Source organism: Aegilops tauschii, chromosome 5 (assembly GCF_002575655.3).
Source record: "Aegilops tauschii subsp. strangulata cultivar AL8/78 chromosome 5, Aet v6.0, whole genome shotgun sequence".
Classification (NCBI taxonomy): domain Eukaryota; kingdom Viridiplantae; phylum Streptophyta; class Magnoliopsida; order Poales; family Poaceae; genus Aegilops; species Aegilops tauschii.
Window position 1 is genome coordinate 383317013 of NC_053039.3, and position 70723 is coordinate 383387735.

The 70723-nt window shown below is 47.8% G+C and overlaps 3 protein-coding genes across 34 annotated transcripts; all 3 read right to left on the bottom strand.

Annotated features, from left to right (window-relative positions):
• Positions 1-18018: 18018 nt before the first annotated feature.
• Positions 18019-20479, bottom strand: LOC109786132 (plant UBX domain-containing protein 10). Its single transcript, XM_020344706.4, has 4 exons — positions 19488-20479; positions 19071-19280; positions 18804-18980; positions 18019-18590 (listed from the first exon to the last, which is right to left on the bottom strand). Exons 1-4 carry the CDS (start codon positions 20055-20057, stop codon positions 18360-18362), a joined length of 1188 nt encoding a protein of 395 aa, XP_020200295.1. The 5' UTR covers positions 20058-20479; the 3' UTR covers positions 18019-18359.
• Positions 20480-25756: 5277 nt separating this feature from the next.
• Positions 25757-38107, bottom strand: LOC120964825 (uncharacterized). 31 transcript variants are annotated; one of them, XR_012184940.1, is made up of 8 exons: positions 37626-38102; positions 36765-36916; positions 35952-36087; positions 32474-32545; positions 30297-30513; positions 26841-26959; positions 26331-26407; positions 25757-26198 (listed from the first exon to the last, which is right to left on the bottom strand). XR_012184940.1 is itself a non-coding variant. In XM_073500457.1 (5 exons), the coding sequence occupies exons 2-4, from the start codon at positions 36835-36837 to the stop codon at positions 26857-26859; spliced, it is 312 nt and encodes a 103-aa protein (XP_073356558.1). In that variant the 5' UTR covers positions 36838-36916; positions 37626-38100; the 3' UTR covers positions 25757-26407; positions 26841-26856. The 31 variants fall into 31 exon arrangements, 5 of the variants coding, with proteins under 5 accessions (XP_073356558.1, XP_073356556.1, XP_073356554.1 ...); XR_012184934.1 differs by having other exon boundaries at positions 26331-26766; positions 26841-26950; positions 37626-38100; XR_012184929.1 differs by having other exon boundaries at positions 26331-26766; positions 37626-38099.
• A 13473-nt stretch (positions 38108-51580) lies between these two features.
• Positions 51581-60736, bottom strand: LOC109786133 (uncharacterized). 2 transcript variants are annotated; one of them, XM_040390521.3, is made up of 3 exons: positions 60340-60736; positions 57586-57729; positions 51581-54084 (listed from the first exon to the last, which is right to left on the bottom strand). In XM_040390521.3, exons 1-3 carry the CDS (start codon positions 60635-60637, stop codon positions 52115-52117), a joined length of 2412 nt encoding a protein of 803 aa, XP_040246455.2. In that variant the 5' UTR covers positions 60638-60736; the 3' UTR covers positions 51581-52114. The 2 variants fall into 2 exon arrangements, 1 of the variants encoding a protein (XP_040246455.2); XR_012184946.1 differs by lacking the exons at positions 51581-54084; positions 60340-60736 and adding an exon at positions 55907-56239 and having other exon boundaries at positions 57586-57725.
• Between the last annotated feature and the right edge of the window lie 9987 nt (positions 60737-70723).

The following is a 70723-nucleotide window of genomic DNA, read 5'->3' on the forward strand; positions in this document are numbered from 1 at the left end:
GGAAAAGCCAATCAGCTGGAGCCAGGCCGACCACCCAGAGGTGATGCCTTTGCCTGGCTCCTATGCGTTGGTCTTGGACGTCACCCTCGCGACAGAGAGGCGAGCTGCCAGATTTTCCCGCGTCCTGATAGACGGCGGAAGCAGTATCAACATACTGTACCGCGATACCATGGACAAGCTGAACATCAAAGCGAAGCAGCTCATGCCGAGCCGCACCGTCTTCCATGGTATCGTACCCGGCCTATCTTGCTCTCCAATCGGCAAGATCAAAATGGATGTTCTCTTCGGAGACAAAGATCATTTTCGCCGGGAAGTAATATGGTTCGAGGTGGTGGATTTGGAGAGCCCCTATCATGCACTACTTGGCCGACCTGCTTTGGCCAAGTTCATGGCTCTGCCCCACTACGCCTACCTGAAGATGAAGATGCCGAGCTCGAAGGGGATCATCACGGTAGCCGGCGACTACAAGAAGTCCATCGAGTGTGCCATGGCCAGCAGCCGGCTGGCCGAGTCCCTCGTGGTGGCAGAAGAGAAGAAGATGTTGGAACGGGTTGTGGCCATGGCCGGCAAGCAGCCGGCCTTGTCGCCCAACCCCAAGGATTGTGATGCGCAGGGCTCCTTCCAGCCTGCCAAAGAGACGAAGAAGATACCTCTAGACCCGGAGCACCCGGAGAGGTTCGCCGTGATTGGGGCGAACTTGGACAGTAAATAGGAAGGCGAGCTCGTCGACTTCCTCCGTGAGAATCGAGACATCTTTGCATGGTCCCCAAAGGACATGCCGGGTGTCCCGAAGGATTTCGCCGAGCACAAACTACATGTCCGAGCTGATGCGAAGCCGGTCAAGCAACCCCTCCGCCGACTATCAGAAGAGAAGCGAAGAATTGTGGGAGAAGAGATAGCCTGGCTGCTTGCCGCCGGCTTTATCATGGAAGTGTTCTTTCCAGAATGGCTTGCCAACCCAGTTCTGGTTCTGAAGAAGAATAACAAGTGGCGTATGTGTATAGACTACACGAGTTTGAACAAGGCCTGCCCAAAAGATCCGTTTGCTTTGCCACGGATTGACCAAGTGATAGACTCCACAGCCGGATGCGAGCTGTTAAGTTTTTTGGATGCATACTTAGGGTATCATAAGATCAAGTTGGACTCGGCTGACCGCCTGAAGACTGCCTTCATCACACCCTTTGGAGCTTTCTGCTACCTGACAATGACATTCGGCTTGAGAAATGTCGGTGCCACTTTTCAGCGTTGCATGCAGAAATGTCTCTTGAAACAACTCGGCAGAAATGCCCACGTCTACGTAGACGACATTCTGGTGAAGACAGAGAAGCGCGGTACCTTGCTGGAAGACCTGAAAGAAACATTTGCCAACTTGCGCCGATTCCAGACCAAGCTCAACCCCGAGAAGTGCGTGTTCAGAGTGCCAGCCGGCCAGCTGCTAGGCTTCCTGGTCTCCGAACGCGGCATTGAGTGCAACCCTGTCAAGATCAAGGCCATCGAGAGGATGGAGATTCCCACCAAGCTGCGAGATGTGCAGAAGTTCACTGGCTGCTTAGCCTCCCTGAACCGTTTTATCAGCCGACTAGGAGAGAAGGCTCTCCCTCTGTACCGACTCATGAAGAAGTCCACTCACTTTGAGTGGAATGATCAAGCCGACCAAGCCTTCCATGAGTTGAAGAAAATGTTGACCACTCCACCTGTCCTGGCTGCGCCGACTGAGAAGGAGCCCATGCTCCTCTACATCGCCGCGACTAGCCGAGTCGTCAGCACTGTTGTTGTGGTCCAGCGCCCGGAGGAAGGCCGAGCCCAGCTAGTCCAGAGGCCGGTCTACTATCTCAGCGAAGTACTGTCCAGCTCAAAGCAAAACTACCCGCACTACCAGAAGATGTGCTATGGGGTGTACTTCGCTGCCAAGAAATTGAAGCCCTACTTCCAAGAGCACCCCATCACGGTTGTGTGCACTGCCCCGCTCGCCGAGATCATAGGCAGCCGGGATGCATCCGGCCGGGTGGCCAAATGGGCCATCGCCTTGGCGCCCTACACAATTTTCTATCAGCCCCGCACCGCCATCAAGTCGCAAGCATTGGCCGACTTCCTCGTCGACTGGGCCGAGACCCAGTACTTACCGCCGGCTCCCGACTCTACCCATTGGCGGATGCACTTTGACGGGTCCAAGATGCGCACCGGCTTGGGAGCCGGCATCGTCCTCACCTCTCCCAAAGGCGACAAGCTCAAGTACACGCTGCAGATCCACTTCGCCGCCTCCAACAACGTGGCCGAGTACGAGGCGCTCGTACATGGGCTCCGGCTAGCCAAAGAACTCGGCATACGCCAGATCCTGTGCTACGGCGACTCAGACTTGGTGGTCCAGCAATCATCTGGCGACTGGGACGCCAAGGACGCGAACATGGCGAGCTACCGTTTCCTCATCCAGCAGATAAGCGGATACTTCGAAGGGTGCGAGTTCCTTCACATGCCAAGGGCCGACAACGACCAAGCAGATGCCCTAGCACGGATCGGCTCCACCCGACAAGCCATACCGACTGGCGTCTCCCTCCAACGCCTCCTCAAGCCATCCATCAAGCCGTCTCCAGAGTCGGATTCCATCTTCGTACCGCCTACGCCAGAAACAGCCGGATCCGACTGGAGAAATCCCGCAGGCGGCATGACGACTGGCCCGGGGACTGCTGTAGTCGCACCCGGCCCGGGGACTTCAAAACCCGGCTCGGGGACTGCAGCAGTCGGCCCGAGGACCGCAACGACACAAGAAGCGGTGGCCGACTCCAATGCAACACCCAACCCACCCGCCCGAGTCATGGTGGCCACATTAACAGAAGAAGAAGTCACAGCTCCCTCATGGGCCCGGCCCATCCTCAAGTTCCTAGTCAGCAGAGAGCTGCCGGCTGATGACATCTCAGCAAGACTAGTGCAACGATGAGCCACAGCATACACAATAATCAACAGGGAGCTTGTGAAGCGCAGCGTCACCGGAGTCTTCCAGCGTTGCGTCGAGCCAGAAAAAGGAGTGGCAATCCTCAAAGACATCCACCAAGGAGAATGCGGCCACCACGCAGCCTCAAGATCCCTTGTGGCCAAGGCTTTCCGCCACGGTTTCTTCTGGCCGACTGCCTTGGAGGATGCTAAAGAAATAGTCAAGAGCTGCAGAGGATGCCAAGTTTTTAGTTCCAAGCAACACCTGCCGGCTTCTGCACTCAAGACCATTCCCCTCACCTGGCCTTTTGCCGTCTGGGGACTGGACATGGTGGGCCCTTTCAAGACAGCCGGCGGTGGCATGACACATCTACTCGTTGCTGTGGACAAGTTCACCAAGTGGATCGAAGCCAAGCCGATTAAGAAGCTGAACGGGCCGACTGCCGTGACATTCATCACCGACATCACTACTCGGTACGGCGTGCCGCACAACATCATCACCGACAACGGCACGAACTTCGCCAAAGGCGCACTGGCACGTTTCTGCGCGACGCAGGGCATCTGACTGGACTTAGCATTCGTTGCCCACCCGCAGTCAAACGGCCAAGTCGAGCGAGCAAATGGACTCATCCTCTCCGGCATCAAGCCCCGACTGGTTGTACCACTGGAGCGATCGGCCGCTGCTAGCTCGAAGAGCTGCCGGCTGTCCTCTGGAGTCTGCGCACTACACCCAACAAGTCAACCGGCTTCACTCCATTCTTCCTTGTGTACGGTGCCGAGGCTGTCATCCCAACAGACATCGAGTTCGACTCGCCTCGGATCACCATGTACACGGAGGAGGAAGCCAAAGAAGCAAGAGAAGACGGCGTCGACCTACTGCAAGAAGGCCGGCTGTTAACCCTCAGCCGGTCCGCCATCTACCAGCAAGGCCTGCGCCGCTACTACAACCGCAAGGTCAAGCCAAGATCCTTCCAAGAGGGCGACCTTGTGCTCCGGCTTATCCAGCGAACAGCCGGCCAGCACAAGCTCTCGGCCCCTTGGGAAGGCCCCTTTGTCGTCAGCAAGGCACTCGGCAACGACTCCTACTACTTGATCGACGCGCAAAAACCAAGAGCACGCAAGAGAGACGACTCCGGCAAGGAGTCGGAGCGACCATGGAACGCAAACCTCCTAAGACGATTTTACAGCTGAAAAGCAGTATGTATCACGCTACCCTTTTTTGTATTAAGTACAAACCAACAGGCCCCCCGAACAGTACTCGGGGACTGCCTTTTATTTATCTATGAATCACGAGTGTCATATCCATGAATGTATTATTACATTTCGAATTCTTCTCCAGCACCGGGTTCGACTAGTCGGCCCGGGGACTGGCCGCCTTGAGCTATATTGAAAGTTCTTCCTCAAGTCAGCAAAGTAGTGTGCCGGCTCCCAAGTCCTCTCTTGTTGAAAGTCGCAGCTCAAAGAACTGACTGTCCGACTAGAAAGAGAGAAGACAGAAAGGACGCCCACACGAAAAATGGCTAAGGAACAACTAACCTATATAGCAAAGAGACGGCCTCCAAATATGCCTGCCGGTTGTCAAAGCAGCCGGCTGGCCGGCTTCCTAAAAAACTTAGCTTTAGTTCAGCAGAGCTAAAGTACTTCCCCCTCCCCAACTGGCCAGGCACTCCCCGGCTACAGATTGCAGAGCAACTGTTTGACTGGGGAGGCGGCAACCAAGGGAGGGCGGCAAAGGAAAAAGCAGAAGGACAAAGAGCAAAAAGTACAAGGAAAGGCCAACTGCATAAGTTATATACATGAAAGCCGCCAACAGGCCGGCGACAGACTTAAATTTGAATACACCCAGTGGGTGGAATTGTGCAGACTTAACCAAACATTGTTCAAAAGTAACAAGACAGGAAAACAAAAGAAAAAAGACTAGGGCGCGACATGAAGGCCGAGCTGGTCGGTGAAGGCGGCCTCGCCGGCTGAAGGAGTGGCCGCCTAGCTGGTCCCGGCTTGACCACCTCCTGCGGCAGGAGACGCACTCGCGCGCGACGTAGTACTGGAGGTGCGGTCAGGCTGAGGCTGGCCGGCTACTCCACCAGCCGGCTCAGCGTCTTCACCCTCCTCCTCCTCCTCTTCGCCCTCGTCGCTGGATTCGATCTCCTCCGCCGAGTCCTCACCATGCGCCGGGTCCAGCCCGAACCACTCTTCCGGCTGGGCGACTCCATTGTCGTCCACCTCGGGGGCGAAGACGTTGGTGTCGGTGTAGTCGGCGATCGCCGAAGCCCGCCGAATGATGGCTGGCCGCGCCGGCTCCAGCTCCGTGTCGGCTTGCTGCCGCCAGGTAGCCAGCTGGTCTAGGTTCAGGCCGGGATACCAGGCCTTGACGAACTCCAGCGCCCGCCTGGCACCGGAGCGAGCCGCCGACGCCTTCCAAGCCTCGAAGCGGCCGACGGCCACCTCCAGCCAGTCGGCGGTCCGACTGGGGGTGCGAGGGACCACCTGGCCAGGCCAGAGGGCGGCTAAGACCTGTGACCCGGCACGCTGGAGCCGGCGGAGCAGCCGGTGAGCCGGCTGGATGCGAGCCTGGATCGCCAGGAGCTCTTCCTCCAGCGAGCGGCCGGCGGTCGGCGAAATCTCAAAGCCGGCTTGCCTCTTCGCTTGGCGACGGGCCTCGATGGCCTGGTTGGCGGCAGTTGAGTAGCAAGGGAAATACTCTGCGCGAAGAAGAAGAAAGGAAGAGAAGAACACCAAAATCAGAAAAACAAGCCAAAGTGGCAGATGGCAAGAAAGGACGAAGGGGTAGACGACTTACCGTCAACCAGATCCTCGATCTGGCCATAGCCGGAGATCGGAGTCTACCTGGCCTCTGCCCAGCCGGCCGCCTCCGTCTCGAACTCGGCCTGGAGGGTGGCTTCGCGATCCTGCGCAGCCTTCAGCGCCGCCTTGTGGCCCTCCTCCTGGTCGGCCAGCTTCTTGACCAGGCGGTCGCGCTCCTGCACCAAGGCGGCGAGCTCGGCATCCTTGGCACGAAGAGCAGTCTGCGACTCCCCCAGTTGTGCCCTCAGACCGGCGTTGGCCGCTGCAGGAACGGAAGAAGAAGAAGAACAATAAGAAATCGTCAAGGAAGATCCGAGCCGACATCTCAGCAGTCGGCCCGAATCTCGGGGACTACACCCAGTGGGTGCGCTGACGCGCCCTCACATGAGATAAAGATCAAGTCACATACCTCGGCTCTCAGTAAGGTCGGCGGTCTTCTGAGTCAGCTCCCGAGCCTGGAAGTTAAAGGCGGCCGCTCGAAGGTTGTGGAAGTCCTGCAAGATGGACAGAAGACCGAAGTGAGAACAAAAACAGCAAAGGCAAATTCTCCAACAAGTTCCAAGCCGCCTGCTCAGCAGCCGACTCGGAACTCGGGGACTACACCCAGTGGGTGCGCTGACGCGCCCCCACGGAAGAAATTAAGATCAAAAAGAGAAATCAAGTTCAAGAAGAAACAAGATGGGAATACTAACCCGGATGGCTGCCCGCGTTGCGAGGAATTCGTCGATGAACTGCCTCAGTGCCGCGGCTTGGCTTTGGAGCCGGGTCCGGACGTCTTGTGCAGCCACGTTCACCACGGTTGTCCCTCCGCCTGGCGTCCACCCCGAGGTAGCGCTGGCCGCCTCCGCGTCTCGGGCTGACGAGCTGGAGCCCACGGCCGGCTGTGGCTCCGACGCGGCCTTCCCCGCACGCCGGCTTGGCGGAGCCCGGACCGCCACCTCAGCCCCCGCGGCCGGTTCGCCCTCCGCCGACTGTGCAGGCGGCGAATCAGGCCGGCCGCCTTGGGCCGCCCCAGTTGGCTGGGTCGGCTCCAGCCCCTTCTCCAAAATGACGATGTCGTCGCCGCTTCCTCCCAGCCCCGGCACCATGGCGCGCAGGGGGGTGACCATCAAAGCCTCCCCTGCCGCCGCCGCGGCCTCAGCCTCTGCCTGGGCCTTGGCTGCAGCCTCGGCGAGTGCCTTCGCTGCCTCTTCCTCCCGAGCCGCCTGGGCGGCGGCTGCCTTTCGTGCCTCCGCCTCCCGCGCCTCCTGCTCCTCCCACACCTCCCGCGCGTTCCTTTCTATCGCCTCCTGGAGGGCGGCACGGGGATCTACGCGGCGGGTGGTGCTCCCAGAGCCCCCTGGCGACTCGACGACGGAGCCGGCAGCAGCCCGCTCAAGTGACAACGGAGCTCTGATCGTCGAAGAAAAGGACGAGAGTTCAAGAACCACCAAAGAAAGAAAGAAAAGAAAGAAAGAGAGTACACAGAGAAAGAGAGCTTACGCCAACACGGTCTGCGGCTGCTTCACCACTTTGCGGAAGCGAGCCGCCTTCGCGGCCGCCTCTTCCCGCCTGGTGGCTGCCGCCCCGCCCCTGGGCTTCTTCGTTCGGCTGCCGAACAAGCCCTGGGCGGCGCGACGCTTCTGGCCTCCACCCCGAGCAGGCTGCGCGCCGGAGGAGCCCGCGCCGCGTCCGGATGCCGGCTGGCGGCGCGGGACGGCTTCGGCTTCATCCTCGTCCGGCCAGTCGTCGAAGGTAGCAGTGAACCCGGAGCCGCCTGCTTCGCCGCCGGCCGGCTCGACGGCGTCGTCCATATGGACCGCCCCCAGGTCGGGGTCCTCCAGGTCGTGTTCGGTCCGGTCGGGGACGAAGCGATGCTCCGCGTCTGACCCGCTGGCCGGCCGAAGCAGAGGGCTCTGTCGAAGAACAAGCCGACTAAGTTAGAGTCGGCCCAGAGGAACTCGGCAACAAGGCTGAGAGAGAGAGAGAGAGAAAAGGAGACAAGGGGAGCGTACCGTAGGCGGAGGATTGGCACAGCTATATGGCTCCTTGCCGAATTGCCACTCTTCAGAGAGTTGGCAGTTGGCGAGGTAGTTCACCATGTAGGCGACCTCGTGCCGCGGCATCTCCTTGGTGCACATTCGGCCCGGATCGAGCTGGCCGCTCATCTGACAGATCAGATGAGGCCGGCTCTGGAGCGGAAGAACCCGGCGCGTGACGAACGCGGCAAGGAGGTCGGGCCCCGTCAGGCCCTCCGACTGGACCATCACCCGCAATCGGGCGATGGCGGCGTTTCCTGCCTGCGACAGCGTCACGGCCCAGAAGGACCACTGGGGCAGCCTGCCCGCCGGTGGGCCGGCTACGTAAGCCGGCAGGTTGATGTAGTCGCCCCGCGGAGCGATGTTCCGCACGTAGAAGTACGACTTCTGCCACTTCTTCACCGATTGGATTAGCGTGATGACGGGGAAGGGGTTGTCGGCGCCCGATCTCCGCGACGCGATGAAGGCGCCAGTATGAGCCGGCACGCCCCTGCTGCGCCTGCCCAGCTTCGACTGGAAAAGCTCCCCCCAGAGCTCAAGGGTGGGGAGGACGCCGAGATAGCCCTCGCACAGGGTGACGAAGGCAGACAGCAGCACCACCGCGTTGGGGGTGAGATGGTGCGGCTGGAGCTGATAGAATTCGAGCCAGGAGCGGAAGAAGGCGCTCACTGGCAAGCCGAAGCCGCGCAAGAAGTGCGAGCGGAAGACCACCCGCTCGCCCTCCTGCGGCCTCGGCGAGATTTCCTTCGCCGGCGCAAGGCGGACCTCCACTTTGTCCGCGCCGGGCAGCCGCCGCGTGTCGCGGAGGAAGTCGACGTGGTCGTCATGGACGATGGAGCCGTCCCAATCCCCGCCAAGCTGCTCTACGAGGGGAGGCATGGCGAGAGCTAGCACGGCGGCGGAGGAGCGTGCGGTGGAAGGGCGCGGCGGCGAGGCACTGTCGCGAGAACGAGCGAGGAAAGAAGACGGTGGAAGTAGGAGGAGCGTGCGAGGGCCTGCCGCCCTCCACCTCCCCCTACTTATAGCCTCACAAGGCCGAAGAGGCCGGACGTGGGGGGGAAGACGTGGGATTAACTGCGCCCACTCCCCCCACGTCTCGCGATTATAGCGCATAAATGCGAGCCGAAACTGCCGCATGGAACGTGCGGACGGTTTCGGGATACAAAGGATCCGCGCCTGGGCCGGGGCGCGGACGTGGCGGGTCCCCGCCCTGCGGCGACGTCCCGTCACGCGCGTGGGCTGGCAGGCTTTCCGGCCACGTGGTTCGCCAACGGCCCGCGGCCCGGTGCACGTGCCTGCGGGTTGCTGCCCTCCGACTCCAGAAGATTTCGACTCGGGCGGCGCACCTGACCAAGGCCGGCTCCCAGCTGCCGGCTTGTCAAGATAGGAAGCTGATCGAGCTTCTCAACCCCTGCTCCACCTCGAAGCCCAATCAGCTTCGGGGACTACTGTCGGAGTAATTGGCCACGGGTAGCCGAACCGACTACCCCTGGCTCTTCAGAAATATTATCAGGCCTTTGGGCCTTCAAGCACTCCAAGCATTTGGGCCGCCTTCCCTGGCGGGCTACCTCTGAAGCCGACTCCCGGAAGGCGACCCAGCCTCGAGCAACCTCTCCCCCGGACGACTACGGGGTGGCCGACTCCAAGAAGCCGGCCAAGAGGGACGCCGGCTCCTAGTAGCCGGCCGAGACCACAACCACCAAAGTTGTTCCCACATAACGGCGACACGACGGGGTGTGGCCACAGTGCGGCCCCACTACCAATGAAGCCCGAGGCGGGCATGGCTACAGGAGGCCGTACGGGATGGCCGTCTCCCGTGCGGCTCGACACTGTAGCCATGCTAGCCTCGACGTCATCCACGACCCACTCTTGTACGGCCCAAGGACTGCGGGCCCCTTCAGCCAGAGAGAGGCGTGAAGGCGGCCCGGCCTTTCCCAGTCGGCCCAGAGCATAGCCGGCCTCCAGAAGCCGGCTACTCCCTTCCTTGAAGCAGGAGCCCCATTAAGGAGACAAGACAAGGTAAGGCTATGGTGATAGCCCCCGAGACGGCTCACTGTAGCCACGCTTACCTCGACAAAGCCCTCGTCATCATAGGCGAGGCTACAGTAAGCGGCCGCCGACAAGACCCTAGGCGGTGGGGCCGGCCTGTCGACCAAGTAGCCGGCAGCCGGCGGGACCCACCAGCCGGCGGGGCCCAGCAGCCGGCGGAGAAGCCGGCGAGCGTAGACACTGACGGCTGGGACCAGTTCCCAGTCAGATTACCATTGTACCCCCGGGGGGTAGGCCTATATAAACCCCCCGGAGCACCCATGCAAAGGGTTGGCACCCAAGCACAGTTGGCCTCTGAGCATAGAGCTGCCTTCTAAGCATAGCACACACCATAGATAGAGAGAAGCAAGAGCTAGCCTTGTTCTTCTTCTCCCTTGATCTCAACAGCTCTAGGAGCGATTGTAGCTACCCTTTATCGATCTAGTGATCATGCAGAGACCCCGCAGAGCAGGACTAGGGGTGTTATCTCCTCGGAGAGCCCCAAACCTGGGTAAGATTCGCCGGCGTGCATGTCTTCGCCTCATCCCGTTTCCGGGCACCGGCGACGTTTTATTGGCTCCCACAATGATAAGCCATCCCTTGGCATATGTCGCACCAACCACCCGACAGGGCGCCCGCACCAGTTTAAAAGCCGCGGCGCGGCTGCTGTTTCGAACTCCTCTCTATAGCAGGCTTCTAGGCCTAACTTTGGCGCGCTGCCCGTTTAGCCTCCTAGCCCTTCTGGGCTTGTATTTGCAGACCTGAGGGTTGGAAGGCCAAGCGGGCAGCGCCCCAACAATTTTTTTTGCTGTATTTAGTTTTTTTTTTTTTTTATTTATTTTTTTTTGTTTCTACTTACAACAAAAAACTTATTTATTTTATTTTATTTTGTTTCTAATTAATTATTTATTTTACTATATGATAATTCTTTTTGCTATTAAAGTTTCTATCAAAAAAAGTTCTTTATGAATTTTTTTTGCTGTATTTAGTTTTTTTGTTTTTTTTTGCTTTATTTATTTTGTTTTGTTTCTACTTACAACAAAAAACTTATTTATTTTATTTTATTTTGTTTCTAATTACTTATTTATTTTACTTTATGATAATTCTTTTTGCTATTAAAGTTTCTATCAAAAAAAGTTCTTTATGAAAATTCTTTTTGCTTTTAATGATTTTGAACAGAAAATACTTCGATAATTTTAGTTGCATCAATTTTATATGATTTTTGTTTCAATAATAATAGAGGTTTCTTATAATGTTTTGAACAGAAAATACTTTGTTAATTTTAGTTTCATAAATTTTATAAGGTGCGGTGCGCCTGAGCTGTCGAGCTCCTCTCTAAAGCAGGCTTACGGGCCTAACGTCTCTGTACATGCCCGTGGGCCTACTGGGCCTTCTGCGGGCCTGAATCCTGGCCCATGGATGGGTTTCTAATCGTATTCAGGCCGTGGTGGCCCAGTAAGTGGCATAATTTTTAGCTATAAGACCCTAAAATTGAAAAACATTTCAAATGAACTCTGAAAAGGTTGAAAGTTGGCATGGTATCATCATTTCATCCACATAGCACGTGCAAGAAAGTTGAGAGGGTTACGGCAAAAACTAGATGCACTTCTTGTACAAAATGGACAATGGTATCATACTCGTCTATTACAAAGTTGGCATGGTATCATCATAATAGTTCCGGGAGAAAGTCTTCACTTTTTCTTCGCTTGTGTCATTTGCTTATTGCGCCGTAACCATGGATAATCTTCATCGTTTATCACGATGCTTGGGTCAGCCTTGACTTTGAAGGGAGGAATTTCATGAAACTTTTCATAATCTTCAGACATGTCTGTCTTGCCCTCCACTCCCACAATGTCCCTTTTTCCTGAAAGAACTATGTGGCGCTTTGGCTCATCGTATGATGTATTCGCTTCCTTATCTTTTCTTTTCCTCGGTCTGGTAGACATGTCCTTCACATAGATAACCTGTGCCACATCATTGGCTAGGACGAACGGTTCGTCAGTGTACCCAAGATTGTTCAGATCCACTGTTGTCATTCCGTACTGTGGGTCTACCTGTACCCCGCCTCCTAACAGATTGACCCATTTGCACTTAAACAAAGGGGCCTTAAAATCATGTCCGTAGTCAAGTTCCCATATGTCCATTATGTAACCATAATATGTGTCCTTTCCCCTCTGGGTTGCTGCATCAAAGCGGACACCGCTGTTTTGGTTGGTGCTCTTTTGATCTTGGGCGATCGTGTAAAATGTATTCCCATTTATCTCGTATCCTTTGTAAGTCAATACAGTCGAAGATGGTCCCCTGGACAACGAGTACAACTCATCACAAACAGTGGTGTCACCTCTGAGACGTGTTTCCAACCAACTGCTGAAAGTCCTGATGTGTTCACATGTAATCCAGTCGTCACACTGCTTCGGGTGTTTGGAGCGCAGACTGTTCTTGTGTTCATCGACATACGGGGTCACCAAGGTAGAGTTCTGTAGAACTGTGTAGTGTGCTTGAGACCAAGAATATCCGTCCCTGCATATTATTGAGTCCCCCCCTCCAAGCGTGCCTTTTCCAGTCAGTCTCCCCTCATACTGCGATTTATGGAGACCTATCTTCTTAAGGCCAGGAATGAAGTCAACACAAAACCCAATGACATCCTCTGTTTGATGGCCCATGGAGATGCTTCCTTCTGGCCTAGCGCGGTTACGGACATATTTCTCTAGGACTCCCATGAACCTCTCAAAGGGGAACATATTGTGTAGAAATACGGGCCCCAGAATGACAATCTCGTCGACTAGATGAACTAGGACGTGCGTCATGATATTGAAGAAGGATGGTGGGAACACCAGCTCGAAACTGACAAGACATTGCGCCACATCACTCCTTAGCCTTGGTATGATTTCTGGATCGATCACCTTCTGAGAGATTGCATTGAGGAATGCACATAGCTTCACACTGGCTAATCGGACGTTTTCCGGTAGAAGCCCCCTCAATGCAACCGGAAGCAGTTGCGTCATAATCACGTCGCAGTCATGAGACTTTAGGTTCTGGAACTTTTTCTCTGGCATATTTATTATTCCCTTTATATTCGACGAGAAGCCAGTCGGGACCTTCATACTGAGCAGGCATTCAAAGAAGATTTCTTTCTCTTCTTTCGTAAGAGCGTAGCTGGCAGGACCTTCGTACTGCTTCGGAGGCATGCCGTCTTTTTCGTGCAAACGTTGCAGGTCCTCCCGTGCCTCAGGTGTATCTTTTGTCTTGCCATACACGCCCAAGAAGCCTAGCAGGTTCACGCAAAGGTTCTTCGTCACGTGCATCACGTCGATTGAAGAGCGGACCTCTAGCTCTTTCCAGTAGGGTAGGTCCCAAAATATAGATTTCTTCTTCCACATGGGTGCGTGTCCCTCAGCGTCATTCGGAACAGCTAGTCCGTCGGGACCCTTTCCAAAGATTACGTGTAAATCATTGACCATAGCAAGTACGTGATCACCGGTACGCATGGCGGGCTTCTTCCAGTGATCTGCCTCGCCTTTGAAATGCTTGCCTTTCTTTCGACATTGATGGTTGGTCGGAAGAAATCGACGATGGCCCAGGTACACATTCTTCCTGCTTTTGTCCAGGTATATACTTTCAGTGTCATCTAAACAGTGCATGCATGCGTGGTATCCCTTGTTTGTCTATCCTGAAAGGTTACTGAGAGCGGGCCAATCGTTGATGGTTACAAACAGCAACGCGTGCAGGTTAAATTCCTCCTGTTTGTGCTCATCCCACGTACGTACACCGTTTCCATTCCACAGCTGTAAAAGTTCTTCAACTAATGGCCTTAGGTACACATCAATGTCGTTGCCGGGTTGCTTAGGGCCTTGGATGAGAACTGGCATCATAATGAACTTCCGCTTCATGCACATCCAAGGAGGAAGGTTATACATACATAGAGTCACGGGCCAGGTGCTGTGATTGCTGCTCTACTCCCGGAAAGGATTAATGCCATCCGTGCTTAAACCAAACCATACGTTCCTTGGGTCAGCTGCAAACTCAGCCCAGTACTTTCTCTCGATTTTTCTCCACTGCGACTCGTCAGCGGGTGCTCTCAACTTCCCGTCTTTCTTATGGTCCTCACTGTGCCATCGCATCAACTTGGCATGCTCTTTGTTTCTGAACAGACGTTTCAACCGTGGTATTATAGGAGCATACCACATCACCTTCGCAGGAACCCTCTTCCTGGGGGGCTCGCCGTCAACATCACCAGGGTCATCTCGTCTGATCTTATACCGCAATGCACCGCATACCGGGCATGCGTTCAGATCCTTGTACGCACCGCGGTAGAGGATGCAGTCATTAGGGCATGCATGTATCTTCTGCACCTCCAATCCTAGAGGGCATACGACCTTCTTTGCTGCGTATGTACTGTCGGGCAATTCGTTATCCTTTGGAAGCTTCTTCTTCAATATTTTCAATAGCTTCTCAAATCCTTTGTCAGGCACAGCATTCTCTGCCTTCCACTGCAGCAATTCCAGTACGGTACCGAGCTTTGTGTTGCCATCTTCGCAATTGGGGTACAACCCTTTTTTGTGATCCTCTAACATGCGATCGAACTTCAGCTTCTCCTTTTGACTTTCGCATTGCGTCCTTGCATCGACTATGACCCGGCGGAGATCATCATCATCGGGCACTGGTTCCTCTTGATCTTCAGTAGCTTCCCCCCTTGCAGCATCATTGGGCACATCGTCTGGTTCCTCTTGATCTTCAGCAGCTTCCCCCGTTGCAGCATCACCGTATTCAGGGGGCACATAGTTGTCATCGTCCTCTTCTTCTTCGCCGTCTTCCATCATAACCCCTATTTCTGCGTGCCTCGTCCAAACATTATAGTGTGGCATGAAACCCTTGTAAAGCAGGTGGGTGTGAAGGATTTTCCGGTCAGAGTAAGACTTCGTATTCCCACATATAGGGCATGGACAACACATAAAACCATTCTGCTTGTTTGCCTCAGCCACTTCGAGAAAATCATGCACGCCCTTAATGTACTCGGAGGTGTGTCTGTCACCGTACATCCATTGCCGGTTCATCTGCGTGCATTATATATAATTAAGTGTGTCAAAAACCATTACAGAACATCATGAATAGATAATTAAGTGACCAAATTAATAGAAGTTCATCATCACATTAGAACCAAAGTACATACATAGTTCTCATCTAACAACATATATATAGCTCTCCAGAGCATCTAATTAATTAAACCATACATTGAAACTATGTAAAACATTTCAATGCGAAAACAAATGCGATCATAATTGCAACCAAGGTAACAATTGATCCAACGGCATAATGATACCAAGCCTCGGTATGAATGGCATATTTTCTAATCTTTCTAATCTTCAAGCGCATTGCATCCATCTTGATCTTGTGATCATCGACGACATCCGCAACATGCAACTCCAATATCATCTTCTCCTCCTCAATTTTTTTTATTTTTTCTTCAAGTAATTGTTTTCTTCTTCAACTAAATTTAACCTCTCGACAATAGGGTCGGTTAGAATTTCCGGTTCAACCACCTCCTAGATAAATAAAATCTATGTCACGTTGGTCGGTATATTTGTCATAAACAATAAATGAACCAAATAGTTATAAAAAGATAATATATACCACATCCGAATCATAGACAGGACGAGGGCCGACGGGGGCGGATACCAAAACCATCGCACTATGTAATAAGAAGGAATAATAAAAGTAACAAAATTAGACAAGTAACTATCTAAAGTAAGAATTTTTTTCCTTTCAGAAAGAAGATAAGAACAAGAGGCTCACCACGGTGGTGCTGGCGACGAGATCGGCGCGGGCGATCGACGGCGGTGAAGACGGGGACGGGACGGGACGAACCGCTAAACCTAGACAAATCTCGGGGAAAATGGAGCTCGGAGGTCGAGTTTCGAGAGGACAAAGATTAACTAGTGTGGCTCAGACATTTCATCGAACACCTCATGTGCATAGGAGGTGAGCTAGAGCACCCAAATGCCCTCCCCTCGCCGGCCAGAAAAAACAGAGCACTGTGGAGTGCTCTACTGTGGCGATGGGGTATATATAGGGAACTCTTTGGTCCCGGTTCGTGGCACCAACCGGGACTAAAGGCCTTTGGTCCCCATTGGTGCCACGAACCGGGACCAATGCCCCCTTTAGTCCCGGTTGGTGGCACCAACTGGGACCAAAGGCCTTGTGCTGCCCCGCGTCAAAAGTTTAGTCCCACCTCGCTAGTTGAGAGAGCTCGATAGTGGTTTATAAGCGCTGCTGCGCCCACCCTCTCGAACTCCTCTCAACTGCAGGTTTTCGGGCCTAACTGTTCTCTTTGCCTATGGGGCCTACTGGGCCTTCTGCGGGCCTAAATCCTGGCCCATGGATGGGTTTCTAGTCGTATTCAGGCCGTTGTGGCCCAGTAGGTGGCATACTTTTTTTCCTCTGTTTTTTTTTCTCTTTTGCTTTATTTGTTTTGTTTTGTTTCTACTTACAACAAAAAACTTATTTATTTTATTTCTAATTACTTATGTATTTTACTTTAATTATTTTTTATTTATTTATTTTACTGCTGCTATTTTTACTTAATTTATTAAGGTTTATTTATTGTAGTTACTATAGTTTATTTTATTAAGGTTTATTTAGTTTTATTTATTTTATTAAGGTTTATTTATTTTATAAATATAAAAAATGAACATAGATGCGGTTATAGAGAAAATTAAACCTAAATTCATAGTAAATTTCTATGAAATTTACTGTGAATTTAGGTCAAATTCCCTGTATAAGGGCATCTATTTTCACTTTAAGAGAAGCTCAACAAGGCATAGAGGGACGGGCTTATAAACTAGTGTGAGCGCCCTTCGGTTGGCGAGGTGGGACTAAACACTGGTCGCAACTAGGACCAGCCCTTTAGTCCCGGTTTGTGGTAGGAACTGGGACTAAAGGGTGGTGGGCCAGGAGCGTGGCCCATTGGTCCCGGTTTGTCCCACCAACCGGGACCAACGGGTCCGGACGAACCGGGACCAATGCCCCCATGAGGCCCGGCAGGCCCCTGGCCGCACGAACCGGGACCAATGCTCACATTAGTCCCGGTTCGTGACTGAACCGGGACTAATGTGAATATTGCCCTGTGACCAAAGGCCAGTTTTCTACTAGTGTAGGCCACAACCAACTGCCCCGGGGCCACGGAGGGGAGATGCCACGAACGAGGAAAGCACAGGCGGCCCAGCAGGCCCAGCCCGTTCCATCCCAGGAACAGAAAGGCCCACCAAGGCCCGCGTCCCCACGTCATCCACCAACCAAGCAGGATCTAGGGTTTGCCCGACGCCCACCACCCCACCCACCGGCGCGGCAGCCGCCGCCGGCAGCGGCCACGACCGGAGAGGCGAAGGCGGAGCGGTGACAGCAGACGGAGAGCCCAGGGCCAGCGTCAGTCACCGCAACGACAGAGGGAGAAGAGCCAAGGATGCCACGAGCAGGAGACGAGGGCGGACACTTACCAGATTTGCGTCGGCGACGGCCGACGCGCTGCCACCCCGAAGAGCCAATCGGCGACGCCACCGGCCTGCCCCGACCCCCCGGAGCAAACTTCCGGACCCGGGCTGGCGCCCGAACGGCCGGCACCGCCGACACCACGACGGACGGGGCATCATCCTCCAAATCAGAGGACAGCACATCCTCATCCCCTGGAGCCTAGAAACGGGACCCAGAGAACACCGACGACGCCCCCGGGCGGCCCGCCGTGGTCGGAGAGCCAGGGAAATCCACCAACAAGCTAGGAGACGAGGTGGCCGGTGGAGGGGATAGGGGGGAGGCGGGACCAAGGGAGGAAGAGGGCGGGGAGCGGGGAGGAGATGGGAGGGGGAGAGAACCCATCCAGAGAGGAAAAGGACAATGTTTTTACCACGGCTGTTGATGTAATAGGCCGATGACTCATGAGCGACGATGAGTTGTCAGGTGCCTGGCTGTCACTCCTCCGGATTGCGCTCAGCCACCAGCTGGGTGGGCTTTCTCAACCAAAATTTTGGGACGCGAAGAACAAGCTCCGCGGGCGGGTGATTGAACATCGAGTATGGATCAAACTGAAGGTGGAGGAGCTGCAGCAGCGCCCCTAGTTCCTGGCGATGTTGTGCCGGGAGACTCTGGTTGGTCTGTGTTCGTTTCGAACAAGGCGCTGCAACAGAGAGAGGCACAGGAGATGAAGCAATTGGAGGATGGGATGCAGCAGCTGACATCCAACCAAATAATGGGATGCATGCACCAGTTTCTGTGGATCAATAATAATGGTTACAATCCAACCAAAAACCTGTGTTCTTGTTGGAATTCATGTATCTTTTGGACTAAGATGCTTAGATTTCGGGACTCGGGCGTGGCGTCGTGAACTCATGTTGTTGTAGTCTCAGATCCCTTGTGTTGTGAACCGATGGATGTGCAAGACCCCTATGTGGTATATGACACCCTGCTATATATGGTGGCTGTTAAGACTTGTATATGAGACATGGTGATGAAACTAGCTGCATGCATGCATTCATAGCTCGGCATGTTTGTATTACATGGTTTGCATTCAGTTTCGTAGTTGCAGCATGTTTATTGAAGCTGCTCAATGTACAGTGTCACACTCGGATGGAAACCTGCATCTCCAAGATTCATCTCCAGCTGCTGATGCCCGTAGGTTTTCCTTGGGTAGCTCCTTACAAGTTGATACCGTCCTATGCCAGGCATGCCCAAGGAGTTAACATACTTGTAGATTTCCCTTATTGTGTCCGTGTGACGGAAGCTCTGCTGCCTTCTCTCGCCATTGGGAAATCTTATCATTATCTGCACAAAAATTGGCAAAATAAAAGCTCTGACAGTATGTGACGTAAATAAAAGCAGTGTTGAACAGACCTTTATGCATAATTGGAACACTTTCTATGTAGGCAAAAAAATTGAATCTGAAACTTCCCTGCTCATGAGTTTTGAACTTTTGATACTATCTTTTTGTCGCTATCTATCGCGGGTTGTACCGCAGATTTCTGTTAGTTTTCTTACCTTGGTATTTGCTTCTGTTCTGTGTGAAGGCGCAGTTTCCTTATGCGTGGGTGCTCTGATCTGGGTTGTCCTGGTAGTTTCTCCACCTGCCTGGCCAGGATATTTTGTGCTTGGCTTTGCCTTTGCCTTTGGCTTCACAGCTCCCTCCTGAAAACTCTTTGCCAATCTTTCTTTTTCCTGCACTGACACAGCTAAATGAGACATCCGAGTCTGAGGAACAGGACATGTACATTGTACAGCACTACAGAAGGAAAATTGCTCTTGGACCTGATCCTTCCGAAGTGACTCGAGGTAAGCTGCGTCCTGCTCTTGTCGCAGCCGTAGAGCCGATCTCCTCCTCTCTTCCTCCTCAGCCCTAGAGGCTCTGAACGCCGCAGCTTGCTCATCAGCCAACGAGGCTCGAAAAGCAACACGTTGCTCATCGATGGTTCTCTGCAACATCTCCACGAGCTCCGACGGCGTAACCGGCCCTTCTACCTGCGAGGAGACAAGATATGTTGTAGTTCTCGATAAAAAGATGAGAAATTCAATTGTACTATTGACTTGTACCCCCTCTGTAACCTAATATAAGACTTGTTACATCACTACTTAGTTTAGAGAGAGAGTACTTAATTCTCATACGATGGGACGCTAAGCTCCATCTGTTTCTTGATACTGTGAACTCCAATACTATCGGCTTCGTACCCGTTGTAGGACTGTGATGCTTTCGCTGGAGACCGGGGCGACGACGGCGCAGAAGGGGAAGCTACCAGGCTGCAGCGACGCGGCCATGCCCGACCCTTCTCCTCTGCCGGTGACCGCGCCCCAGGACACGAAGTTGGCGTCGAGGAACTCCACCACCACGTCCGAGCAGAGCGTGCCCCGGCAGAAGGGCTCGGTGTACGGGTGGCCCGGGTCGTGGAGGTACACGAACACATGCTTGCCCTCTCGCCGGGCGATCGCCAGGACCTCGCTGAGCCGGCACCCGTAGAAGAACGGGTGGTGGCCGCCGTACTGCTGCTCGAACGCGCTGAAGAAGAACAGCTCCTCCGGCACGAAGGGCGGAGGAGAAGCTGGAAGAGGAGGCCCCTGCGGCGGCGGCTGGTGGTGCTGGACCTGGATGCCCCCGGGGCGGCTCCTCGGAGCCCGGCGGGCTATCGACCTCGACAGCCCTTCGACGATGCTGGACGGGAACCTCGCGAGGTTCCTGGCGAAGCCGCTGCGGTAGTTCCGTGAGCTCCCGCCTGCGCCATCCCTCGCCGAGCTTGAAGACATGCTACAGCGATGACTCCTCTGTGGCTACGGATTGCTCAGGAACCTGAAGTGAGGCGCTTGCTGAGCGTCTCCACTGTGTGCATTTTGCTCTTGCCAATTAAAGCGGCTGCGTGCACTCCGGATTAAGAAAATGATATATGCTTTGCTTTGTTAAAGAAGGGAAATAAAGGGAGCGCATTGGGTTTGCTTTCTGCTTTGTCTTATGCACTTTGAAGCAAACGACATCGGATTCTTCACTGGTGTGTCGATGCTTTAGAGCACCAGTGAGGAATTTGAGAAGTGTACGACAAGCTAGCTGCAATGCCTCCTTGCAACAGCCCAAGAAACATGTGTAAGCCGAGATTCATCATCAAGATCCATAGGTGTTTGGATTTTAAGTTTAAAAAAATCTCAAAAAAATATATGGGATCTTAAGTTACTACAAGGCCAGGGCGGGGTTTGGATTCAAATCTTTAGGAATAAACACGTTTGTGATGGTAGAGCGGAAATGTTGCCTTATACTCGGAAATCCCAATTCTCCAAGAATATTGGCAAGGTGCAACATTTGCTACATCTTGGCACGTGCTTTGAGGTCCACGACGACCACATGACTGCCTTTTAGCTCAACGTATGGATTGGGAACGATCCTCTCGCTACTAGGATCCCTCGCCTTTTTGCCATTGCCAAAAGTTGCTCGCGCCTGGGTTGGTGGAGATGGGCCCCCTGTTTCAAGAGAAAATATCACATGAAAACCAAGTTTCAAAGAAAACTTCATGAAAATCATGTTTGAAAGTTTCAAAAAATTCTGAAAAATAATTCAGGATGTTAAGAGGGTGATGTTCTATGCTAAGTTCAAACACATTACCATTTACGAGCTATGAAAAGAAGAAATTCAGTGATGAATAGTGACGTTTACTCTTCGGCATTATTCAATATTTATTTTGTTTTTTCCTCCCTCATAAATGGTAATTTGTTTGAACTCATGAATTTCATGTACTAATAGAACATCACACTCTTAAGATCCCTTTTTTTTTGAGATTTTTTGAAACTTCAAAACGTTGATTCCATGTGGTTTCCACCGAAACTTGATCTGCATGTGATATTCTTTCCCGTTTTAAACGCTCATTGGGTTCGTTAGACCTGGCCGAACGGGACGGGTTGGTCGGCGTGCTGGTAGGGAGGCGCATCTTCAACGGACATGATTTCGCCAGCAGGCGCCTAGAGTTGTTGGGCCATTTCTCTATGGGATCATTAATTCATTATACAAAGAAATCTTCAAGAATTTTGGAGTATGTGACACTATAGTTATTTGGAAAGCGCGTATTCCGGCTAAAATCAAGATTTTCCTTTGGCGGATCACTCAAGACCGTGCCCCTAGCAGGGATCAGATCCTCAAACAGCATAGGACGGACGATGGCAAATTTGTGTTGTGCGGACAGGATGAGACCTGTGACCACATCTTGATTCAGTGTGTAGTGGCACAATTTGTGTGGAGTGTTGTTCGTGAAGCAATCGAGGCATCGTGGAAACCGTCCAGCTTTGTGGAGTTTCACTCTCTTCCCAAAAAGGCTTTCGCCGCTTTATATATAAAGCATCGACCAACAACAACCCGGTACAAACGCATGCCATCACAACACACGCACACATTCAAGGCAAGATACATAAGTGCTGCGCGCAGCAACACCACCCCAAGCACTACAAGAGCAGCCGGGTCCTCGACCATGAACACGCCACCGTGAAGAGATGAAGCCGCATATGACGAACCGTGGGCTTCAAGGCGGTGCCTTCAGGAAGGATACGACACCGGAGCGCCGCCACCGCCCGACCCGAGAGTCAGAGTTTCGCCTAGAGCAACACGATGGGCAATGATGGCCGCGACGACGCCTTCAAGAAGGGGACGAGCTTCGCCGCCGCCGGTCCGTCCGAAGATAGAGCAGGTTTTCACCCCGGCCAATACTCACCGCCACCGAACGCCACACCCCGGCGACCATGCCGCCCACACGACCATGGTCACTGGGCAGCACCAAGGCACGGGCTTTGCCCATGAGCACTGCGACACCACCACCAGGGCCGCCGCCCCGGCATCCAAGACCTCGACGCCACCTCACTAGTTACCCAGCGCCACGCCACCTATAGAGACGGGTGGACAGGCCCCGCCTTTCGCACCCCTGAGCTGCCCCCAACTGGCCGCCATCGGCCCGTCCTGCTGCCGGGCGCGAGACGGGCGCGGTCCTGCTGCCGGGCGCGAGACGAGCACGGTCCAGCTGCCGGGCGTGAGACGGGCGATGGACCACGGCTGGGAAAAGCCCGGTCCTTCGACGGAAGTGGTGCGCGGGCGACGGGGAGAGGAATCGAAGGCCGCCGCACGCCTCCTATAGACGAACCGACGCCGAAACATGTCAGCCGCCGCCACAGCCGACTTGCCAAGCTACCGTAGATCCCTCCACGGCCAGAGCAGCCGCCACACCAGACCACTGCCCATCCCGCGCTGCCCGCCGGACTCCAGCCGTTGAATCCGCCGGGCACGCAGCCACCAGATCAGCCAGCGCACCGGCCGCGCTACCTGCGCCGCCGCACGCACCACCACACACCTGTGCCACCACCTCCCCCAGCCAGGACGGCCAAGGCAGAGGCGGCCGCGCCGCCCACGGCCCGCGTCGCCCGGAGGGCCAGATCCGGCCGAGCCGCCACCGCATCCCGCCCCCAAGCACGCCCGTCACGCTGCCGCCACGCCGCCGCCACTGCACCGGCGCGCCGCCGCGCTACCGCGCCCGCCGTCAAGCGGTGCACCACGACCCGCCAGCCCCGGCTCGCCCCGAGATCGACGCGTGAGGGGACAGGGACTCCCCACCGCCGCCAGCGACGACCAGGCTTCGCCTAGCCGCGCCCTCTGGCGCAGCGAGGGGAGAGGGGAAGAAGGAGGGGGGACCGGTGGCGGCTAGGGTTTCCTCCCGGTCGCGCGCGGGGTGACTCAGGAGGGGGACGAGGGGGGGGAGGGGGCTCAACTCTCCATCCACATCAAATTCTTGATCTTGCTCTCGTTTCACTGTCTTGTGACGGGAACTCGGGGCAGCAATTGCAAATTAGCCTACAATGTGTTCACTGTTCTTGCTTGGTCCTTATGGACAGATAGGAACGAAGGCTCCTGGAGGGGATTGCATTGAATGAAGTCATGTACGACGCGCCGGGTCTCCAAGGCGGCGCCTTCAAGAAGGGAGCGACACCGGAGCGCCGCCACCGCCTAATCCAAGGATCAAGGTTTCTCTCGAAGCAACATGGAGGAAGAAGAGTAACCACAACGTCGCCTTCAAGAAGGAAACGACACCCACACAGGCACCGCTATCGTCGGCCTGGCAGAGCCAGGCCAGGTTTACCCCCGACAAGCACTTCTCCTCCGAGACGTAGTACAACAGGCCACATATGCCCGCTGCGCCAACACCACCAACCATAGCACTCTGGCCACCACGTCGCCCGCACGACCATGGCACCCAGGCAACACCCGAGCCGCGAGCTCCGTCCCCGAGCACTGCTGCTCCCACCACCAAGGCCATCCGCCCCTTTATCCATAGCTCCACCGCCATCCTCGCCCCATGCTTACAACCAAGATGACAAAAGGGTAGGGAAGGGACCTCCTTCCCCACCCCTGCACAGCCCCCAAGTCCATACCCACCCCCGAGTCGGCTAGATTTGGCGACCATCGCCCCGCCATGCCCCTCCCGGGCAAATGCGAGCTCCCCGGTAGCACACCGCCACCAAATGGGAGGCAGGGACGATGCCATGGCACCCTTGCCAACGGATCATCCCTCAACAGCGGGCAAAGCTGGGAAAAGTCCAGCCCTTTGGGCATCCTGCATACACATAGCTTGAGGACGGAGCGGACCTGCTCTCGGACTGGTGCCTCCACCGGAAGACCATGCCATCCACCGCCGCTACACATGCCGGAAGCAGCAGTTGCTGCACCACCCGCGGCAAAGACGGCCACGAAGGCAGCAACATGCTCGCAGCGCCCAGATCTGGGCCGCCAGCCCCGCCCCGCGCCTGGGCCCCTCGGCATCGCCAGCCCTTGCCAGCCGCCCACCAAGGACAACCACCACACCCCGCCGCCAAAGCCCGCAGATCGGGAGCTCCCATCGCCGGGTCGCCACCATGCCATGGAGGCCGGGAGAACCGGGCGGGGGCTGCCCAGGGAACCGCCCCGCTGTCGCCGTCATTGGAGCCCACCGGGCTTCGCCGGCGGCGGCGCGACGAGAAGGGGGATGGGGGGAAGCCGCGTGGGAGTCGCCCCCCAGTGTCGCCAAAGAGGAGGGCATATTTGAGTTCAATGAATTACTCAAATATGCCCTCCTCTCTGGCGACACGGGGGCGACTGGACCTCGGAAAGGCAAAAATAAAGAGAAAAGGGTGATTGACTTATAGATGGGAACAAAAGCTTCACAAAATCATTTTGAAATGATGAAATAACTTATTAAGAACCTTAGCTATCTAGACCATGCAAAATGTTGCTAAATTAAACTGAAACAACCTTACCGCAGTGGGTGTTATGGAGAAGTATGGTAGAGATTAAATTAGCAATGGCATGTTGCAAGTGTCCGAGTATTACATGAGTACCGTCTTGTGTCCATATATAGACAATATCGTTCCATCTATACAATAAAAATGAATATGAACCTTGACGTTGGCTAGCGCATGGGATCTTATAGGCCTTGGATGCAATTAGTGAAACTGAAAAAACAACAACAGCACTTGACTGCAAAGTTACTTGTATGTACGCTTAAAAGCTTCGCTTGATCGATCAAGATGCCGAAGTTTCGTTTGCCCGACCGCTATGTTCCTAAATGTGCAGAGCAAATTATTTTTTGAATCAAGGAATTAAAGTAGAAAGAAGAATATCATGCTGTTTGTGGCACTTGCAAGGTCTGCCATGCTACGGTGGCATCCTGAGAAATAATCTTCAGAGATACCCATTACTAACACACTCACGCACATAATGGCCCTTGGCTGATTGATTTGGCTGGCTGCAAACACAAGCACACAGAACACAAAAATTCAGTTGATGGTCACACGTATGCATCGTACTCATATCAATTCTTTAGAGAGTTTTTGCAGTACATCATACTACCGCTGGGACCGAGTAGTATTGAATTATCTCAGCCGTTGATAAGATGGGTAGTTTGGTATTTTATTTGTTTCGTAATATGTAAAATCCCTTGCCTAAGACCACCCTCGTCAGGCCTCATCGTTGCCGTCGTCGCTCATCTGCTGCGCCTAGCCAACAATCAATCACACTTCGGAGCTCATGGCATCCGTTCGCCCTATTGGCGTTGACGAAGTAGCTGCCATCGTTCTGGACACCTGGCGTCGTTGTGGCCGCCGGCAACGGCGACGGCGCCGCAGCGCCGACGTTCCGCTTGGTCCGCGACACCGCTGATGCTTCTCGTCATGGGCAATGTGTGAGCTTTGCCGGGGTATGCTGTACGTCGAGCTTTCCGCCTAGGCATGTAGTTCTTCGCTGCCTGTATGGGCAACTTAGCATCACTACTGGGACGCGCGTCGCTTGTGACAACGGGATCATCTGACGTGTTCCGGCGAAATTAGATCGGGGTGCCTTTGATCGTACTGGCCTCGTACATGGTGATTTCCTCGGGGCCTAAAATACTGTCCGGCAAGGGTCGATCCACTATGTACAGTCGTGAACAGGAGAAGAAAACACACGGGCCGGCTTCAGCAAGTAGAGTTTTGTATTTGTTTTGTGTGTCTTCCAATTTTGCCCCTTGAACAAAAAATACTTCTGATTGTGTCTGGTAGTATTGGTCGATCTAGACCATTGAATGGCCGGAAATGAACGGCTCACATTATTTAGAAGTACTGTAAAAGATCTCATTCTTTACTGTATTCCAATTGAGGTGCAGTTCGTGGCACCTACTCGCCCTGTCCGCTCGCCAGTCGCGGTGAGATTGCCTGCTCGCCACTGGTGCCGACCGCTCGAGGTCGCCACCGCCCGCTCACCACTGGCAGTCTCCGCTCGCCACCGCCCGTTCGCTGGTCGCCGGTCGCTCCTCCCGCTCACTGCCCAATGTTGTTGGTTAGAATGCAGGCCTGCAGGTAATCCATGGACAGGTTGTAGTTCTGCTTGGGATCAGTCTTTGGTAGGAGTCAATCCATCTAGCACACAAAAAATATCCACTCTCAGATAGAAAAGTTATATATCGAAGATTCAATAATTGGAACACTGCAATTTTATTTATATGGACATATACGAAAAGACAATTTAGGCATGGAAGAGAAAAACAGCACCTCCAATCATTAACATTGCATTATTCCGACGTAGATTTGGCACTGACTCCTCTAGATGAACAGCGATTCCAATGTCCCTGTTACAGAAATAGCAAGTCCAATGTCAACGGCAATATACAATAGTAATAAGCATCAGAAATCTCGAGGTCCATGGCAATTAGAGTCCTTCTCAAGAACTTTTCCTGCTTCGATAACCACATATGAGCTGACCATATAAGCGTGAACAGTGAATGCATTATTGGTGTATGTAGAGCAGTACATAGCACGTTCTCTTGCATCTCTCAAACTTAAATGGTCACATCTCGATCTCTCAAATAGAGCACTACATTCCACACCAATTAATCAGTGATTGCATCACAACACGTGGATTATCTTGATCAACTCTAACAGGATCAAGTCAGCATTGGAATCAGCAGGAGGACCGTGGATCAGCAATCTGAGAAAGCAAATAGTCGTGACAAAAATAATCAAGATGCTGTAATCACTTGACAAGTTTGCAATAACACGTACCTGTGTGTTCACAAGACTATTGGCTTAGCTTCTCGTTTCTTAACTTGTAGAAGCTCGAGCTCGTAGGGTTACGTGAAGTCTTCTCGCCCAGCATTGCGAAGTTGACAACACTATAATGGCTGTAAGATTAAGCATTAGTTAGTTATGAAATCTATGATTTGTTCCTCATGAAAATGGTGTACATATAGATATCCATTAAAAATGGTCCTGCTATCGTTATTGTCACATATCTTCATTTCAGGTTTTTAGATGATAACAATATAACCGAAGGAATACCATAGGAGATTGAGAATCTTTCAAGTCTGACAAATTTTAAACTTGAAAATAATCAATTCAGTGGCTCATTATCCGATTCGCTTGGCCGCCTTTCAGAACTACAAAATATATAAGTCAGACTATGACTTGTGTTATCTCTTAGTATTACGGTACACTAACAAACATAAGGGTGTGGTAACTTCAATAGGGATCTGAGCCAAAATCTTCTAAGTGGAAATATTCTAATCTCTTTGTCAAATATTACATTTTTGAATTCCATGTAAGTTTTCCTTTCCATGCTGATATAAGCAGAAAACTGTTTGAATGTTATTGTTGTCATTGCAAGCCTTATATTCATTTTAATAAGCGAATAAGATCATTTGAACTCAATTATGTGATGATCTATGTTTTGTGTTTTGTAACAATCTAGCATAGAACAATCTTAGTGGTGAAATACATGAACAACTACATGCGTCCCTATAAAAGTATGGCCTACCTGAACTTTAATAATCCCTCCCATCCGAATTAGTCGACACAACCTCTATACAATGTCCATATTACACTTTATAAGGAATTTTATGCACTCCTTCAATTAACATAATGAGTGTAATCATGTGGTTCTAGATATACCGTCAACCACTTAAATTGTGGTTCACACTTAATGTCATGCAAAGGAAACATCAACAATACAAGTAATCCAGAAACCTACATGACAATCTATACGGAACCCAACATTTGGATTGAAAAACACCTGCTTGCATTTTATATTTAACATTTTATTAACAGGTGCATCAAGAAAATCCACCATAAAGGTGGTTTCTCGAAAGCATTGGTGGAGCAATAGTTCTCCTTGTTGCTATGTGTGTTCTAATCTTGCGAAGAGTGCCTTGCTGGAGTGATTTGTTTTTTGATGTTCCAGGTTAGTTAGAATTAGGGGTAAAAAAATTGTTCATGCATGTTTACCGTATTGAAATTTTCACCACGAAATAATTTCCCATCTATTGTAGTGGAATTCCACAAGAGAGGCTTTTTTTCCAACTAAGGACAAGATAAACATGTAAATTAAATTTTAGATGAGCATGCTCTAAGCCAGATCTTGGGTTGGCACAATAATTCCCGTTGCATCATCTCATGATTGCAACAAAAAATTTGAGTTAAAAAAAATCTTGGAAAGGGCTCTTTCACTAAGGTTTACAGAGGAGTTCTTCCAGGCCGAGACAATAAAGCGATTGCCGTCAAACGATTGGCTAAAGTAGAGAATCATGGACATGATATGGCTGTCAAATGAGAAGGTTAAGTTATAAGTGTGGCTGTCCACAGGAACTTACTAAAATTGATTGAATATTGCATGGCACCAAGGGATCACTTCTTGGTTTATCCTTTCATGGAGAATTTGAGACTTTCTTCTAGTTTGGATGGTAATATCACATTGCCAGTGGATTTTCCTATGTATATTTCTATGCACATATCTCGTTGATGGCTTTTGCTCAGTTGAACTATTAAGTTCTGATAGTCTTTGGCAGACACAATATTGTCTAACTTCTATGAATGATGAATTATAAATCTCTGACACCACCAAAAGTAAAGATAATTGAATTATCTTTTACTAGTATGAGACACAAAATAATAACAACAAAGTCATTCTAGGATAATATTATGCCATATTAGTCTACTTTGAACTATTGTCGAGGAAACTGATGAAAACACATAAATATGCAGGTTTAATGTGAGCTTCTCTATCCTATTTTTATGCCATATTAGCTCAGATTGTGACGGGAAAGGGTTTAGAATTCCATGTTAATGTGAGCTTCTCTATCCTATTTTTATTTACAAGTACTTGTGTAAACATGAGAAAATGATATTAATTTAGCTTGTGAAATCCAAGTAGTAGAAGCAATTTCATGCTGAGTTTTTCCACACAGGCTAGTTATATAATATTACAGTTCATCAATTATTACAGATGTAGTTCGAGCAAATTTTTCCAAGAAAACAATGTATTAAATACTTTACGATCTGACCAAAACGACAAAACAAGAGCCAAAAGTAAGAAAGAATTAATTTACACGATTTAGCTTGCACAATTTTAATTGATTTCAGTACGATAATAATTATTAATTTGAATGATAAATCTGAAAAACTAAATCCATTTTTTTAAGTATTTTGTACGAACATACAAATTTGAAAATAAGCCGTCAAAAGTCTGTATTGGAGATCATGACAGTCTAGCAAACTATGTGTATTCACCAATGTATAGAGTAAAAATAGAACATATCTAACAATTTATCTTATGAGCAAAAACTAAGAATTTATTATCTAGGACGCGTGTGACAAAATTTTAACTATGAACATATCATTTTAAAAGAGTTTTCTTTAGCCTCTACAAATTTCAAAATATCTCACTCATTTTTCTAGGGGACCTTTTCCACAAAGAGAACACTACTTCACATGTTCTCTAAGGCGCCTAAGTAGATAATACTATTATTCTAACAAATAAAGTGCTAGAACTCGAGGATGACACAGCCTGCGTCCCCGGTCTCAGGTTGTATGGTGCTCGATCGGAGATCGTGTGGCGTCCCGAAGTTAGGGATTGATAACAACAACAAGCAGACTGTGACTCAGATTACTTTGGGTTTAATTCATTACTTGATATTCGAAATAACAATCTCTATGATTATATAACCACAGTTTACAATGACTTGAAAGGTAAGAAACTCTTAAAAGCACTCCTAGACTTGGACTCTTAACATTCTTAGATAAAAGTCGGAGTGACCTTATACGGGACTAAACCACTATCATAACAAAGCCCAAAACTCTCCACATAAAGAAACTTCTGACGTGCTAATCCCTAATCTCATGTGTCCATGTCGACATTTTTTTTCAGTTTTATCAGACAAATTAATAATATTATTCTACTGAAATCAATTAAAATTGTGCAAACTAAATCATGTGAATCTTCTTTCTTACTTTTGGCTCCTGGTTTGTCGTTTTAGTCAGATCACAAAGTATTTAATACATTGTTTTCTTTGAAAACTTCAAGTCGAACTACATCTGTAATAACTGATGAACGTTAATATTATATAGCTAGCCCCTGCAAAAACTCGCATAAAATTGCTTCTACTACTCCGATTTCATGAGCTAAATTAATATCATTTTTTTGTTTTCACAAGTACTTGTAAATAAAAATAGGATAGAGAATCTTACATTAGCATGGAAGCCTGGACCCTTTCCCGTCACAATCTCTAACACCAAGCCAACATATCCATATATGTCAGTTTTCGTTGATGTCTCTCATGTACTCTGGAGCCATGTAGCTCAATGTTCCCTAGATCTCTATCATCATTATTTCCTTCCCTTGGATTGGCAGTCCAAAGTCTCCTAGCACAACTTCAAAATTTCCATCGAGCAGGACATTGACAACCTTGATATCACCATGGATAATCAGGGAGTTACAGTTATCATGAAGGTATTCCAAACCAAGGGCAGTGCCAAGAGCAATTTTCATTCTTCTTTCCAATCCAATGTTGGTTCATTTAGTTTTATACCCGCATATTTATGTGATTTCATCAGTTTTCTCGACGATAGTTCGAAGCAAACTATAATGATATAATATTATCCAAGAATGACTTTCTTGTTATTATTTGTGTCTCATACAAGTAGAGATAATTCAATTATCTTTACTTTTGACGGTGTCAGAGATCTATATTTCATCATTCACAGAAATAAGACATTGTGTCTGCCAAAGACTAATAGAACTGAATAGTTCAACTGAGCAAAGCCATCAATAAGATATGTGCATAGAAAAATATATAAGAAAAAAATCTACTGGTAATGTGATATTAGTTTCTAAACCAAGCAGCGCTCCCTTGTGCCATGCAATACCCTATCAATTTTAGTAAGTTCCTATGGATAGCCACACTTATAACTTCAGCTTCTTATTTCAAAGCCCTATCATGTCTATAATTTTCTACTTTAACCATTCGTTTGATGGCAATCGCCTTATTGTCTCGGCCTGGAAGAACTCCTTTGTAAACCTCAGTTAAAGAGCCCTTGCCAAGAAAATTTTCTTTACTCAAATTTCTTGCTGCAATCATGAAATGATGCAACGATAATTATTATGCCGGCCCAAGATCTAGGCTGAGACAATGCTCATGTTGAATTTAATTTACATGTTTATCATGTCCTTAGTTGATAAAAAAACCTTTCTTTGTAGAATTCCACTATAATAGATGGAAAATTATTTTCATGGTGAAAATTTCAATATGGTAAACATGCATTAACAAAAATATCCCTTAATCCTAACTAACCTGGAACATAAAAAATAAATCACATCGGCAAGGCATTCTTCGCAAGATTAGAACACACATAGCAACAACAACTATTGCTCCACCAATGCATCCAAGAACCACTTTTATGGTGGATTTTCTTGATCCACCTGTTAATAAATGTTAAGTATGAAATGCAAGCACGTGTTTTTAATTCCGAATGTCCATATGGATTGTCATGTAGGTTTCTGGATTACTTGTATTGTTAATGTTTCCTCTGCATGACATTAAGTGTGAACCACAATTTAAGTGGTTGACGGTTCAGCTAGAACCACATGATTACACTCATTATGTTAATTGAAGGAGCGCATAAAATTGCTTATACAAATATAAGCTACTCCATTCGATCTGAATTATTTGACGCAACCTCTATACAATGTAATATGGACATTGTATAGAGGCTGTGTCAACTAATTCGGATTAGAGGGATTATTAAAGTTCAGGCAGGCCATACTTGTATAGGGACGCATGTAGTTGTTCAGGTATTTCACCACTAAGATTGTTGTACGACAGATTGTTGCAGAACACAAAACGTAGATCATTAGATAATTGAATTCATATGGTGTTATTTGCTTATTAAAATAAATACAAGGATTGCAATGACAACAATAACATTCAGTCATTTTTCTTCTTGTATCAGCATGGAATTCAATGATGGAATATATTTGACAAAGAGATTGGAATATTTCCACTTAGAGGATTTTGGCTCAGAACCCTATTGAAGTTACCACACCCTTATGTTTATTAATTAACCATAATACTAAGAGATAACACAAGTCATGGTCTGACATACAAATTTTGCAGTTTCAAAATGCGCCCAAGAAAATCGGATATTGAGCCATTGAATTGATTATTTTCAAGTTTAAGACTTGTCAGACTTAAAAGATTCCCAACCTCCTGTGGTATTCCTCCAGTTGTATTATTATCATCTAAAAACCTGAACCGGAGATATATGACAACAACGATAGTAAACCATTTTTAACGGATATCTATCAATACACCATTTTTATGAGGAAAAAATCATATATTTCATAAGTAATTGATGCTTGATCTTACAGTCATTGTAGTGTTGTCAACTTCGCAATGTTGGGCGACAAGATTCCACTTAACCCTGACGAGCTCAAGCTTCTACAAATTCAGAAATGAGAAGCCAAGCCAATAGTCTTGTGAACACATGTACATGCTATTACAAACATAGTAATAGATGATAAGAAAACACCCTTGTGACCAAAAAAATTTATGAAACTAGAGACTATAATTACGGGCATGATGTTTTGGCACCGATAACAAATGCTCCTTATATTTGTACCATTATGTTTGGACTGGGAATGCATGCCATACACAATTTCGTTGAGGATACACACACATGAACACCAATATAACCGACGTACTATAGGGAGATTTAATGCAGGGAGGCCCTGCCGTGGGATGTTGAATATCATGGACGAGTAACGTCTGCAGTACGTTTTTAAGGCAAACGTTACCCATGGTTAATGGTTTGCTGGAAGCAAATGTTTCAGGGTACAGGCCGTTGAGGGTGTGTCCCATAAGGGCACTCCCAATGTATTTGGGTCTTAACGCTTTAGACTTCCCATAGTTGGGAGTATCATATGAAGCATCATGCATGCACACTAGGCAATTTAGATGAGGTGTCATAAAATTAAATGAAGAAAGAAATGATTCGGTATCGTGATATGATACCATAGTATAATAAATGGCGTGTTAATATGTGTCGTACAAAACAGTAAATGAGGTTATCTATGATACTATGCACACTACGCACAACCTTATGGGTAGTAGAATTATTTTAGAGACAAACACCACAATGCATTATATCTTAGATATTGTATCTAAATGATATTGCATTTAATTAATTCAGGGGTTATATTTATATCTCAATCTTGTGGCCTAATTCGGAAGAGAAGGTAAGGAGTGAAAAATACGGAGATATGTCACACAAAAGTATATTACACCGCATAGGAAAACCATCCAAGAGCCATATCTCCACTAACATACAACTCCCCTCTCTCTCTTTTCTTTAAATACAGTGCCACCTTGGCATTTTGCCTATGATACCATCCTACTATAAGAGCCAAGCATTAGGAGTGCCCTTGATGATTCCGGCTTCTTAGACCGTGGTGGTAGAAAAGGTGAGTTGAGAATCCAAGAGAAAGAGCAGGATTCGTTGACTGGAAGATGAAAATGCATGTCTGAGGAGCGTTGGGTCTTAGGGACCAGAGGATGACAAATGCACCAGAGATTTTTTAAAAATATTTTTCAGTTGGATTTTTGAAAGTTAATTAACTAATAAATTAGTGCAAATTACACGCTTCACATCAACCTAGAAGGGATTCATCACGCATGATTATTGGATATGAGTATGACCAACAGGGACAACCTTTTTAATTTTGTTATCAAAAAACAAAACAAGCACGAGCCCTTTCCGAGAAAAAAAATACAGGCACAAACTCTATCAGCAAAAAGACAAAAAACTAAAAAACACAAACTAGGCGTACAAGGCTCACTAGATTTTGTTGACAAACTAGGCAAAGTATGATTGAAATTTGAACATGAACATAAAAGTGGAAAAGCTGATACTAAGAGATAGTAAGCAAAGGCCCCCTCCCGCTCCCGTCCGCTCCCTCCCGCTAGGGTTCCGCCGCCGCCGGCTTGCGCGCCCCGGCCCTCCCCGCCCCCCCCCCCCCCCCCCTCTTCCCCCTCCCCATCCCGTTCCCGCCCCTGCGCCGCCTCCCCGGGAGGTGGCCGGGGCGGCGCGCCCCTCCTCTTCCCTCGGCCGCCACCCCCGTGAGCTCTCCCCCGCCGCCGCCGGCGGGTGCCCCGGCGCTGGCCCGGGTGCTGCCGGCGGCGGCGGGCCCTTCTGTACCCGCGCGTTCGTCTCCCTCCCGGGACTGGTGACGGCGGCGGTGATGCTCGGCTGGGCGGCGGCCCGACGACCCGGCAGCGGTCGCCGGCGGTAGGCGCGGTGGCGGTGCTGCCCTTGGCAGCAGGGCGGCGTGGTGGCGTGCGGTGGCCGGCGGCGCGTCCCCGGCCCAGATCTGGGCCCTCCCGGCCCCCATCTGGGTCCTAGCGGGCCGGTCCCTGGCATGGCTTCGTCGTCGTCTGTGTGGTGAGGAGGAGGAGCGGCTCAGATGGGGGGCGGCGATGTCGATGGCGTGCCTGCTGCAGCGCGATGGCGGGAGCTTTCCGGGAATGGAGTTCCCGGCCGGGCCTGTGGGCACACGGGCCTGGTAGGCTCCTGCTAGTGTGTCCGGTCGGCTACCGTCGTTGACGGTGGAGGTTGTGCCCTCCCGCGTGTTGACGGTGCTGCGGCCCCTAGTCCCGGCTCCTATCCCTTGTTGTGCAGACCTCACCTCGTGGTGCCGTGGTGAGACGGCGTGGAGGCTTCTTGACCATGGTGGCGCAAGATGGTGGTCGGTTTGGTGGTAGGCTCTGAAGCACCCGAGGTGAAGATTGGGATCGGGGGAAACCCCTGTCGGCCTGTCCGACACCGACGCGGCGACGCTGGTGGGTGCCGCCGGACCTTCCTGGAGGGCGTCGGGGGCGACCCTTCCTCTCGCCTCGTCGTGTACCGGGGGAAACCCTTGGCAGCAACGTCGTCTTCTTCGCGGTCCTTCTTGGAGGTGCTGATTGGTACCGGTGCTTCAGAGCCTTGGAGCTTGGTGGGAGATCTTCGGTGGGCGCAGTGGTCGTGAAGCTTCTTCGTTTCCGTCGATACGCCGTTGTCAGCATTCTTTTCTCTTGTTGTTTCTCTTTCGTTTCTCTTAGGTGTGATTGTGCTGCTTCCGCTCCAGCACCTATCCTTGGATGTATCGGTTGGTTGCTTTGGAATACAAAGCGGAGGGAAACCCTTTTTCTCAAAGTGGAAAAGCTCAGACCAGTTGAAACGAACAGCTTTGTTTGGCCAAAACATATACTACGTCTGTCAATCAGCTATTGATGTTGTCACCTCGCCGAGCAACTAAATTAACTGTCACGTTGCCGCAACAAGGGAGAAGCAGAAATTCCATGGCGATTATGGGGTGCCGAATACAAGGTTTGAGCTGTGTGGGCCTATAAGGTAGGGGATGGATACTGGCTATAGGTACAGAACGTTATGTCTAGTGCCTACCGTCAGCACATATGTGGAAAATGCATTCAATTTGAGTGCCAAACATGGGCCCTGCGGTGTCTCACAAAAGCAATATGAAATTTCGTATACGGACGGAATACAAGAGCTAGTGCTAATCTCAACAAGAGTGATCGGTACAGATTTCTGGAGCATATGAGCCTGAGAGCGAAAACGAAAATTTCAGTAAGGGATGTGCAATTTCTCAACAAAAAAAAGATGAGGAATGTGCAGTCCAAATGAAATCAAGGAAAAGTTGGTATCAAACACAAAGGATATACTTTACTCAAAATGTGCGAGATTCTTTACTCTGTTCAAAGGATAGAATGTAAACATACTGTAACTGCCTTTGGCAGGGACTGGTTTAGTGGAGTTACGCAAGAGATGATTAGGTTAGGCTTCACTTACATTTCGACCACGTTGCCGTCAGGATCACACATGACAGTAGCAATAGTACTACATGCAGTATCTATATAGCGATTCCAGTCTTCTAGGACACCACGACTGTCATTAAGCACCATCTTCACCTCAAACAGAGCCTGGACTGGAGAAAGGCAGGTTTTATTAGTAAATAAAAGGTAAATACTCAATCAAAGAGAACTATTAAGTTTGGTGAATAGTTCTGGTTAAGATCTATTGCATGTTTAATATGGATGTACCGTAACTGACACAGAGCTTGCAAAACGATATTACTACAATCGTAAAACATATAGCATGAAAAGGTCAGGCCAGGCAATAAACTGATTAATAACCATAAAGAAACTGATTAAGATGTTTATTCTTTGCCCTCAGGATAACCAAGGGAAGCTCATGCTTAAGCTTGTTCTACCACTCAGAAGCTCAAAATAAGTGTCTGCATTTTTAAAGACTATCCCATTGCGTGAAGTGAATGTGCACCAGGGCACTACAATGAAAATGCCGTGATTTCACACCCAAAAAACAGGATATGCGTTCGTCTTTTCTTATGGTTGTTTTCTCGACATTGCTAATTCACAGAATTGACAACGACAAGTGCGGGGATCCAAAATCCAGTTAAGTGTTTTTATTTTCGAAAGAGACTATTCTGCAGCCCCTTGAAAAGAAAAATCTATTCTACATCAAATTTTTTTCGTCACTACTAATGTGTGACATCTTTGGTCAAAATTCTCAATCTGAATATGCAATTCACTTGTCCAGTTACTTTATGTGCTGAAGGTAAAAATCCCAGTGTAAAGGTCTTACCCTGTTGATCAAACATCTGATATGCAACAGACTGTAAGAACCCCAGGAAGACTAATCCATAAGCTAGCTTCATTGTTTCCAAAAGCTGATATCAGCTTTTTCTGGATTGAAGAACGAAGAATCGCTGCTGATTATAATCTTAACTCTGTTTGCTTCACAGAACAGAGGAATGTGTCAGTGCCAGTCTGCCAAATACCTGCATTATTATGGATCAAAATAAAGGGCATACGAAACACAGCAGATAATAAAATCAACTGAGAACAGTACTCCCTCCCTTCAACTATATAGTGCATATTTTGTTTTTTCAAAGTCAAATGTTTCTATGTTTGACCAAGTTTTTAGCGTATTTATATCTAAAGTACTGAATAAATAAAATATAAAGTACACTTCATAATGAGTTTAATGATACTAATTTGTATTGTCGATGTCGATAAATTTTTCTTGGCTTTTAGAAAACAAAATATGCACTGTATTTTTAGAATGGAGGGATTATGATAAATACTACAAACCGGAAAGCAAGTAAATCAGAGGAGATGGCCAGTGGCTTGAATTTATTTTATAATATGGCTACTACGTGCCAACTAGTTATTTTTTTGGGGAATTTACAATAAGTAACTAGAATTGTATATAAAATCGCGACATGGGAGAGGTCAAAACCCGGATCAAAAAGGAAAGGAAGTTCAAAGCCCAACCACCATGTCTCACCCACTACTAATGCTGCCTTTCTTCCTTCTCCAAACCTAGTGGAGCCATAGAGACCAAGAACGACCGTAAAAAAATGTCAAAAACAGGCGATAAAAATCTGTCTCCCCCCGCATCCATCCACAAAAATCTTATGTCTCTGAAGTATTGGGAGCTTACATGCGTGGAGGATGTCCTGCTGCTCAACCTCGGATCTATTTGAAGTGAAGATGATGCTTAATGACAGTCGTGGTATCCTAGAAGAGCCAGGCGACTGTCTACGCTGGCCATTAAGCATCGTCTTCACCTAGGACACCACGACTGTCATTAAGCATCGCCTTCACCTCAAGCCCAGAATGGATCCGGTAGCCAGGCGACTATCTCTACGCTGCGATGTGGTACCCTTGCTTGATGTCTACGCTGCAGCTAGTTTCTGAAGTTGGGTTCCTTTTGATTCAGGTTACCAGTTCTTCATGGACGAGGATGCGGATCGAGTGGCAGAGCCAGCCTCGATGTGGTGCTCACAATCGCCGGTTCGCGCCCCGTTGGCGCTGCTGTTGGATTCTCGCCGGTCGCGCTGGCCGGCGAACCTAGGGGATTTATCTGTTGTTGCCGTGTGGAGAGGAGTGAGCGGCATGGGTGGGTGGGATGTGTTCTCTATTCTTGCACACTAGGTGCTCCTTTTATACTAGTCTCTCCCGTCCGAGAGGGGCACCTCCAGCAGTCAGTATGGCTTCTGGTGCGACTCTATTGCATTTTGCTGCAACTCCAGCAGTCGATCTAGAGTAATTAAGGTACGGTCACCTTTATATCACTCGTATTGAACTCAATGTTGTCGCTGTAGGCAGTCAAATTTGTCAGTTGGCTGTCTAGCCGGACTAATTTATCGCACTTGTACTGCCTAGTATCATTCGTCATTTTTGTTCATGTTATAAGTCGCAAAGCAGCTCTCCGCCTTTCTAGAGATTTCAATACGGACTACATACAGATATATATAGACATATTAAGAATGTAGATCCACTCACTTTGCTCCGTATGTAGTCCATATTGAAATCTCTAAAAAGCCTATATTTAGGAACGGAGTAATTAACATTTGGTCGCTTTCTTACTGTAATCAGGTGGATCATGTTGCCGCTGGAGATCACTTGGCGCCTCTGTCTGTCGTCGTCTAACCCGATGGTGTGGCTCACGTGACCATGTCTTAGATGAGTCTGGGCTTGTAGTAATGCGCATCAATAATCGCATTTGCTTTTCTTTTTCGTATCATAGTGTAATGGAGTGGGCAGTGCCGCTGTGGATACTTTCTGCCTGACATAATAGAGTCTTGACATGGTTAAATAACATTTATAGCCAGATTTGCGTGATCATGGGCCAGGTAGTGTTGGTAAAGCTGTGTATTTCTCTTCAATAAATCATCAGTTTTTCTATTGCCGGGGAGAGGGATCATGTAAAACGGACAGCAATACGTACCACTCTCTCAAGGGCGCTTACTCCTACCACCGGTTGTAGATACAAATCGTATAGATGCTCATCGTGGAGTATACACACGCGTAGCTATCTGGTTGCTTAGATGCTCATCTACAGGAGAACAAAGCGAACCGTATAGATGCTCATCGTGTTGGAGTGTACACACGCATAGCTATTTAGTCGTTTAGATGCTCATCTACAGGAGAACAAAGTGAGCACGCACAACTATCTAGTCGTTTAGATGCTCATCTACAGGAGAACAAAGTGAATCGTCTAGATGCTCATCTACAGGAGAACAAAGTGAACCGTCTAGGTGCTCGTCTACAGGAGAACAAAGTGAACCGTCTAGGGAACAAAGTGAATCTTCTAGATGCTCATCTACAGGAAACGAAAACAAAGTGATTCGTCTAGATGCTCATCTACAGGAGAGCAAAGTGAATCGTCTAGATGCTCACCTATAGCGCTATGTGTTGCAGATTCTCATCTACCAGAGAACATATATACTCCAAAAGACACAAACCACGGCAGTAAAGCCACTTGTTCCAGCCCACACCAACATAGGCGGATGGGTACATCAGACTTGCATTAACTGGAGTCGCTAACTAAATGTACTAAAAGCCCTTGATCAATCAACACAAATGCAAGCCCACGGGTTGAGGCAAACATATCTTATGTGCGTGTTGTGTTAACGTTCCAGCCAAATCAATCAAGCGACGAGTCATGAGGCTGCTGTGTCCAAACTAACTGCACCGTCTCGAGGCACACGGCAATTTCAGTCAGAAGCTCTTGAACCGGAATCTCACGGTGCACGTGTAGACTTGGAGTTCGAGAGAATAATGAGAGGGCAGTGGTCCGAGCAGGAGGTGGACACCACGCGCTCTCTCATTCTTGTGAGCTGGTGATCTGCAATTTTGTCAATTGTTATGTATATACATTATTTTGTCAGCATGGTGTTTTACTGATGTTGATATTTTAGTTCTTTTTGTTATGACCTAATTTCCTGCATAGAAAATAAATTAGACATTCCTTATTATATATCAACGTCTTATATAGTACTTGCAACTTAAACACATCAGCAACTTTTATTCTAGTCGTATGTAATTTTCTTGATGATGTTAACCAGTGTTTTTAAGGCATCCTTATCTCATCGCTATGGCGATGATATAAAGGTGTGGCGCAGTCCCAGCCTAAAGCGTCCAGTCCTCATATCATCTACATGACTCGGTTTTGGTCGTCATGCCTGAAACTGGACGCCATGGGCAGGAGAGTTGGTGTGCACGGCGACCAGCAGCCATCGGCGGGAAGAAAAAGGAGATTGGGAGGGAAAAGAGTATCCAGAGGCAGGCGGAGAGAGAGAAGGAAAAGGAGATCGGGAGGGAAAAGCAGAGAGAGAAGGAAAGGAGATCAGGAGGTAAAGGGTTTCCAGAGGCAGTCAGAGAGAGAGAGAAGGAAAAGGTGATAGGGAGGGAAAAGAGTTTCCAGAGGGCATGGCAGGGTGAAATTCCTGCGTGCCTCTCCACTCCTTCCGCCACCCCTCTTTCCCCTCCTGATCTGCGAGCTCCATCTAGCTACAAGGCAGCGACTCAGACTCTGCTAGGTGCTTCAGTTTATTGGCATACATATTACAGAGTTAGATTATGTCTATGAAGTTGTGATTTAATTTGCCATACAAAGTTAGGTTGTGTCTATAATGTCGCCACCCGTACGCCATAGGCGTTATAATGTTATGAAGGGGGTCAGTCGCCATAAAATGTGTTACGCCATAAAACATTGATGTTAACCTAGTGAAATTATCATAGTTCTTGACTATCCCCTAGTTACTTTTGTTTGGATGTAGTGATCATCATGTTTAATTTAGAATTTTCTTCAGATTAGCTTATGCTTTGAGCATGTTGATCTTGCGTGGATGCGCTGAGCGGCATGTATGATCTAGGATCTTTCAAATTAATTTTTATTTTGTTGATGTTGGCTCGTCTAGGGTTTTACCAGCTAGCGTTTTAGAGAATTCTGACTTGTGTAAGCAGCGCCATCCATGTCTTTACTTCTGGTTCCTCTTCTGCTATTTGTTTCCATTTAAATTTTCTGTTCTTCTTTTATTCTCCACCTTCCTCCATGTCTACCTCTATGTTAATGGCGGCGGCTGGGGTTTGGAGAAGAAGGTGGGAAATGACTGCGATCTGGGGTTGGGGAAGAAGGCGGGGGAAAAGTGTGCTGGCTGTGCTGGGGTACGGGTTAGCGGGTTAAAGGATTCGGTTTGCCAATCTGGTTCGGTTTGCCAACTTGGTTTAGTGGTCCCGAGCGGATTTGACTCAAAATTCTCCAATTATAGCCCCTCTGGGATGTAAAATATATCTCTTCTCACCATCCCCATAGTGTATGAGACAAATGTATGCATTTCGATTAGGGTCGTATTCTATGGTTACGATTCTACCAGATATGTCTTTTTGATTCCGTCGAAAATCTATTTTACGGGCTTTATACTAATAGAATTCAGTGAACTTTCCTTCCGAGTTTTCTTCTTGACAGTTAGATTCATTATCTGACACATAGTTGGCTCATAAGCAAAGTGACTAAAACAAAACTTAATTTCAGGTACCTGACACATAGGTGCTCCCGGAATATATACGTGCGTAGCTATCTGTTGCAGACGCAACTTTAGCAGGCGCAGCGAAGCGAGCCATACCATCTGGTTAGACCTACGGAGGAGCCAAGTGGCCGATCTCACAAGTAACAATACTAAAGAACAATGCTCCAGCCAACAGATGGTTAGACGTACGGAGGAGCCAAGTGGTCGATCTCACAAGTGATTTATATGTAGCAAAAATTGTACCATTGAAAACTTGTTTTGAATAGGAACCAACAATATAATTCTTATGGCATATATATATACCCCTTGTATTTTGCCAATTAAATTTATGGTGAAAGCAACTAAACCACAACTAACTAGGATTCATCAGCACCTTGGAGCAACTAAACCAAAGCTAACACACTGCGGAAAGCATCATATTGTCTTTGTGTGAGTATAACCTTTTTCGGTTGTTTACGACAAGCAATTATATAAGTTTTAGGTATGGCGGTGTTACAATAGTACATGTATACTAATTCAATAACAGAGTAACTGCGATTTGTCCTTGGAGATTGCAATAGAGTAATTTTTGGTTATAACGTTTGTCTTAACCAATCAAAATATGGCTTATGCATCGGGGTTGAAGGGACTATGTATTATTAAGAGTAAATTGCTGAAAGCCACCACATTTGTAGCTAGGGTACTGCAAAACTACCGCTTTTGCCAAAAATCACAAAAAAAACACCAACTCTGAGGCAAGTGAGTAACAAATCACACCGATTCACAGATTAGCTCGCACAAACAGCAAAACTGACTGGTGGGACCCACTTGTCGGTCCAACATGGAATGTCTATGTGTACACTTTGTTGAGGTGGAACGTGGGTCCCACATGTCATCCACCCACCTCCTTTTCCCTCTCTTCTTCTTCCCCATCCTCTTCTCCTTCCCCGTCCTCCTCAGGTGCGGCCATGGAGCTCCAGCGGAAGCGGCGGGCTGCGGTGGTGCATCTCAGGTGCGGCCATGGCTGCGGTGCTCCCGCTGGGGCACGCGCACTCGGCCCGGCCTTCTCTCGCTGGGACACAGGCAGCCGACCCGGCCTTCTCCCGCTGGGCGAGCGCGTTGATGGGAGGCGGCTGGAGGAAAGGGAGGAGCCGCCGTGAGGGCCCGACGGCGGATCCCGACGGCTGTAGCCGGATCTCGGCCGCGGGCACCGAGACCACCCCGTGCGTGCGCGGGATCCAGACGACAGGAACAGATTGGGCGGCGTCGCGGCAGGACTGCCTCCGGCAGCTCGGGCTCCCGGCACGGCTCCCTGCGCACGTGCGCCGCCGGCATGGCTACCTCAACGGGAGGGACACTCGCCGGAGCTGGAGCGGCGCTGCTCGCCAGCTCGGACTCCGGGCATGGCTCGCCGGGCTCGTGCGCCACCGGCATGGCTACCTCGACGGGAGGCGTGCTCGCCGGAGCTGAAGCGGCGCTGCTTGCCTACCTCGCCTGGAACCAGGAACCAGGAGTCGAGGCTGTCGCCGTCGGGGCAAGGCCGGAGTCAACGGGGGAGAGAGGGAGGGGAAGAGAGATGTAAGAGGCATGGAGCTGTCATGTGGGACCCTTGGCCACATCAGCGTATTGTCCATGTAGATATGCCAAGTGGACTCGACAGGTGGGCCAACCCTGTAAGTTTTCCTATTAGTAGCGGCTTGCAGCTCGTTTAGTGCAATCTGTTACTCACTTGCCTCAGAGTTGGTGGTTTTTTGTGATTTTTGACAAAAACGGTAGTTTTGCAGTACCCCAGCCACAAATGTGGTGGCTTTCAGCAATTTACTCTATTATTGACTGATCCATCAATATAGCATGAAAAGTATAGTGCAGTCAACTTGGCAGACATGATCAAACATACTACTCCAAACACTCCTTTTGTTGATTGATAACATTCCTTTACTGATTCGCTTTACCCGGCCAGTATATTTGCACCAATGATCGATATCCAGACCAGGAAGGTATCATTCCAACCTAGCAGCTAGCTAGCTAGGAGATATATAGCTAGCAGAGAGAAAGAGTGGTCGATCCATCATACATGCTTGCATGGTCCATACATACAGTAGACATGCACGCATATATGTATGTAACATAAGCATCTCAACTTTACACCTTTAATTCTTTTGGCCGGCATAACAAAAAGATGAGACCTTTCTTTCTATTTCACTAGTAGAAAAAGAGGCTTCCATACGCGCCCGTTAGTCCCCAAAATAATCGAACCGCGACAAAAGGGTTCTTTAGTCGCGGTTCGGGAGCAGACCCGCGACCAACTATCTGGGCCCAGCGCGCTCGGTCGACAGCTGGCGGACGGGAGGGGCTTTAGTCCCGGTTGGCCTGGCCAACCGGGACTAAAGGTCCTCAGGCTGGCCCAAAGGCCTTTAGTCGCGGTTGGCCAAACCAACCGGGACTAAAGGTTAGTCCTTTAGTCCCGGTTGGTGCCACCAACCGGTACTAATGGGATTTGAGGCATTAGTACCCCCCCCCCCTGCGTGGACCGCCTTTTCAGTTTTAGAATGATGGAAATGTCAAAAAAATAAAATAAAATAAGTTTCTCATGTGATATGTGGTCTAGTTGTTGGGAAAATTAACAAATATGAATTTTGACTTTATTTGCAAAATCTCTCTGAAATTTCTTAAAATGGGCATAACTTTTGCATACGAACTCGGATGAAAAAGTTTTTTATATGAAAAATCATCTACTCGAAAAGTTACATCCGAATTAACTGGGGGAACCCTGTTAAACATTTTCAAAATCCTCAAAAACCTAACAGAAAAAAAGATACGGGGCTTTTAAGATCTCGAGAGGCAAAAAAATTCAAAAAATTTCAAATTATGGTCAAACTGTGGTCAAACAATGGTCAAACTAATTATTCTAGAATATTAGTGTTACTAAATAATTATTTCAGTTTTTTTAAAATTTTGGTCAAATCTGGTCAAACTGTGGTCAAACAGTGGTCAAACAATGGTCAAACTAATTATTCCAGAAATATTAGTGTTACTAAATAATTATTGTTTTTTAAAACAATAGTTTCAAACTCAAACAGTGAAATGTGTCACTTCATGCTCAAGCTAAATTCCTGAGGGTTAATAGAATTGACATCCTACTATTGTCAGGAAAACAACAAGTGCAGACTTGAAAACAAGGGAGAATAGAACCCGGAAGTTAAGCGTGCTCAGGCTGGAGTAGTGAGAGGATGGGTGACCGTCCGGGAAGTTAGGTGATTTGGAATGATGAGGGGTGATTAGAGATTAGAGGATAAATTGAGCAGTGATGAGGGGTGGTGATTAGAGATTAGAGGTTAAAATAATTCAAAAATTTGAAAATAAAAAAATTAAAAAAATTCGCAAAAAACCAGGTTTAGGGGGGCTAAAACCCTAAACCTGCGGAGGAGGCCTTTAGTCTCGGTTAGCCACGAGAACCGGGACTAAAGGTCCTCCGCCCCGACGGACTCCTGGCGCCCACGTGGACAGGCCTTTAGTCGCGATTCATAAGAGGCGCGACTAAAGAAGGGGGGTCTTTAGTCGCGCATATTTAGTCCCGGTTGCACAGCCGGGATTAATGGCCTTTGCGAACCGGGACTAAAGGCCTATTATCTACCGGTGTCTCATCAGGCAGAATGCCATGTACGCATACACACACAGTCTTCAAGCTCGATCGTGTGTGTTGTGCACGAGAAGCAAGCGATCGATGGGCACACATGCATATAGCTGCAAGCCCTTTAGGGAGGCAGGCAAGCTAACTACTCCTTCCGTCCCATAATATAAGATCGATCTTATATTATGGGACTTATAAGTTGGGACTAAAAAAAGTCCTAGGACTTATGAACCAAACAGGGCCTTATATTATGGGACTGAGGGGTAGCTTGCATGCTTTTGTCCTACCTGCCTTTGATAAAGCCTATCTGCCTATCCATCTCTCTCTGTACCACGCACGCACTTTGTCTAGCTTGCAAAACGATCTTATATTATGGGAAGAAGGGAGTAGCTTGCATGCTCTTGTCCTGCCTACCTTTGATAAAGCCTACATAGCTATATCGCTATCCATCTCTCTGTGTACCACGAATGCACACTTGCACGCACCTTGTCTGTTCCTTTGATATCATGCTCCTGGTGCACATCATGCTTTATCAAAGTGCAAGCATATCGTTCACAGAAAATTTCCCGCTATCCATTGCTATCCGACTTTGATATGCTTTGTCTCTCCCTCCCTGGCCCCTTTCGCACTTTGTTCCTAGACTAAATCAACGGTGGCTTCGTCTTACTTTAATTCCCCAACCGCATGTCTGCCTCTTTTGCTTTCTCATCTTCTAGCTCTGGTTCCCTCTCCTCCTCCGCTTTAATCGTACGTGCACATGGGACGGGAGCCACACGAGTATGCATCTGATTAATCTCTAGATGGTCATATATTTTCTGTTGCCGACCGGTTGACAAATCGCCTACGTACGGCTTTACATTCGTCCTAGGGTGAAATCCAGGTTCGGTTACCTTTACAGACACATAGAGGAATGATCGCTACTGCACTAACTATGGGACGGGGGGAGTAGCTTGCATGCTCTTGTCCTACCAGCCTTTGATAAAGAGGTAATAGCACCTCAGGTACCCTAACTTGCACCCAACGTGATGATTTAGTACTAAAGTTGCAAAACTTGACCAAACCATACCTCAACTTGCAACCAATGTGATGATTTAGTCCCAGGCAAATCAGAGTTCGCCAATTGGCTGCCAAGTGGCTGGACCGGTCAGCGCGCGCAGTTTTGCACAAAACCCCCTGCCGTTTCACTGAATCAACCCGCAGTATAGCACACCTGAATTAAATCTGTCGGAATCTAGTTCACGTCCGGCCAAGATCCAGCTCCACTCGTTCCCCATCTACCCCCTTGCCCCCTCAGCTCCAGCATCAGCTTCTCCACGCCGCCAGCAAGCTCGCCGCCGCCGTCCAGCTCACCGCCGTCGTCCAGGTCGCCCCTATGGTATCTTGGAGTGAAGGATTGAGCTCGTCGTCCGACGGCTACTCTGTGACAAGTGAGGTTAGTTCTGTGGCAGTTAGGGATTAAGCAAAAATGGGGAAGGGTGTATGTTCTTGAGTAGCAGAATTTCAGCATAGATGATGCCTGCCTCCTTGCTGACTAGAATATGTTGTAAACAATGTTGTAGGCTCCTGCACCTGCCACCGTTTTCTGCTCTGAGTGGACAGGCCTTGCTCCAGATCTTGCAGCTAGATGTGAACACCAGTGTGTGTGTGAGAAGTTTGTGTGCTTTGAATCAGTTGATAGTGGAAGGAGGTATCTTGCTTGTGCACAAAAGGTCAGTAGATCTACCAAACTTGCAATGTGTCATCTTACTTTGATCTGTATAAGAGTGTGCCATGTAAATGTGGAGGAGTGCATTTTCAGTTAAGAGCATATAGTTTGTGAACTTAATTGAATCTTTGAGTTAACAGCATCTTGTTAGTGAACTGAACTGAATTTAAATGAAATAACATAACTTAACTGAATTAGAATGAAATAGCTAAACTTATCTGAATTTAAATTCAGTTAACTGAACTTAACTGAATTCAAATGAACTAACTGAATTCTATTCTTATCTGTTAGGAAATACCTAAATGCAAGTTTGTGGAGTGGATTGACCCTGAATGGCCTGCCACTCTGAAGATGAGTTTAGCCAGGGTTTGGGGCATGTATGATGATGAGAACAAGCTAAGGCTCAGGGAAAGTGTAGTTCTTGCTGAAGAAAATTTTAGGGTTGTGAAAGAGAAGGAAAAGATGGAAAATGATCTGAGGTTTTTTAAACTAGATTTTGCTAAGATGGTGGGTGACAAGGAGCAGGCAATTACTGAATTGGGCAATCCAAGACTTGCTCTTTCTGACCTAAAGGAAGAGCTTGAGAAGAAGAAGATGTCTGGTAAATCTACCACTAGCATTCATCAGGTTCTGAGGGCTAAGGCAGACAAAGAGAGGGATGAGATGAAGCAACAGATGGACAGCATGAAAGAAGAGTTGGACAAAGTGGTGTCACAGAGGGATGAGCTGAAGAAGGAGAAGAAGAAACTAGAGTACATGATTGGTGATCTATTCAGGCACAAGGAGGAGACCAAGAGCAAGATAAAGAGGTTGAAGGAGATCTTAGATGAATTTGAGTAATTCATTGTTGGTGCAATGCTACCTTAAGTTGGAGCTATTAATTAGTTGTACTTCTTTATTGAACTTGGTTGATTTGTATGCCAGTATCATCTAAGGCACTGAATTTGTATGACTGCTTTTAGTTAACTGAATTTGTATGACTGCCCAAGTTATGTTGTTGCAAGGTGTTATTAGACTGAATTTGCTTTTAGTTAACTCAATTTGTCTCTCTCTGTTTGCATGTCCAGTTTCCTGAATTTATAGTTAAATGGATTATGAGTCTAACTGAATTCTAGTTAACTGTATCAGTTAACTATAGAGTTAACTGTATTTGTTTGAGTTAACATGACTTTAACTGAAGATAAGTTATTTAATTGTATTTGTTTCAGTTAACATGAGTTTAACTGAACTCTAGTGAAAATGTGCAGAATTGGAACTAAACAGAGAATAAGTAGTACAGAGGGATAGAACAGTGACTCATATATAGATAAAACTCTGACTCATACATAGATAAAACACACTCACTCATACATAGATAAAACACTCACTCATACATAGATAGACTTGCATTGACATGCAGTGCATTCATACATAGATAGAAGAGCCAGGAGCAATCGGGTGTTTAAGAGCTCAATCATCTGGGTAGAGAATCCTAGTCCACCTCATCCTAGTGACCTGAAAAGGATGGAGATTAGCCCTCCTCCTTGCCTAGTAGATGATATCATCATCACTAGGGTTTGATCCAGGTGGGAATGCCTCCAGGAACTGCTGTACATCCTTGCGGTTGCGTGCTGCAAGGATCCTCTCTGCCAGTTCCCTTCTTTGCAACCTTCTTGCCTCTCTACGCCTAGCTCCACTGGGTACCTCTTCTGCATCTACTACCTCTCCAGGATCCATGTCCTCCTAGGGTTCTCTCTGGCGGCTGGGGGGAGGAGAAATGAGGGATTTGGCTTTGACTGGTGTTTGTGCCAATTGGGTATGCTTTATATAGAAGTAAGAGGGGTGGGTGGTAGGTAGGCAGAGGTAAATATTAGGCAGGGAATTAAAAACAAGCCAATTTAGTTACTGGCTAATATTAGTTACTGGCTAAATTTAGCTAATTTGTATTCAGTAAGTATAACTTAATTTGTATTCAGTACACTAATTTTAACTTAATTTGTATTTGTATTTAGTAAGCTTAACTGAATTGTTTCAGTAAACTCATTTTAACTGAATTTGTATTTGTATTCAGTAAGCTTAACTGAATTTGTTTCAGTAAACTCATTTTAACTGAACAGCAACATTTTGTAGCAGCATATAGAACTAACAACAGCACCAACAACATATGAAAGCAACAGATGGCAACATACATATAACTTAGGTAGTTGCAGCATAAGTTCAACCCATAGGCAGTTGCAGCAGTAGTTCAACACATACCAAAAGTTCAACCCATACTGATATGCTAACTTATATGCTACTCAGCATACCTAACTACATTCTGCAGTCTTCAGTTCTTCAGTTCTTGAGCTCCTTCAGACGCTGGGAGCGGCGCACCTCCCCTGCAACTTGAATCTTCGTCGGCTTCTTCCTCTTCTTCGAGCCATCCCGTGCTTGCCCGTCCACCACCTCCTCCAGCACCTCCTTCTTGACAATGTCAGGCACCTCTGGCAGCAGGTCCACGTCAATGGGGAGGTCTCTATCGCCCTCGTTGCCGGCGACGACGGGAGGCAGCATGACGACGTCGTCCGGCTCGTCGTCAGATAGCACCACCACCTCTATCTCCTCCTCGCCTGAAGACTCGCTATCCGTCTTGTAGCCAGAGTCAGAGTCGGAGTCGTCGGAGTAGGATTCATCGTCGGAGGAGGGTTGGACGTCGGAGACGTCGTCGTGGACTAGCATGTCGGGCTTGAAGCGGTCCCAGTAGGCGGTGTTGACAGGCGCGGGGAGGGCGAGGACGAAGTCGTCGACGCGCTGCATCCTGGAGGCAACACGGAACGGATCCGGGTGCGGCGACGGCGTGGTGGCGGAGCGGTACATCCACCACCGCGCGCGCTACCTCGGATCGTCGGACCGCGTCTCGGCCATCGCAAAGCGCAAGACCAGGACCGGAGCTATGCCGGGTGCGGGCATTGCGCGACGCTTCTCGTCGTCAGTCATGACCTTTACGAGGCCACGCGCGTGGTGGAGGAGCATCTCGCCGGAGGGGAACCACCGCGCAATCTCCTTCAGGTCCGTGCGGAGCGCGTCGTCGTCGCCGGCCAGATCCTCGATGGCCCTCTGCCATGCGGGGGTGTTGTCCATGGTGGCGGCGGCGGCGTGGAGCTCGGCGGGAGGGTTTTCTTGGTGGAGCGGGGTGGCGGGGAGAACGAGGAGCGAGCTGCGACGTGGGTGGACTGGGAGCGAGGTGGAGTTGAGTGGAGTTGAGCTAGTGGAGTTGAGGTGGTTGGCTTTAAAGGCCTAGGAAACCGAATCAGCGGAGCGACCGAGCTAGTGGAACGGTGGGTGTGCTTAACTATAGTGTGTGGTACTATCTAAACAAATCACTACTACTATCACACTGGCAATGCAGTTAGGTTTGCTATTCACAATTCCTGGGTTCGATACCCAGGACAAACAATTTTTTTCAAAAATTATTTTTAATTAACAACAGCAATATTCACTCCAGTACTCACTTAACAACAACAGTATTGATTCCAAAACAATTTTTAAAGTTTTTTTTCAGTCAATAGCAGCAAAATTCACTTCAGTTAACACCACAGAATTCAGTTAAATTCAGTGAACAACAAAATTCAGATATGTTGCAACATTCAGTTATCTTCCAAGATTAAAATGTATTCCAGCATTCAGTTAACTCCTAATTATAATATTTAATTACAAAAAGGGCAATGTATGCCATGGTTTGCCATCTAGAAATTAGGCAATATATGCCACATTTTGCCATCAACAAGGAGGCAATATATGCCACAGTTTGACATAACAAAAAAAGGCCAGTTTATGAGTTACATAAGTATAGGCCTTGTCAAAAAATGGTGCCTGAGAACTGCCACTAGATCAGGCAGCAGGAAAATCATCAGGAGGAGCATTTAGGTCAGGAATATGACTGGCAATGTCATCTCCAAACATCAGCCACCATGCCCTCTCACCTGCTTGGCCTCCTCTTCCTCTCCCTGCATCTGAATTTTCTCCTCTCCATGCATTCACATTACTACCTCCTCTCCCTCTCCCAGCACCTGCATTTGCTCCTCTCCCTCTCTCAGCACCTGCATTTGCTCCTCTCCCTCTCTCAGCACCTGCATTTGCTCCTCTCCCTCTCCCAGCACCTGCACTTGCTCCCTCCACTGACCCTACATCTGCACTGGCACCTCTTCCTAGAGCTGAAACTCCACTTGCTCCCCTTCCTCTTCTTGCATTTGGATGTACCTCTCCTCTGCCTCTCCTTTTCTTTCCTCTTGCAATGTCAGCTATAGTTCTTGCCCTGGTCTGCCTAGCAATATTCATTTCTGTAGTCACCCTGGGTTGTGGTATTTCAGCCCCAGCAGCAACAAATGAAGAGAGCTCAGGCAGTGGGCCATGGACCCTTTGAGAAGGTCTTCTTGCTCTTTCCCTGCTGGCCATGTTAAAAACCATACTAGTTGGTGACTCAGTAGGATCCAACCTAGGATCGGGCCTGTTTGGAAAGATGTTCTGCAAAGAAAGATGTTCAGATAAGCTCATTTTTGGGAGTTCATGCATTAGAGCCAACTGTGCAAAATGAGATGCAACAGAAGCATACCTGAAGAAATGTTGGATCATCATAGTTATCATCAACAAGCTCTACTCCTTCTGCAACTAGTGCTTCCTGCCACCTGTAGTGCCCTTTCCTGTTGTGGTCAGCTCTGCCACAAATTGAGCAGTGCATTGTCACACCTTTTTTGTTCAAATATCTAACACCATTCCTGCTTCTCTTCTCTTCTGGTGTTTTCTTCCTGTTTTTCTTTGGCCTTCCCAACTGTTTAGTGAAAACTGGTGGATATACTTTGTCTCCATTCTGTTTCTCCCAATGCTTTGGATCTTTAAGTGGAACCAGAGTGTATCCATATGCTTTCAGATAATTCTCCACACTGTAGCAGTCATGAACCATTGTCACTGGGTCAATTCTCTCCTCCCTGCAGCATGCTATACTATGGCCACATGGTACTCCAGAGAGCTGCCATCTCCTGCAGTCACAAGTGTGCAAGCACAAGTCAACTGTATAACTAGAGTTACCAGACTGAACTCTGAACAATTGTTGGCCAGCTTCAGAGACATGGCAATTAGCAGCAAACTCAGTGTTCTTGTCTAGTTTCTTCTTGATCTTTGGGCATATTCTCTGCCCTGCCCACTCCTCTATGGCCTCTCTCTGTTTACTCACTAGCCTTTGCATGATCTTGTAAAAAATGTATTCCAGCATGGACAGCACTGGCATCTCTCTGCCCTCCAGAATGTAGCTGTTAAAAACTTCAAAGTTATTGTTCAGCAGAATATCACACTTGGGAAAGACTAAAAAATGATTTACACCATGTCTTTGGATCAAGTCTTTCAGTCCAGTGGAAGGCAGCTGCACTGTGTCCATCCATTTTCTCACAGTTTTGGCTCCACTTAACCCTGTTTGGTGCTCTTGCAATGGCCCATAGATCTTGCTTCAGTTGCTCTCCTTTGTGCTTCTCATTGAAATTCTGATAAATATGCCTAACACAAAACCTATGCTCAGCATCTGGCCAGATTTTTTGCACAGCATTGATCAAACCTTTCTGCTTGTCACTCATAATAGTGAAAGGAGCACTATTTGTGATGTTAAGGTCATCTCTCAATGTAGTGAGAAACCACTCCCAAGAACTGGTGCACTCTACTTCCACCCAACCCATTGCAATGGGGAAAATGCAGTCATTAGGATCAATACCCACTGCACTAAGCAACACTCCTTTAAACCTATTTTTCATGTGACAACCATCAATGAAAATAATAGGCCTGCATCCCTTGAGCCAACCCCTTTTGCATGCATCATAAGACCAATATAGAGTTTTCAGACATTTCCTGCCCTGTGGGAAATCTTTGTCTCTAACAACATCAGTTGACAGAAGAAATGTAGACCTAGGGTTGGTATTCCTCAATTCATGACCATAGTCCCTAAGCCTACTGAACTGCTCTTCTTCATCACCATGGATCTCCTTAAGTGCTGCAGTTCTTGCCCTAGCTAGCTTCCATCTGTTAGGGGTGACATGAAATTCATTGGTGATCTTTCTTGAAAATGTACCTAGTGACATCTTCTGGTCATCTCTGAACTCATTTATGAAATACTTGCACAGGAATTTTGCTGTCAGTGACCTTATCTTCCATTTCTTCTGACATATATGTTCTCCATAGTAAGTCTTGATGACAAACCCCCCTGTCCTGTTGTCATTGCCAGCATACAGAAACCATGGGCAACCATTTTCACAAACTGCTTCAAGTCTCCTCTTGTCATTCTTTATCTTCTTGATCTGCACTCTGTTTATAACTGAATATGCAGTCAGTGCATGTCTTAGCTCAACCACATCAGCAAATAGCATCCCTACTTTAAACACAGGGGAAATCATGTCCACCTTTGCATTGAAAGCTTTAAACTTGTACCTAAGTTCATCTGCTTGCTCAGTTGATAGGTTGAGATCTTCATCCTCAAGCAAGTATTCAAGCTCCACATCATCCTCATCCTGATCAGCTTCTTCATCAACATCAAAGTCAATGTTGTCATCATAAAGATCATCATCACCATCATCTATGTCATAGTCACTGTCACTGAAATCAGAATCTGAAACAACTACATCTTCAATAACTGTTTCTCCATCTTCAGTTAGCATGTTCTGCTCAGCACCCTCAATAAGCAAACTATGTGGGTCTGTTCCAATTGGTGCAATCTCTAACAAGGGATCTTCAGTTAGCATGTTCTGCTCAGCACCCTCAATAAGCAAACTCTCTGGGTCTGTTGCATTTGCTGCAATCTCTGACAAAGGATCTTCTACAAAGACTGAAACTAGGCTATGGGAAGGGGATGCACTTCCTGCTGCAAAACTTGTTGATGTTATGGAAGATAGGGGCAATGTGCACACCAAGTCAGACCTGAAGTTGCTGATGAAATCTGTATGGTCAACCATGACTACAAGCATCTTATGCTCAGCACTAGCTCTGATAATATGCTGCACATCATCATCACTGCTAATTCTGATCAAACCATCTGAGATTGGTTTATTTGGTTTGCTGAAGTAAATGATGTGCTCACTCACAGGATATCCCAACCAAACCAAGTGTTGTTCAAGGAATGCATAAGAGAAAGTGCCAGAGTCAATAAAGTCTAGCACCTCAACAGAAGGGTTCCAGTACTCCAGGTTTGTGATTGGGCCACAGAAAATTCCATCATGCTCAAGTTCCAGTGTAAAAAATGGACTGTCCACCCTTTCTCCATTTGCTGCATCACACACTGTATTCAAAACAAACATGCATCAGTTGAGAAACAAATATTCAGTTAACTTAATATTCAGTTAACTGAATAAATTAGTCAATTGCATCAGATTTAACATACTTGAACAACAGCTTCAGGTTCAGTTAACTGAACCTTTCAGTTACTTACAGTAAGCTCAAGAAGATTCAGTTAACTACAGTACTTGACAGAATTCTGATAACTACAGTAACTGAAAATATTTAGTTAACTACAGTAACTGAACATGGTTAACTACAGTAACTGAAAACATTCAGTTAACTGTACATATTCAGTTAACTACACTAACTGAACATTATCACAGCTAGTGCAACATTAACTGAGCATATTCAGTTACTGTAGTTAACTGAATGTTTTCAGTAACTGTACTAACTGAACTACAGATAACTGAACATATTTAGTGAACTTATGTAAACTAACCATAAATGAAATACAAGATTAGCACAACATTAACACAAACCATTCAATTCACTGAAACTTAGCTGCACATACCATTAGCATTACCAAAACAATCACTGAATGGTGTAACAAAATAGCCAAGTTTATATTCTGTACAAAACAACTTCAAGCTTAATAAACAAACCATTAGCAAAAAGGAGTTAAATTTCACAACACGAACAGATGCTTGAGTACAGAACATGCTAAAGTAGAACGAAAAGTCAACTACAAAGGCATTAACATCTAATTTGTCCGCCATAAACCCGAGCTATCGTGTCGAACCCAAACCTAAATTCCTAGGCCGAAACCCTAGCTCCACTTCGCCATACATTACCCTACTCAGAAAACACCACTAGTAGACCCCGATTCGAGCACAAATGGACGCGATTCGAGCTGCAAACGGCGGGGCGACGAGCCCAGCGGAGCAAAGCAGAGCAGAGGAGAGGAGAGGGAGAAAAAGAAAGCAGAGACGGGGCATCGAGCTCACAGTAATCAGGAGGGAATGCACCCAACGGCCGGACAAGATGAGCAGATGCCGGCGTCTCCACGCCGCCGGCGAACGGCGGCGACGACGCCTCCGTCGATGACGTCACCATCGCCCCGCCAGCCCGTGAGCTCTGTCGGCCCGACAGCGACCAGCTCTCGCCCGGACGTGAACTCGATTCCGACAGATTTAATTCAGGTGTGCTATACTGCGGGTTGATTCAGTGAAACGGCAGGGGGTTTTGTGCAAAACTGCGCGCGCTGACCGGTCCAGCCACTTGGCAGCCAATTGGCGAGCTCTGATTGGCCTGGGACTAAATCATCACATTGGTTGCAAGTTGAGGTATGGTTTGGTCAAGTTTTGCAACTTTGATACTAAATCATCACGTTGGGTGCAAGTTAAGGTACCTGGGGTGCTATTACCTCTTTGATAAAGCCTACTTAGCTATCTCGCTATCCATCTCTCTCTGTACCACGCACGCACCTTGTCTCTCCCTTTCATATCCTGCTCCTGGTGCAGCTTTACCAAAGTGCAAACATATCATTCACAGAAAATTTCCCGCTACCCATTACTCCCTCAGTAAAGAAATATAAGAGCCTTTAAATCACCTACTCTAGTGATCTAAACGCTCTTATATTTCTTTACCAAGGGAGTACTATCTGACTTTCATATGCTTTGTCTCAACCTCCCTGGCCCCTTTTGCACTTTGTGCCTAGACTACATCAATGCTGGTTTCGTCTTACTTTAATTTCCCAGCCGCATGCCTGCCTCTTTTGCTTTCACATCTTCTAGCTCTGGTTCCCTCTCCTCCGCTTCGATCGTACGTTCATATGGGGCGGGAGCCACACGAGTATGCATCTGATTAATCTCTAGATGGTCATATATCTTCTGTTGCCGACTGGTTGAAAAATCGCCGACGTACGGCTTTACATTTGTTCTAGGTTGAAATCCAGGTTCGGTTACCTTTACAAACACAGGGAGCCGTACGTCGAAAAGATACATGCATGCGGGAAATGGAAGGAGGAATGATCACTGCTGCACTAACTACGACAAAGCATATGATCATGGCCATGCATTGTCGACGAGGTATTGGGGGTAGTAATGATGATCACCCAGCCGCCTTGGGGAAAAAAAGGAACCTCAAAGGATTTGATGCCGCCTGGCCGGTTGGCATCTGATCTTAATTTCCGTACGTGGTACGACCAGGCCCCTCTGCTGCACAAGCAAAAGGAAGGAAGTATCACCTTCTTTTCTGTATGAAAACACGGGAGAGGCCGGGGAAAAGGTATAGGGAACAAAGCACGCAACTCAAGAATCAAATGCCGGCCTATCTATCCATCTACACATCTTTTCTTTAGTCGGAGTCCATTTGGCATGCAACACAGGAGATCGAGAGGGGGAAAAGAAAAGGTATAGCGAACAAAGTGCCAAACTCCTCTTTGCTTTAGAACGCTAGATCAAATCACCCAGAGCAAACAAACGTACGTGCAAAGCTGGCTTGGAAGCTAGCAAGCAAGCAGATTAATTGATTTCTCTATCAATAGCACACGTCGTATCACTAGCACACTTTGCGTACGTGCACCTGACCTGGGTAAGCTTCCTCTCTAGCGATTGGATCACGACGGAACGTCTCAATGAGAACTCCTCGTAAACTTGGCGATGGCAAACAGAAATACTGATCGGGAGATTTTTGGTTAGCCACAGGGGCATATCACTCATGGCTTTCTTTATTGCTTCTCAACGATCTGGTGTTTACAAGGGGCTATACACATGTATAAATGGTAGCTAGGACTAGTAATCTAACCTACACGGCTACGACCTCCAATCCTGCTAGCTGATGGAAACCAACACGGACTCATACGTCGTGTTTAATTCTAATAACTCCAACTTTTCACTGTTAAGATGCTGTCAATGACAAGCAGCAAGCTAGCTTTATCAGAGTGACCGATTAATGGGAGGTAAAAAGCTGTGTAAAAAATTAGCAGGCACTAGCTAGACTGGTTTGAACCTAGCTAAAAGCACCTCGTCAGATCCTTTATATCCCGCATTCTAAATATATACAATCCATCAATTAATTATGTAATGTGTGATAGTTTTTTATTCTTGGCGAATATCTGTAGACATCATCATGCATGAAATCGATGAAGAGCCCAAACATGCATGCGTGCTACTACGTACTACAGCATATGTTCCACTCTAGCTTTGTGTCTCACTTTAGCTTTGTGTCTCAATCACTCTAGCTTTGTGTCTCACTCTAGCTTTGTGTCTCAATCACTCTAGCTTTGTGTCTCACTCACAAAAATAACTAGACTCGCCCCTCTCTGACTTATAGCTACCTGTGCCACTCTAGCTTTGTGTCTCGCAAAAATAAAACAAAGCTAGAGTTACATCAATTCAAACCGTTCATGACCGGTGCACCGAAAACTGAGGGAATTATATTAGTGTAGGATTAGGTGCTGTGTTGTTCTCTCATGTCATGTGTTAGAGCATGCATCGACCAGAATACAAAGCGAGTACTAATACGGAAGCTAGCTATAGAAATGGAGTATATATGTTGTTACCTGGAGGAGTTGTTGCTCCAGAGAGCGCACAAGTTGGATCCATGCTCGTTCCCATCAAGATTTGATTGCTGAACCCACTGGTAGTGTTGGCCATGTCCAAGGAGCTTTTGTCAGGGATGTCTATGATTATCGTCCTTGCTTGTCCTGCAAAATAAATATCCCACTCACTGCTAATCCAATGGTAGTATACCTGTGTCTGTCTCACACTTGTATAAGAGTATGATTTCTTTCTGAAAGCTGATCTGATCATACCGTAGGATGATCAAGACTTGTTTTGACCATTGTCAAATGAAGTGCTCACGATTTAGATGCAGTGCTGAAGTCCGCATAGTACCTATATATAGTTCTCTGAAGTATACATCCGTTTCATGTGGCTTCAGTGTTTGGGCATTTTGGGACTTAGAGCAGTGGTGATATTATTATGTACACATGGTCTGAATTTCTTTGTTAAGTATGTACCTGGCTATTCCTTTTCAGTTACGCCTGAACCAGTGTCATAGGTGTGCAAGAGTGTCAGCTCATCCTTTTAATCAGAAACATGTCCATCATTTTTCAGGAGTCAATATACATTGTTGGTTCCTTTTCTAAATGCATTAATCTGCAGGTAGATGAACCAGACTGGTCTGAAAAAGGAGCAGATGCATTACGAGGCACCACTGCCAATTACCAAGGCCAATGTACTCCTAGACTGGTCCCTTTTGTCTTTGAGAAGTAGGTCTTCCTAGCTCATGGCTGCTACTGCCGCATCGATCAGAAAATTCAGAGTACCTTCCCTTGTTTTGCTTGTTCAGTATACACTTGTGCCTTTTCATAGATGTCTGGATTTTCAGTTAAACATCCAAACCAGCGACACAGCGTGCGAGAGTAACGGACGGGGCAGCTCCCATTAGATGGCTGGGCAAGGAATTATTAGCGGCATATATGAGCATGTACGGTAGTTCTGCCGTGCCATGAGGCACATCAGAGGAGCCGGCTCGCTCGTAAAGGTTGGATGTTTTTTTTCTCTCCCAAGCAGAGCAGGACCACCTGATGAGCAGAGTTGCTCGGTCGGCTGTACACTGCCCGAACAGATTTTCATCATGCTAAATGGGCTGCCACAGAAACGGGCTGGCTGCGGTGAAGTGAGGCCCGATCAAACAGCTTGCTTCAAATTTTCCTCCAGAGTAGCTGACCTCTAGGACAGAGAGCCTACGAAATTGCACAGATGGCCCAGGCGAGAATAAAATTGTGATCGGACGGCCAAGGATTGCGAGAATGCGAAATCAAATGGACTAAACTGCTCAAGGCGTGAGAGGGCTGGTAAGGAGCTCGGTATTACTGTCCTAAATAAAATGCTGGTCTACTGCAAGAGATACTTTAACTGAAACGGTTACACAAAGCTATGATTGCAAAAGAAAAAGTTAAACAAAGTTTGGCATTGACTAGAAATAACCGAATGGAAACACTATTAGTTTGTTTGCTTTGTTTTATTTCTTAGTGGCTAAATCCAAAGATATTTTCTAATATCCTTTTGACTCTTTCTGGCGGTAAATTTGTCACTGGATTTAATGTCACCGTTTGTTTTCTTCCCACCCTCTTAAATTTCTGGAGATAATAACGAGGACCAGAACCTGGGCATATACAGAGTCCGAAGAATGACAAATGAGCGCGGCAATCTTCAGACTTCAGATTCTTAGTTGAGATTTGCATTGGTTCTATGAGGTCATGGTCATGGAGTCCGAGCCACAGCCTGGTAATGGTCACGAACCTCACAATACCACAAGTCAGCAACAACACCAGTATGATGACCTGACACCGAGTGGCGCTGATGAAGCACTGCTTCTACGGAAGCTGAGGAAGTACTTGATCCTGCTGGCAACTTTATCAGCCACCATTACCTACCAGGCGGGGGCGGGGCTGGCACAACCGGGTGGTCTCTGGCCCAACGTTTACAAGTCAATGAGCCGTTCGAAGGTTGAGACTCAGACTAATCGTGTCTAGTCTAGACTACTGCTGGATTAGTAGACATAGTACTGTAGCACACAACTTGCAGTTATCAATTACTAAAACCTAGTATTAATATGTAATATTACTATACAAAGTACATTGGAGCATCAATTTGTCCTGCAGATCAGGCCAATAAGCATATTTCCATGCTGGATCCTTGCTCCTAGTTGGCTTCTTCCAGGAGATATCTCCGGCGGCGTAGCCTTTACAGTTCAGACCTAAGGTTCTGGGGGGATTCTATATAGCACAAATTTTCAGCAGAAGGCACAACATAAGAGATGATCCAGATGCTCCTCTCCATGATAAAGAGGAGGAACTGGAGCGAAACCACAGTTTCTTGCTGGTTGCTGCTACATTGGCAGCAGCAGTAACATATACTGCAGGGCTAAGTCCACCAGTGGCTTCAAAGCATTTAGACGTTACTGGCTTTCAGTTGATGATCATGATCAAGTTCCTCTTTGCCCTCGGTTCTGATAACTGCAGGTTTAAGCCCTACATGTGTCAATACAGTATTAAAGCCATTGATCATGTTTTAGTCGTTTATTGTTTTGGTTAAGGCTATAATTGCTAATGGTCAGTGCTGATAAGATAATTATGATATTTAATTTATTCAGTTAGAATTGAATGTTGAAGGAAATCCACAAAATATTTCCCCAATCCGAAACACTAACCCTGGATGGCAATTCCCCAATTTGCAAATTCAAATCCCCAAAGTTTGAAGCCCAAAATTATGAAATGAAGATTAAGAGAAAGGGATTTGGGGCTTACCTACTGACGCTACTACGCCGCCGTCTCTCTTGATGGCCGGCGGGAAGAAATGACTGGCGGCGCCGCCTGTCGGACGCGAATGTTGTGTGTCCCCTGAGCCGCGCACGTCGCCGCCACCAAACGACAGGCGCCGGCGATCGCCTCCCCACCTCGCCGCCGAGCGCCTGTGCGCGTCGCCGGCGCGAACAGGCTTCCGATCTCGCCATGTGCTCAACACGGCTAGCGCCGTTCGGCAGAGGAGCGCGCGGCCTCGAGGCCAGGCACGCTGCTCCGACGAACGGGGCTGCCGCACCGCCATGGCCGGCGTGCTTAGGGTTTGACCCGGCGCTGGTATTGGTCGATAGGAGCCGTCGGCTCGATCCAACGTCGGAGACCGGCGGGCAGCTCCGAGCGGGCCTTCGGGCATTAACGGGCCGAATGTATCCGTGGGCTACGGCCCAGGCTAAAATAACCCTATAGGAGGTCCCAGTTTTTACAGGTGCTAAAAAAAAACTAGTTTTTAGAGAACCAGTTAGCTATAAACGTGTTTTAGATTCTAACCAACTAAAACTTTGTTGGGCCAACCTAAATAATTCTTGGACAAGAAAAACTTGGTTCTCGTAATATCCAAAATTTGAGTCTTTAGAAAAAACGACTTCGAGACGTTTTTGTGCAAACGCCGTTTTAGAAAAACAGGTCTGGGTTGTGGTGTGTGGCGTGACGTGGCCGTGGAGCTCCATGGAGAAGAATGTCTTCCATCACGAGGCTAAGGCTGATGTCGGCGCCAGCGCCAGAGACTTACACAACAGCAATCAAAATGGACGGGGCGGCGAACAGCAGCACCGATGGACCGGACCATGTACGACCACGGTGCCGACGACCTTGTGGTCCTCCTCAATGGAGCGACGCTGCCCGTTTTCCTCAAGAACCTGGAGTGTGACATCCCGACGGTCGTCATGTAGTCCCAGCATGGCTGCCACCGTGTGGTTGACTGCAATGGGTACGCACGACACCATGACGGCGGAGTACTACCGCGGCACCGACGTACAACAACCCGGATAGATCTGTGCAGGGACGACGACATCCACGACTAGGTGAAATGCCCTGTCGGCGGCCGCACGTGCGACCGTGTCGCCCAGATGGAAGGCCTGACAGACTCTATGTCAGGCTGACGACCTCGACGACCAGGAGAAGCACCATCGGCAGCCGTGCATGGAATCGTTGTGGCCGAAGGGGACGCAACAACAGTGGACGAGTCCTGGCAGGTGCTGGGAAGGTTCGCCAATGATGGTCAAATGGGGAAAGCATGAAAAGGTCATACGATAGGCTAATCCCTATCAAAAAAAATTATACAACGCCAACTTATTACTTTCCTAATCCAACCACAATTTTCCATACACCCGTGATTCACAAAAAAGATTGTAAAATGGGTTTTGCTAAAAATCGACTAAAAACTAATTTTCTATATACCAGCTGCTAACACTCCGTAGCCAAACAACCTCGAAGTGTCGGTTGCTGTTCATTCTGCAAACCGGCGCACACCCCTGCTCAACTATGTGCCGGCACATTTTACATTCTTTTTCTTGTGTTTAACCGAAAAAAAAGAGTGGCGACGAGGTTTGAACTCCCGTCCTCTTCATTGTGAGGGAACCACAGTAACCACTAGGCAGTCTTCACTTTGTACAGACTTTTTTTTCCTTTTTCTTTCTTCATGTTCACGGAAGCCCCGGTTTTGGGAAGCTTAAGCTTCCCAAATCGGGTTTTCCCGATTCGCTGGTCAGTTTTCGGATGGTTTTATTCGGTTTTTCTTTTTCCTGTTTCCTTTTTTGTATTTTTTTCATAAATGCGTTTTTTTTAATTCATGAACTTTTTTCAAAAAATTATGAACTTCATCAAATACGCAAACTTCTTCAAAATCAATGATTTTTTTCTAAAACTGGGTTGAGCAGGTGGTGCCATTGATCTACAACAGAAATATGCAAAACAATAAGACATGTATTCATGAAGAGTAATTCAAATTAAATATTTTAAGAAGAATATTACTCCCACTAAAATCAACAACCCTCTGTTGATACTTAGTGATTCAAGATCCAAGACCAACATATCAACTGTTCATGAATCTCAAATTTGAAAACACAAATGATTCATGAGCTGGCCCATGTGCGGGCATCTGGAACCCCTGTTTTCTTGTTTTCTTCTCTCATTTTTTTTGTTTCTTTAGTTTTTGTTCCTTTCTTACTTTGACAACTATTCATGAATCTCAGACTTGAAAAAAAAATGATCCGTATTTCAAAAAAAGTTCTTAATTTCAAAAAAGGTTCATGATTTGAATTTTTTTAATGAATTTAAAAAGTTCACTAATTTGAAAGATGTTCGGGATTCATAAAATGTTCATGAATTCAAAAAACAATCATGTATTTTTGAAAAACAATGATCACAAAATTCAAAAAGTGCATGTAATTTTCAATTTCCATTCCCAAATTTCTAAAAGAGTTCATCCATGCGAAAAAGTGTTTGCTGATTGCAAAAAATTCATGAATTCAAAAAATGTTTGTCAAAACAAAAAATTCATGAATATAAAAAATATCAAATTTCAAAAAATGTTGACGAGTTTCAAAAAAAATGTTCATAATTTCCAAAAAGATCACAGATTTGTAAAATGTATTTCTGAATTCAAAAAATATTCATGAATATGACAAATGTTCGTGAATTGGAATATTTTCAGGATTTTAAAACAATTTTCGAGTATTCGTAAAATGTTCGCGAAAAAGAAAAATAGAAAATAAAGAAAAAGGAAAATAGAAAAACAAAAGAAAGAAGAAAAAAAGGAAACTGAAATTAGAAAGAAAAGAAAAAATGTACTTGAAAAAAAGGGAAATGAATAAATGAAAACTTTTAAAAGAAAATAAAACTGAATAAAAACAAAAACAGAAAAAGATAAAAGAAAGAATAAACCAAAAAACAAAGGGAAAAACAGTTCACGGAAGGTTCTTCATGAGGAAGGCGGATTTACCGCATGCGTCTAAGAACATGGCGGTGGACATCAATTGGCGTTCTTCCGATGAATATGCGGTGTGATATTGGCAGAGGCGAAAGCTGCACTCATATGACACGGATTGCCCCCCCCCCACCGCGTCGCCCCGCTCGGGCGACACGAGGGGCGAAACCCTAACCCCGCCGTGTCCCTCCCCTGCTCGTCCTCCCCTCGCCGCCGCCCGAGGCAGCTGCCGCCGAGCAAGCTTGGCGCGCCGTCGATGAAGGTGGCGGCGGGGCCCTCGCCGCCTCGCCTCGCCCGTGGGGGCGGCGGCCCCGGTTGGTGTGGCGTCGCCGGCTCCGGCTTCCGGCGGCGCGGGCGCAGGTCAGCTGTTCTCGGCCGTGTGGACGGCGAGATCCCCGAAGAATGCGGGCCAGCGCGCGGCGGCAGTGTCAGCTCTGGCTGCGTCAGATCTGGCCGCCCCCACTACCCTTCTTCTCCGGCGAGCTCCTCCCCCCCAGATCTGACCTGCCTCGGCATGGGGTCCCGGTTTGATTCGGGTGGGAGTGGGTGTCAAGGATGCAGGACCGGGGGAAACCCCAGCAGCCATGTCGACTGTGACGGCGGCGATGCCCGCGGGCGCCGCGCACCTTCCCGAAGGCGCCGTTCAGGTCTTGCCCCCCATCCCCTTCCCCTTTGTCTCCTGGGAGAAATCCTCAACTTTGTTGGGCAGCGGTGACACCCTTGGCGCTGTAACCTTCTTGAAGGCGCTGTTTTGGGAACAAAGATGAGTTGTGGGCTTTGCTGTGGTCTAGGTGGAGTGTGTCGGCGGCGACAGCGTGCGTCCAGCGGTGGCGGCGTCTCCCTGGGTGCTGGGTCAAGTTGTTTTGGTGCTTTGTGCTAGGCTGCAGTGTATTCCTCCGGTGCCCATGGATCTTCCAGGACGGGAGGGGATAGGGTTCCCCTCCTACGGTGGCTGCACTTCAGCTCGTCGAGCGAGCCGAAGCTTTCAATTTGGTCTTGGCCCTTGCTGTTGCCCATTCGTGCATTCTGTCCGCTCGCCCTCTTTCAAGTCAGAACTATGGCATATGGTGTTGCTCTGCTCTAGGTGAGCCGTCGTCGGCATGTCGGGAACGCCTGGTCCCGCCCAAGTGGTTTCTTCGATGCCATCCATCTAGGCTCTAGGGTAGCATGTCCATCGTTCAACGGTGCGGCGCCTTCGAGCCAAGCGAGGAGGCAGGGGCCTTTTTTGACGATGGATGTGTCTTCTTCAAGCCCAGATGTTTTGGCAACGGTGTGCCTTGCATCGTCGTCGGTGCTCTTTCCTGACCAGGATTTCGCTTTTGCCTTGGTTTTCGGCGTGCAAGAGGTTAATGGCATCTCCAAGCTATATGTTCTACGCCAATCTTTCTTACTAGCTTGTTGTATGTGTATTGTGAGCTGCTCCCTGGCGCCCTTGTATCTTTGCCATTTGTCTTATTTTGTTTTGTTGGTGATGGTGTAATTTGGAGTTGTAATCTTGGCCGGTTGATGGCTTTGTTAATTCAAAGTCGAGCTCTACTTGAGCCTTCGTTCTAAAAAAAAGCTGCACTCATACAAATGTCAACACCATTTACTGGACTGCACATGGGAGTAAGAGGTCAGACTGAAACTTTTACCGACGCGAGCGGCTGCGAATGAAGGCTGCTCTATACTAATGCCCCCAACATTTAGATATGGAGGCTAACCAGCTTGTTTTAGAACATGATACGTCCATTTTGCATCATGCTTTTATATCAATATTTATTGCATTATGGGCTGTTATTACACATTATGTCACAATACTTATGCCTATTCTCTCTTATTTTACAAGGTTTACATAAGGAGGGAGAATGCCGGCAGCTGGAATTCTGGGCTGGAAAAGGAGCAAATATTAGAGACCTATTCTGCACAACTCCAAAAGTCCTGAAACTCCACGAAAGTTATTTTTGTAAATAATAAAAAATATTGAGCGGAAGAAATACATCAGGGGGGCCTCCACCTGGCCACGAGGGTGGGGGCGCCCTACCCCCTGGGCGCGCCCCCTGCCTCGTGGGCACCCTGTTGGCCCTCTGGTGGCCATCTTCTGCTATATGAAGTCTTTCGTCCGAAGAAAAATCATAAGCAAGCTTTCGGGACGAGACTTCGCCGCCACGAGGCGGAACCTTGGCAGAACCAATCCAGGGCTCCGGCAGAGCTGTTCTGCTGGGGACACTTCCCTCCGGGAGGGGGAAATCATCGCCATCGTCATCACCAACGCTCCTCTCATCGGGAGAGGGCAATCTCCATCAACATCTTCACCAGCACCATCTCCTCTCAAACCCTAGTTCATCTCTTGTATCCAATTCTTGTCTCTAAGTCCGGGATTGGTACCTGTAGGTTGCTAGTAGTGTTGATTACTCCTTGTAGTTGATGCTAGTTGGTTTATTTGGTGGAAGATCATATGTTCAGATCCTATATGCATATTAATACCCCTCTGATTATGAACATGAATATGCTTTGTGAGTAGTTACGTTTGTTCCTGAGGACATGGGAGAAGTCTTGCTATTAGTAGTCATGTGAATTTGGTATTCGTTCGATATTTTGATGAGATGTATGTTGTCTATCCTCTAGTGGTGTTATGTGAACGTCGACTACATAACACTTCACCATTATTTGGGCCTAGAGGAAGGCATTGGGAAGTAATAAGTAGATGATGGGTTGCTAGAGTGACAGAAGCTTAAACCCTAGTTTATGCGTTGCTTCGTAAGGGGCTGATTTGGATCCATATGTTTCATGCTATGGTTAGGTTTACCTTAATACTTTTGTTGTAGTTGCGGATGCTTGCAATAGAGGTTAATCATAAGTGGGATGCTTGTCCAAGTAAGGACAGCACCCAAGCACCGGTCCACCCACATATCAAACTATCAAAGTACCGAACGCGAATCATATGAACGTGATGAAAACTAGCTTGACGATAATTCCCATGTGTCCTCGGGAGCGCTTTTCTCTATATAAGAGTTTGTCCAGGCTTGTCCTTTGCTACAAAAAGGATTGGGCCACCTTGCTGCACTTTATTTACTTTTGTTACTTGTTGCTCGTTACAAATTATCCTATCACAAAGCTATCTGTTACCTATTATTTTAGTGCTTGCAGAGAATACCTTACTGAAAACCGCTTATCATTTCCTTCTGCTCCTCGTTGGGTTCGACACTCTTACTTATCGAAAGGACTACGATAGATACCCTATACTTGTGGGTCATCAAGACTCTTTTCTGGCGCCGTTGTCGGGGAGTGAAGCGCCTTTGGTGGGTGGAATTTGGTAAGGAAAAATTTATATAGTGTGCTGAAATTTACTGTCACTTGTTACTATGGAAAGTAATCCTCTGAGGGGCTTGTTCGGGGTATCTTCACCCCGACCAGTAGAGCAAAGAGTTGCTCCTCAACCTACTGAACCTACTGAAGATGAAAATGTCCACTTTCAAATTCCTTCGGGTATGTTAGAAAAACTGCTAGCTAATCCTTTTGCAGGAGATGGAACAAAGCATCCTGATGAGCACCTAATATATGTGGATGAAGTTTGTGGATTATTTAAGCTTGCAGGTATACCCGGTGATTTTATTAAGAAGAACGTCTTCCCTTTAACTTTGAAGGGAGATGCATCGACATGGTATAGGCTATGTGATGATACGGGATCATGGAACTACAAACGATTGAAATTGGAATTTCATCAAAAAATTTATCCTATGCATCTTGTTCATCGTGATCGCAATTATATATATAATTTTTGGCCTCGCGAACGAGAAAGCATCGCTCAAGCTTGGGGGAGGCTTAAATCAATGTTATATTCATGCCCCAATCATGAGCTTCCAAGAGAAATAATTATTCAAAGTTTTTATGCTCGGCTTTCTGATAACAATCGCACCATGCTCGATACTTCTTGTGCTGGCTCTTTTATGATGAAGATTATTGAATTCAAATGGGATTTATTGGATAGAATTAAATGTTGGAAATATGCCCTAGAGGCAATAATAAATAGGTTATTATTATATTTCCTTGTTTATGATAATCGTTTATTATCCATGCTAGAATTGTATTGATAGGAAACTCAGATACATGTGTGGATACATAGACAACACCATGTCCCTAGTAAGCCTCTAGTTGACTAGCTCGTTGATCAATAGATGGTTACGGTTTCCTGACCATGGACATTGGATGTCGTTGATAACGGGATCACATCATTAGGAGAATGATGTGATGGACAAGACCCAATCCTAAGCCTAGCACCAGATCGTGTAGTTCGTTTGCTCAGAGCTTTTCTAATGTCAAGTATCATTTCCTTAGACCATGAGATTGTGCAACTCCCGGATACCGTAGGAATTCTTTGGGTGTATCAAACGTCACAACGTAACTGGGTGGCTATAAAGGTGCACTACAGGTATCTCCGAAAGTGTCTGTTGGGTTGGCACGAATCGAGACTGGGATTTGTCACTCCGTGTAAACGGAGAGGTATCTCTGGGCCCACTCGGTAGGACACCATCATAATGTGCACAATGTGACCAAGGAGTTGATCACGGGATGATGTGAGTTACGGAACGAGTAAAGAGACTTGCCGGTAACGAGATTGAACAAGGTATAGGGATACCGACGATCGAATCTCGGGCAAGTAACATACCGATAGACAAAGGGAATTGTATACGGGATTGATTGAATCCCCGACATCGTGGTTCATCCAATGAGATCATTGTGGAACATGTGGGAGCCAACATGGGTATCCAGATCCCGCTGTTGGTTATTGACCGGAGAACGTCTCAGTCATGTCTGCATGGTTCCCGAACCCGTAGGGTCTACACACTTAAGGTTCGATGACGCTAGGGTTATAGGGAAAGTATGTACGTGGTTACCGAATGTTGTTCGGAGTCCCGGATGAGATCCCGGACGTCACGAGGAGTTCCGGAATGGTCCGGAGGTAAAGATTTATATATGGGAAGTCCTGTTTTGGTCACCGGAAAAGTTTCGGGTGATATCGGTAATGTACCGGGACCACCGGGAGGGTCCCGGGGGTCCACCAAGTGGGGCCACCGGCCCCAGAGGGCTGCATGGGCCAAGTGTGGGAGGGGACCAGCCCCAGGTGGGCTGGTGCGCCCCCCACAAGAGGCCCAGGGCGCAGGAAAGGGGGGAAGGGGGAAACCCTAGGCTCAGATGGGCCTAAGGCCCATCTAGTGGGGCGCCCCCTCTCTCCCCCCTTTTGGCCGCCCCCAAGCCCCATCTAAGGCTGGCCGCACCCCTTGGGGGGGGGGAAACCCTAGATGGGGGCGCAGCCCTTCCCCTCCCCTATATATATTGGGGTTTTGGGGCTGCCCAAGACATGAGAACGTCTCTCTTTCGGCGCAGCCCTACCCCTCTCCTTCCTCCTCCTCTCCCGCGGTGCTTGGCGAAGCCCTGCGGGATTGCCACACTCCTCCATCACCACCACGCCGTCGTGCTGCTGCTGGATGGAGTCTTCCCCAACCTCTCCCTCTCACCTTGCTGGATCAAGGCGTGGGAGACGTCACCGGGCTGCACGTGTGTTGAACGCGGAGGCGCCGTGGTTCGGCGCTTAGATCGGAATCAACCGCGATCTGAATCGCTACGAGTACGACTCCCTCATCCGCGTTCTTGCAACGCTTCCGCATCGCGATCTACAAGGGTATGTAGATGCACTCCCCTTCCCCTCGTTGCTAGATTACTCCATAGATTGATCTTGGTGATGCGTAGAAAATTTTGAATTTCTGCTACGTTCCCCAACAGTGGCATCATGAGCTAGGTCTATGCGTAGTTTCTATGCACGAGTAGAACACAAAGTAGTTGTGGGCGTAGATGTTGCCAATTCTTCTTGCCGCTACTTGTCTTATCTTGTTTCGGCGGCATTGTGGGATGAAGCGGCCCGGACCGACCTTACACGTACGCTTACGTGAGACAGGTTCCACCGACTGACATGCACTAGTTGCATAAGGTGGCTAGCGGGTGTCTGTCTCTCCCACTTTAGTCAGAACGGATTCGATGAAAAGGGTCCTTATGAAGGGTAAATAGAAATTGGCATATCACGTTGTGGTTTTACGTAGGTAAGAAACGTTCTTGCTAGAAACCTATACAAGCCACGTAAAAACTTGCAACAACAATTAGAGGACGTCTAACTTGTTTTTGCAGCATGTGCTATGTGATGTGATATGGCCAGAAGATGTGATGAATGATATATGTGATGTATGAGATTGATCATATTCTTGTAATAGGAATCACGACTTGCATGTCGATGAGTATGACAACCGGCAGGAGCCATAGGAGTTGTCTTTATTTTTTGTATGACCTGCGTGTCATTGAATAACGCCATGTAAATTACTTTACTTTATTGCTAAGCGCGTTAGTCATAGAAGTAGAAGTAATCGTTGGCGTGACAACTTCATGAAGACACAATGATGGAGATCATGGTGTCATGCCAGTGACAAAGATGATCATGGTGCCCCGAAGATGGAGATCAAAGGAGCAAAATGATATTGGCCATATCATGTCACTATTTGATTGCATGTGATGTTTATCATGTTTTGCATCTTATTTGCTTAGAACGACGGTAGTAAGTAAGATGATCCCTCACTAAAATTTCAAGAGACGTGTTCCCCCTAACTGTGCACCGTTGCGAAGGTTCGTTGTTTCGAAGCACCACGTGATGATCGGGTGTGATAGATTCTAACGTTCGAATACAACGGGTGTTGACGAGCCTAGCATGTACAGACATGGCCTCAGAACACATGCGAAACACTTAGGTTGACTTGACGAGCCTAGCATGTACAGACATGGCCTCGGAACACAAGAGACCGAAAGGTCGAGCATGAGTCGTATAGAAGATACGATCAACATGGAGATGTTCACCGATGATGACTAGTCCGTCTCACGTGATGATCGGACACGGCCTAGTTTGACTCGGATCATGTATCACTTAGATGACTAGAGGGATGTCTATCTGAGTGGGAGTTCATTAATCAGATGAACTTAATTTATCATGAACATAGTCAAAAGGTCTTTGCAAATTATGTCATAGCTTGCGCTTTAGTTCTACTGTTTGAGATATGTTCCTAGAGAAAATTTAGTTGAAAGTTGATAGTAGCAATTATGCGGACTGGGTCCGTAAACTGAGGATTGTCCTCATTGCTGCACAGAAGGCTTATGTCCTTAATGCACCGCTCGGTGTGCTAAACCTCAGCGTCGTCTGTAGATGTTGCGGAACATCTAACATACACGTTTTGATAACTACGTGATAGTTCAGTGCGTAATGCTAACGGTTTAGAATTGTGGCACCAAAGACGTTTTGAAACGTCGCAGAACATATGAGATGTTCCGAAGACTGAAATTGGGATTTCATACTAGTGCCCACGTCAAGAGGTATGAGACCTCTGACAA

Excerpts from the sequence above, each read along its gene's own strand:
- LOC109786132 (XM_020344706.4), bottom strand. The coding sequence starts at position 20,057 with ATGTCTTCAAGCTCGGCGAGGGATGGCGCAGGCGGGAGCTCACGGAAC. Across the intron at positions 19,281-19,487 it reads GCATCACAGTCCTACAACGG|GTAGAAGGGCCGGTTACGCC; the intron begins GTACGAAGCCGA and ends GTCTCCTCGCAG. Across the intron at positions 18,591-18,803 it reads GAACAGAAGCAAATACCAAG|ATAATGATAAGATTTCCCAA; the intron begins GTAAGAAAACTA and ends ATTTTTGTGCAG.
- LOC120964825 (XM_073500455.1), bottom strand. The coding sequence starts at position 36,837 with ATGAAGCTAGCTTATGGATTAGTCTTCCTGGGGTTCTTACAGTCTGTT. Across the intron at positions 36,088-36,764 it reads TCAGATGTTTGATCAACAGG|TCCAGGCTCTGTTTGAGGTG; the intron begins GTAAGACCTTTA and ends GCCTTTCTCCAG. Across the intron at positions 26,133-26,330 it reads TGCAATGTTAATGATTGGAG|GCCTGCATTCTAACCAACAA; the intron begins GTGCTGTTTTTC and ends GATTACCTGCAG.
- LOC109786133 (XM_040390521.3), bottom strand. The coding sequence starts at position 60,637 with ATGGCGGTGCGGCAGCCCCGTTCGTCGGAGCAGCGTGCCTGGCCTCGA. Across the intron at positions 57,730-60,339 it reads CGGCGTAGTAGCGTCAGTAG|GACAAGCAAGGACGATAATC; the intron begins GTAAGCCCCAAA and ends TTTATTTTGCAG. Across the intron at positions 54,085-57,585 it reads TGGAGCAACAACTCCTCCAG|TGTGTGATGCAGCAAATGGA; the intron begins GTAACAACATAT and ends TTTTGAATACAG.